This window comes from Nycticebus coucang, chromosome Y, assembly GCF_027406575.1.
Source record: "Nycticebus coucang isolate mNycCou1 chromosome Y, mNycCou1.pri, whole genome shotgun sequence".
Lineage (NCBI taxonomy): Eukaryota > Metazoa > Chordata > Mammalia > Primates > Lorisidae > Nycticebus > Nycticebus coucang.
Genome location: NC_069805.1, coordinates 10,619,000 through 10,691,088, shown reverse-complemented (window position 1 = coordinate 10,691,088; position 72,089 = coordinate 10,619,000).

Sequence of the window (72,089 nt, the reverse complement as noted above, 5' to 3'; positions counted from 1 at the left end):
TCAGGTCAAAAGTTTGGCTTCTTGGCCACATAGAAAGTATAAGAGTTTTGTTGGGTCACACATTCAATACACAAACATTAATGAAATCTGATAAGCACAAAACATATGTATGCATAATGGTTGTGATGTCTGCCACCACGGATATACCAGGCACAGTTTGCAAGCACTAAAATGGTGAGAGAGGTCAGTAGGCACATGCAATAAGCGACTACATAAAGAAAGAGATATATTGTGGCCTATTCCCTAGGGAGAATTGATGAGTCAGGACCCACAAGTTTGGGATTGGTTGGTTAGAATATTGTCAGTTGATTTTATATGTAGGGATTTTTCAGAGTTGTCAGGTACCTGACATCTGATTGATTTGGGCAAGGGAATATTGGCCCAGATTGAAGGGCCACAACCGAAATGATGGAGGGTGTACTCTGAATTTGTAGTGTGAATATGAGAAGCCTTATTAGAGTTAATAATTCACTGTATGGGAAGTTGCCAGTGACTACAAAATTTAGAATATCAAAGGGGTCACAGTTACATAAAGTCCAAAGGCTTGACTAATACAGGTTTTAGGAATACAAATTTCACTATGAGAGAATAATATTTCTATTTGACATCTAAACTAGCAGTAGAATTTCAAAACTGCAATTGTGAAAAAAAGTAAAAATAAGGGGTAAAAACCCAAGCAATGGTTTTCTCCTTTTATATATTGATACAGAGTCTTATATTGCTGCCCTCGGTATAGTGCCTGGTATCATAACTCACCACAATATTCATTTGTTGTCAACAAAGAGACCTATTCCATCAGTTGGGACTCATGACACCTGCATAACATCTGATCGCTTTTATTCTTCAAAGATGAGGATCTCACCAGTGCTCAGGTTTTTTGCCAATTCAGAAGCTCTGGCACTCCAACAGACTGGGCCTCTCAAAGTACCAAGAAGACAATCATGAAGCACTACCGCAGGCCACAAATCATAGTTTGAAAAATATCCCTACTTTAAGGTCTTGAGTGTTGGCTCACACCTGTAATCCTAGCACTCTGGGAGGCCAAAGCTGGTTATCTGAAGTAACTGGACACTATGGCGGTGCACGTTGATTCCCAGATGCTCAGGAGGTTGAGGCAGTAAGATCTATTGTGCCATTGGGTTCACCTGAAGCTCAAAAAATAAGGTGCCGACCCCATTTAATGTAGTTGGATAATTCCAACCTGGGCCCCAGCTGAAAAACTGAACAAAACAAAAAAGAAAAGAAAGAAAGAGATCTTTTGAGCCCTGGAGTTTGAGATTGTAGTTAGCCATGATGATGGCACAGCTCTCTACCCAAGGGAAGGAGGTAGACTCTCTCTCAAGGAAAAAGAAAATGACAAATACGAAAGGATGAAAAAATGTGCCTTCAATGTCAATTCAAGTAGCTTATGTGTGAGCAGGAAGATAGTGTTCACTGTGTCTCATGTATACACATGACTTGAGTACTTTTTATGCTGTGAGAATTTTGAGTACCTCAAGTGTTGGAAAACAGTCTTAAGTAACTTTATTAAAATAAGCAGTTCACCCTTTGCAAATGTTCAATTCTGTGTTTCTTAGTGTAGACACAGAATTGTACAGCTACTATCACAATCTAATTATAGAGTATTGTCCTCTCCCCCCACACAAAGAATGCCAATACCTACCAACAGTCACTTTTATTTTCTCCACCACCTACCCCTACCTTCTTTCTAGTTCTTGTAGACAATTGACCTTGGCTTTATTTTTTGTTTTCTTTTTAATTTTTGTTTTTTTTTTTTTACTAAATCATAGCTATGTACATTCAAGCAATTATAGGGTACAATGTGCCAGTTTTATATACCATTTGAAATATTTTCATCAAACTGGTTAACATAGAATTCACACATTCACTTAGTTGTACAGTTAAAACATTTATACTCTTCACTTAGTAGTGGGAAAAAAGGCCTCAAACTTCTGAGACTATTTCACCTCTTGATGTTTCCTTCTGAGTTCTGTCATACTCTGTGGTCTTTTAAAATCAGCCTTGTTCCCTTCTTATAATGATTTAAGGGTTTGCTCCTATTGTAACAAAAATATGCACATCATTCCTTTTGATTGTAGAAAAATATGCAATTGGATGAATATAACACATTGTATGTTTCCAATCATCTTTAAATTCCATTAGTAGTCCTGAATATATTCCCTTATCATCTTAGATTTTTAACATTTTTATTAAAAAGATATGTTGCCTCTGTCAAATCCTTTTCTTTTTTTATTGTTAAATCATAGCTGTGTACATTAGTGCAATCGCCTGTACCCATTCTAAGATACACCATAGATGTGGCCCCACCTATTACTTTCCCTCCACCAAAACCTCCCCCCTCCCTTCCCCTTCCTTGGCACTTTCCCCATAGTCTTGTGCTATAGTTGGGTTATAGTCTTCATGTGAAAGTTATAATTTAGCTTCATAGTAGGCCTGAGTACATTGGATACTTTTTCTTCCATTCTTGAGATACTTTGCGAAGAAGAATATGTTCTAGCTCCATCCATGTAAACATCAAAGAGGTAAAGTCTCCATCTTTCTTTAAGGCTGCATAGTCAAAGCCTTTTCTGAGTCTCTTGAGGTCACCATGTGGTTTTTCTTATTGATTATGTTAAGGTAGTTTGCACAACTAGTTGATTATCATACATACAGGTAGACTGGCAATCATGGTAATAAATTCCATTAGGATACATGTATAAAATATATCGTATGGTACCGGACTTTTCAAGCCTGTGCAGTGTATTTTTTATAGATTTCATATGGTGTTTTCATTTTGTACCAGAAAAAAGAAAAACATCGGTCCAATCAATGCTCAAATAAATGCAAGTTGCTAAACTCAAATGATTCTCCTGACATTATCCTTCTCAGATTCTGAGAGTAAATGCACATGCCAACACTGCTGGGGAAGTTTTGGACTAATGTTTAGGACAAGTGGGGTCTTACTAAATTCTGTTCCGAAACAACTTAGCTTCTAGGAATCTTTTTGAGTCAGACTCTGACATTGCTGACATGATAGGTGTCAGCCATGTTTCTCATCCATGCTTATGTTTTGCTCAAAGGTTTTTTCTATTTTCCTCATAGAGAGGAGCCTGTTGATTAAAATATAACAATTCTATTCAGACATGATTCACACACTGCACAATATCCATTTCAACTATATAGTTCAAGACTACACATTCTGTTTCTTTGTTTCTTATTAGAGAAGTTTCCCTTCAGGTACAGGGGAAGAGACAGAGGAAAAAAAGAAATGATGGAAGGAAAAGAATGGAGAGATAAATCTAAGGAGAGAGACAGAACTGGAGGGAGGAAGGATAAAGTGAAGGAGTGTTAAGGGAATTAGGAGGGAAGGAAACAAAGAAAGAGAAAATGACCAGACTTGAGAGCTCACACCTCTAATCTTAGAACTCTGGTCGCCTTACGAGTTGAGTTCTTCAATGAGGAGGGTTTGAGAACAGAGAGAGTAAGTGCCACACCCTGTCTTTAGGAAAAAGTGGAAAATTATTTAGGCATTGTGACAGACACCAGGATTCATAGTCACATGAGAGTCTCAAGTAAGAGATATCCCTGAATCCTGGAGTTGAAGGTTGCTAAGATCTAGGGCAAGGCCACTAAAGTCTAGCCTGGACCACTTAGGGAAACCACATTTCACAAATATCCATGGACACATCCATGCACAGATAAATCAACAAACCAAGCAACGAAAATTTTCATCATCTAAAAATGCCAGAATTACCTTAATTGTTCAAAAAAAGTAGACAAACTCAAGACCTGTGAAGCTATGACCAAATTAAGGCTATAGCCAGGCATAGTAAATTTGTAAACTTCACTCAAATGGATGTTTTGGGGTAGGTGTCAAAAAAGTCCAGGAAATAGTGAGTTAAGGGTGGCCTGTGTGGCTCAGAAGTCAGGGTGCAGGCCCATAAAAGGAGGGTGGTGAGTTTGAATCTGATCCTAGCTAAAATGCAACAAAAAATAGCCATGTGTTGTACTGGGCACCTGTAGTTCCAGCTACTCACAAGGTTAAGGCAAAGAAATCACCTAAGTCAGTTTATTGGAGTTTGCCATGAGCTGTTATGCCAGGGCTTTCTACTGAGCAAGACAAAGTTAAACTGTCGGAAAGAAAAAAAATTAGTATCCGACTTAAATGACATCATGCAGTTTTGTCAGCAATGATGCATCTTAGTCACATTTCTGTAAAAATATCTCAAATATTCTGTCAGCCTAGTTCTGGGAATCTCAAACATCAATGGAATCAATAAGGCGAAAATGAGAGGTCACTTCTCTTTCTGTGAATGAAAGGCTAAAAGAGTACCAGTTCAAATACTTGAGAAACACCAGATAAAGTGAGCAGAAAAGGGCCAGTTAGTGTTTTTCACCAGAAGTCTGGATCATAGGACATTACAGGATGAAGTACCTGTATGATCCCTATGGATGACATCAGAATGGGTGTTGCCCTGGGATAACATGTTCATGCTTAATCTTATTCCGGCTAAGCATTCCTGGCAGGCTATTTTGTTATTGAGTTCAGACTGTAAAAAGAGTGTAGTTCTTTTCTCCACACTCAATTCCTGCTTCCTAAAGTTTGTTTCTATCTGTGGCAAAGGGATTGCAGCAGCCCTTCCTTTTCTTTCAAGTCATGCATTTTTAAGCAAGTAGAAGAGTGTGGTTTATACCTAGGGATCTCTGGGATGTTCTAGATCAAGAAGATGTGTCCAAATATTGGACTGTGATTTAACAGACATGACAGGTATGTCACACAATTCGCACCTGTACTTTTTGTGATGTTTTACTTCTTTCTCTAAAATTGGCTTATTTGGTATGATAGGGGTGTCACTGATGGTCGTCTCTTAAAATCTGTTTTGGCAATGTGTCCAGTAGTGCACTCCATGCCTGCAGTTATTTATGAGGATAATGGGAAATGTCAGCCTATCTGGAAAGGTACAACATTCATGATGTCTGTGCCACATGTGTGCAAACTTTTGGCTTCTTGGCCACATAGAATATAGAACAGTTTTTTGTTTGGTTTTGTTTTGTTTTTTCACCACACATTGAATGCACAATCAATAATAAAACGTGATTAACAAAAAAGAGATCTGTGGATAATTGTGATACTATCTGCCACCACCATCCTAACATAATTCCTATGTGTTACCATGGCCTGAGCATTGGCTATTCCTCAGAGCCCCGATAAGGTCATTTCTTAAGTTGAGTTCAATAGCTTTTGCCATGCATGACTACAATATTGGATGGTCTTGGAAACCAAGGTGTGCTGAGCCCCCTAAGCTCACATGTTGGAGACAAGTCTTAGCAACAGCAAGACACTCTTCACCATACTTTTCTGCCCAGTTTCTATTGAAAAAGAAAAGTTAATCAAGCTCTGTGACCTTTGTCTTTAGTTCCCACTACCCCAGAGGCTGTGGCAGTAGCATCCCTTCAACATAAGAGTTAGATTTTGTTGTGTGCTAGGCTTATTCCATGACACTCTAACCTGGGCAATAGAATGAGGGTATGTCTCATTAAAAATAATGAAATAAAGAAGGAAAGAAATAAAATATTCTAGGCACAATATCAAGAAACAAAGTATGAGGAGAGGTCTGTTGGCAGATGGATTAGGGGAATGCATAAAAGAGGAGATTTATTGTGGACCCCGGGGTGGAGCAAGGAAAATGAGGCAGGAAAAGAGGTTTTAGGATTGGTTTATTAGGATATTAGCAATTAATTTTTATTATTAAATCATAGCTGTGTACATTAATGCAATCATGGGGCACCATACACTGGTTTTATATACCGTTTGACACTTTTTCATCACACTGTTTAATATAGCCTTCCTGGCATTTTCTTAGTTATTGTCATAAGACATTTACATTCTACATTTACTAAGTTTCAGATATACCCTTGTAAGATGCACCACAATGGATTTTATGTGAAGTAATTGTCCAGAGTTATCTGGTTCCTGGCCTCCTAATGATTGGGGCAAGGGGATATTGGCCCTAACAGAAGAGATGGCATGTGTACTCTAGATACATTAGGATGATAGGAAAACCCGATTGTAGTCAAAAATTCACTATGTGGGCAGTTTAGAGTGACTACAAAAATCTAGGATATCAAAGGGATAGAGGTACATAAATCCAAAGGCTTGTTTAATACATATATGAGGAACGTAATTTCCCTCTGAGAGAATAATTTTTCTAGTTGACATCTAATCTAGGGGTAAAAGTAAACATGAGGAGTAAATTCCTTACCAATGTTTTTCTCCATTTATGTATTGAGACAGAGTCTTATTTTGTTGCCCTCAGTTCATTGCTCAGGGAACATGTGCTCATGATGCATTGTTGTCATAAAGTGAACCTATTCTCTCAGCTGGGAATACAGTGATCTGCCTAACATCTAGCCTTTTGTTTATTCTTCAGAGAGAGGGATCTCACTAGCACTTAGGTTGGTCAACAGTAAAGAAACTCAAACAATCCACTGACTGTGCCTCCCAAACTGCCAAAATGGCAGGCATAAAAACCCACAGCTGTCCACAAACTATAAGTTGAAAAATATCCAAACTTCTAGATCTGGGGTGGTGGCTAACACCTGTATTCCTAACACTGTGAAAGGCAGAAGCAGGTGGTCTCTTGGACTCCTAGGTGCTCAGGAGGTTGAGGAAATGATGTCTGTTAAGGTCAGGAATTTTAGATTGCGGATAGCTATAATGATATCCCAGCACTCTACCCAGTGGAAAAGAGTCAGACTCTGTCTCTATGAAAAAGAAAATGATAACTTTGGTAGGAAGAGACAATGTGCCTTCTATGTCAATTCATGATAACCTGTGTATGAGCATAGAAATAGAGGTGACTGTCTCTAACTATCAGGGTCCTTCTTGTGCTGTGAGAATTTTGAGCCCCTCAACTTTTGGAAAATGTCTTCAAAATCCTTCATTAAAATAAGTAGTTCACCCTTTCATAGTGTACAATTCTGTGTTCCTTAGTATAGTCACACAATTGTATAGCTTTCATCACAATCCAATTGTAGGACTTTGTCTTCCCCTTTACACAAAGAATGCCAATATCTTCCAGCAGTCACTTTCATATTCCCCACCACCTCCAACACCGGCCCCCTACTTCTCGAAGACAATTGGCCTTGTCTTAATGTTTTATTCTGAGTTCAGTATTCCTCTACATGGCCTTTTGAAAGCGGTCTTGTTCCCTTATCATAATGATTTTAAGGTTCATTCTTATTGTCACATAAATGTGCACTTCATTACCTTTGATTGTTGAAAACTATTACATCATGTGAATATATCACTTTATATGTATCCAGTCATCTACAGATCCACTCAGTAGACGTTTTCTACTGACATGTTCAAAGATGTTTTCTTTGAATCTAAGATTTCTAAATAATTTTATATTCCCTCTGTCAAAAGCCTTTCCCTTACCTCTTGAGGCGACCAAGGTTATTCTTATTCATTCCATTAAGGTAGTGTGCTCTATTGATTTCCCCATATACAGCTAGACTCGCAAACCTGGTAATAAATACCCTTGCGGATACATGTATAAAATATTTTGTATGATACGGCACTTTCCTTCAGATATACAGTATCTCTCTTAAGACTGGTTACTGTGTTTCTTCCTTTGGTCCAGAAAAATACATTGGTACTATCATAGATCAAGGAAATGCAAACTAGTAAACTGAAGTTATCCTCCTGAGTTTATGCTTCTCAGCAACTGAGACTACAGTCCCACGCCACCACTGCTGGGGAAGTTTTTTACTTATTGTGTGGAGAAGTGAAGTCTTACTATGTTTCTCATTCTTGTCTGAAACCTCTTAACATCCAGTAACTTTCTGCCTGAGCCTCTGATATTGCAGCAATTACAGATGTGATCTATGGTGGTCTTCTATGCATATATTTTGGTGAAATGTTTTCTCTATTTTCCTCACAGATAATAACCTGTAGATTAAAAAATAATAACTCTATTCAGATATAATTTGTACCCTTCCAATTCACCCATTTCAAGTACAGAGTTCAAGACTACACGTTCATGCATCACTTGTATAGTTTGTTTCTTACCAGAGAAGTTTCCCTTAATTTTTAGAGGAGAAAGATAGAGGGAAAAACGTAATGAAGACAAGAAAGGAATGAACAAATTAAGTGAATTAGAGAGAGAGAGACAATTGCAGGAAGGAAAGATAAACTGAGAGAGAGGCGACAGGAGGAACGGAAGAAGGGAAACCAAGAAAGACAACATGACCAAACTTGGTGGCTCAAGCATATTACCTAACCCCCTGGAATGCTGACATGGGTGTTCTTGAACAAGAAGGTGCTGAGAATGGACTGAGTAAATTTCAGACCCAGTCTCTATTAAAAAGTGAAAAATTATCTAGGCATTGCTACAGGCACCTGTAGTCTTAACCACATGGCAAACTCAGGCAGGAGGATTACCTGAATCCTGGACTTTGATGTTGCTAAGATCGAGGCTGAGGTCACGAAAGAATATTTGGGGCCACATACAGAAACTGTATTTCAAAAATACCCAGACTCACATCCATGCAAATACAAAGCAACAAACCAATCAACATTTTCATCATCTCAAAAGAACAGAATTACCTTGATGGTTTAAGCAAACTAGATATTATTAAGACCCCTGAAGCTTTTACCAAATTGAGGTTGCAGTAATGCATAGTAAATTGGTAAGTTTCTCCAAAGTGGATGTTTTTGGATAGGTGTTAAACAGGCCATGTCTTTAGCTAAGTGGTTAGGGCACAAGGCCTATTTAGCAAGTGTGATGAGACCAAAACCTGCCCCAGACAAGCTGCAAAAAAAATACACCTAGATTTTGTGGTGGGTGCCTGTAGTTCAAACTACTTGATAGGTTGAGACAAAAGAATGCCTGGTGCCCCAAAGTTGCTGGTTACTGTGAGCTGTGTTACACTATGGCACTCTACTGATGTCTCAAGGGAAAAAAAAAAAATGTTGTCTTACTTAAGTGACTCCATGCAGTTTTGTCAGCTGTGATCTAGTTTGAGTTGCACTTTTGTACAAAATCTCAACTGTTGTGTGAGCCTCATGCCAGGAATTTTACCTGTCAGTAGAATCAACAAGGCAGAAATGGGAGATCACTTCTCTGTCTGTAAATGGAGAGCTAAAACCTGTCCTTATTAAAACACTTGAGGGACACCAGTTGAAGTGAGCAGAAAAAGCCACTTAGTATATTTTACGGAAAGCCTGGATCCCAGGATATTACAGGATTAAATCACTACATGGTCACCGTGGATGACATCAAAATGAGTACTGCCCTGGGACACTATCTTTAAGCTTAACTTTATTCCTGGTAAGCATGTGTAGTGGCTGTCCAGGTTTGTCATTGGGTTTAAACTGTTAAAAAAAAAAGTGTGGTTTCCTTTCTGCGTATTAAGTTCTTGCTTTCTAAAGTTTATTTGTATCTGTGACCAATGGAGTGCAACAACACTTCCTTTCAATTTCATGACATAGTTTTTTAAGCTAGTGGAAGAGTGTAGTGTATACGTAGTGCTTTTTATCATTGTAATTGAAGTCTTAGCCACTGCAATCAGGCAGGAAAAAAATGATCAATTGTATACATATATGGTCAGAGGTGATCATACCTAGTGCTTCCTTGGGATGTTATAGACCAAGAAGCTAAGCCAAAAATTGTACAGTGATTTCATAGACCTGACAGCTATGGCATCCAATACTTACTTGTACTTATCAATAGGCTTTCTTGAGATGGTAGGCGTCTCATTGAAGGTCCTTTTTTGATATCTAATTAGGTAATGTGTCCAGCAAACATCCTGCAGTTATTTATGAGGATCATAGGAAAAATGTATCCGTGGTCACAAACAGAAACTATCTATTTCAGTCTATCTGGAATGTTCCAACATTCATGACATCCATCTCAGGTGTGTTCACAATTTTGGCTTCATGACCCCAAGGAAGTAGAATTTTTTAGGGCCACACCTTGAATACTCAATAATGAAACATGATTATCAAAAAAGAGATCTGTTCATGCATGTTGTGATATCTGCCACCAAGACTATTGAAAATAGTCCTGACATATTCTGTATGTGTCACCAGGGACACTCTTCAAAGTGCCTGTTGAGGTCATTTTTTAATTAGAGTTCAATGATTTTTGCCACACATGTCTACAATATTTGGATGATCTTGGAGTCCAAGGTGGGCTCATCTCTGAGCTCACATGTTGGAGACAAGGCTGAGCAACAGCAAGAAACTGTCAGCCCCTATTTCCCACCCAGGAGGTAATTTATTGGCTAAGATTTTGCTGAGAATTTGTGCATCTATATTCATTAGTGAAATTGGTCTTAAATTCGTTCTTTTAGCTTGGTATTTTCCTGGTTTTGTTATCAAGGTGACATTTGCTTTATAGAAAGTGTTGGGGAAGATTTCTTCCTCTTCTGTTTTTGGAATAATTTCTACAGTATAAAAGTAATCTCTTTTTTGAATGTTTGACATAACTCTGTTGTGAAGCCAGGGCATTTTTTTGTTGGGAGGTTTTTTATTGTTTCTTTGATCTCAGTGCTTGAAATTGGTCTGTTCAGGAGATCTATTTTATCTGGGCTAAGTCTGGGGAGAGGCTGTGACTATAATACTGATCCATTTCCTTCGCATTTTCAAATTTCTGGGCCTAAAGTTTCTGGTAGTATTCAGAAATAATCTCTTGTATCTCTGGGTCATCAGTTACCATTTTCCCTATATCATTTTCATAGAGGGTAGTGGAGATTTTACTTTTTTGTTTCTAGTTTGTCTGGCCGAATGTTTATCTATTTTATTTATTAAAACAAAGAAACAAAAAAATCTCCTTAGGTGGGGCCTATGGTTCAAAGAAGTAGGGCGCTGGTTTCATATATCAGAGGTGTTGTGTTCAATCCAAGCCCTGGCCCAAAGCTGCAAAAAAAAAAAAAAAAAAAAAAAAAAAAATCCTTGTTTCATTAATTTTCTCAATGATTTCTTTTCTTTTCAGTTTAAGTCATGTCTGATTTAAATTTGGATATTTCTTTTCTTCTTCTGTGTTTAGGTTTATATTTTTCTTCTTTTTCCAATTTCCTAAGATGTCTTGTGAATTTGTTGATGCGCTCTCTTTATGTTTTTCAAATGTAGGTTGTAAAGCGATACATTTTTCTCTCAGGACTGCCTTTCCTGTATCCCACAGATTTTTGTTTCTTGTGCCTTTATTGTTGTTATACTCAAGCAAGTTAATTAGTTCCTTTATTATTTCTTCCTGCACCCAATTTTCATTCAGCTTAAGGTTGTTTAACTTTCATGCCTTTGTGTGAGTTTGAACATCTTTGTTGGAGTTCAGTTCTAATTTTAGTGCCTTGTTGTCTGATAACATGAAAAGTAAAATTTCAATTCTTTTGATTCTGTTGAGGTTTGTTTTGTGTCATAGTATATTATCAATTTTAAAGAATGTTCCATAGGATGATGAGAAGAATATACATTCTTTATCTTTGAGATAGAGTTTTCTATATACATTTATCAAGCAAAGTTGTTTTTGGGTCTCATTTAAATCTCAAATATCATTTCTGTTCAGAGGATCTTCCCAGCTCTGAGACAGGGGTGTTTAAGTTCTCTGTTATCATAGTGTTATACGATATCATATTTCTCAGGCTAAGCAAGGTCTGTTTAAAGAATCTGGGAGCATTTAAATTGGTTGGAGAGATATTTAGAAATGAAATGTCTTCTTGTTGTATTTTTTCCCTTGGCCAATATGAAGTGACCATCATTGTTTTTTCTACTTTACTTGCATTAAATCCACGTTTATCTGAAAATAAGATTGCAACCCCTGCTTTCTTCTGATTCCTTTTGCCTGAAAAATTGTATTCCAACACTTAGCTCTGGGTTTTAATTCGTCTTTGCACATGAGGTGTGTTTCCAGCAGACAGCTAATAGATGGATCTTGTTTTTTATTCCAATCAGCAAATTCATGCCTTTTCAGTGGGAAATTGAAATCCACTGACATTTGTTGAGATGATTGATAAGTGTGGTAGCATTCCATTCATATTATTTTTTGAAAGTCCACTGCTTAGTTTTGTCTTTTGCATCATTGTGGAAGCGAGATTCTGTCCTTTCTGGGTGTTTACTTCACTGAAGGTCCATTGTCATGGTCAGTGTGTAGAACAGGTTGAAATATTTGTTGTTATTTCCTTTAAACAGATGCTCTGAACAGAAATTAACAAGAACAAAAGCTGGTCTTGCTGTCGCCAATTTCCTCAATGTTTGCATGTCAGTAAAATGTTTGATTTATCTGTCAATTTTAAAGCTTGGATTAGTGGGATATAGAATTCTGGGCTGGAAATTGCTATGTTTAAGTAGATTAAAGCTAGATTGCCATTGCCTTTTGGCTTGAAATGTATCATTAGAGAAGTCCGAATTCATCTTGATAGATTTTCCCAGGTAGGTCACTTGGTGCTTACTCCTCACAGGTTGCAAAATCTTTACTTTTGTCTTAACTTTAGATAGATTTAGCACAGTGGTCTTGGAGAAGCTCTATTTTTAATTGAGGTCACCAGGGGACTAATATCTCTCTGAAGGGAATATGCTAGAAACTTTGGTGATATTTGGGAAATTTTCATTTATAATATTGTCTACAGTGGCTTTCATTCCTCTGGGGACATTCTTCTTTCCATTCTGGGATACCTATAACTCATCTGTTTGAAAGCTTCATAAAGTCCTATAATTTGGACAGTGAATATTCTGCTTTCTCTGTCTACTTTTCTACCTCCTTAACTATCTGAGTTATGTCAGGAGCTTTATCTCCTGAGATTCCTTCTTCAAAATGGTCTAGTCAGTTGTTGATACTTTCTACTCCATCTTTAAGTTCCCTAATTGACTGTTTCAGTTCTTTCAGCTCGGCTATTTCTTTTATATATTCTTCATATTGTTCATGTTTTATTTGATTCTGTTTTTGGATTTCCTAATGGTTATCTTCCACTTTCTCAGCAATTTCCTTCATTGTTTTCTGTTTTTCATTTTCTGAGCAATTTTGTTCATTTTTTTTTTTGATCACCTGTATTTTAAATTTCCCTTCTGTCATTTGTTACATTTTTTTTATAGATGGAATCCCCTGCTCATAGTTCCTTGAAGGGGTTGCTGTGCACTGACATTTCATGGTGCCAGAATTTTTCTGCTGATTCATCTTCATGAGTGCTTTTATGTGTATGTTTCCTTGCTCTAGCTTTTCTTTCACTTCTTCTTGCTCATCAAGTTACTGTGCCTCTGTTATGGTAGTTCTAATGAGTACTTATGGTGCAGGCACAGAAGAATGAGAAGATTTAAAAGTAAGAATGAAAAAAGTTTTAAATAGTAAGGAAAAAAAAAAGAGGGGTGAGTAAAATGTAATATTACATATAAGAATAAGTGCACTGAAAGTAGGAGGCAACAGTAATATAGGTGTATAGAATGGTAATATGACCGAATCTTAAAAAAACCCAACCTCTGGTGTGCTGGGTTGTGTGTTTGCCTTGAGGCCAAAATTCTTTGCCAGCCTGATCAGATGCAGTACTCCTCATCCACCAGTTAGACAGGAAAGACAAAAATAGTATAAAATAAGATTGCAAGAGGGACTTTACCTAACAATTGCAATCAGTGTAACCTGGCTTATTGTACCCTCAATGAATCTCCAACAGTAAAAAAAAAAAAAAAAAAAAAAAAAAACATTTATGGGACAAAATTTTGGGAAAAATTATATAACGGTGTCAGAAATTTTGGCAATCCTGTAATTCTATTTGTTAAAGAATGTATAAATGGAAGATTATATTTAAACCTCAGTACTGGGGGCATAAAGGGTGAGAAAAAAAGGAAGTTTTAATAAAGGAAGAAAAAGGAAAATGCCAAGGAATAATGATAAAAAAAAAAAATCACAACCCCCCCCCAAAACAAAAAGCAACAGTATACATATCTTCCTAATATTGTCTGGGCCACAGGTGATCTTCTGAGGTATGAGATGTTAATAACAACGTTGACACAGTTGTACAAATTGGAGACTGAAGGCCTCTTCTGATTTCCCAGGCCCTGAAATCTCAGATAACAAATGTCTCCTCAGCCACCTTAAAAGACTCTCTAACCTGTGAACCTTGGCTAAACAGAAATTATCCACAGTAAGCACTTGTTTCTGGCATCACTCCTGGCATGGCTGCCTCCTTTTTCAGTGTACCAAAACAGGCCTCACTGTATGTCCCTCAGGGCCAATCAATCTGCCAAATACTTAGATCTCTGCTCTTCCCCAGGATCTCCGGCCCTGACTTTGGGCAGCTCAGTCACTGGATTATGTACCCAAGGTCTCCTGGCCATTCCAGTGCTGCAACCCACAGAGGCAGCTTCCCCAAAGTAGTTGTATGGAAAACACGCAGCTGAAGTATATTAGCAGCTTTCTGGCTCAATGTCTCAGTTCGGGGCCACAGACAATGCAGAAAGTTGTCCACACACATTCCCAAGATCTCCCAGGCCAATTAACTTGAGCAGCCAAATCCCAAAATACCAAAACAGCCCACAGGTAAGGATTTTACTGCTTGTAGTCTTGATGTTGCTATGGTTACAGATGTGGATATCCTCTGAATTAACAAATGCGTATACCACTTGCCAGTTTTCCAACACTTTTCTCCTCCTCATGGTATCTGGAAGTCTCTCAATGTCTCCCTTACTCACAAAAGGATAGTTTCTGGCCAGAACACACCAGTCAGAGATGCCTGGAGTCTTCTCTCTTCAATCTTATTGCACCTGGTACCACAGAAGCTGTTACTTGGCCACCATTTTGCTCCTTTTCTCAGCCATAGGGAAGGATACCTCTTTGTGGCTTTGTACCACACTATGCAGAGAACAAGCGAATGTTAATGCTGATCTCTCTGTGCCAAGCAGAGCTTGAACCTTCAGCCACTACTCTCTGTGGTAGCCAGACTGCTTGGCTGCCTCTTCATACCTCTAACCAGGCACTGGCAGCCTCCTGAAATTCTTGGATTTCCTCCAAGCACAAGAGAAAGCTGAGGAGACTTTTGATTTTCTAATCTATGGGCTGTTATCTATGAAGAAAATACACAAAATCTTTACAAAACATAAGCATGGATGAGCACAATAGCTCACACCTATACTACCAGCAAATTTAGAGACTGAGGCAGAAAGATCATTGGCAGGTAAGGTTTTTAAGACTGGACTGAGCAACATAGTAAGACCCCAATTTCCAAGCAATAAGTGAAAAACGTCTCCTACAGTGGTGTTACCAGATTGAATTCTCAGTTGCTGAGATGGATAATCTCAAGAGGATCACTTGAGGTTGGCAGCTTGAAAAGCCTTGATTAGGATGATTAAAATATATTCTTATGGGGCAAAGGAGTAAACGCATCATCATCCGATCTGTAAAAGATACACTGTATACATGCAAGAAAATTCCAGTAGCATATAGTATATTTTATACAAGTATCCCAAATGGGATTTATTACCAAGACTGACAGTCTAGCTGAATATGGGAAGATCAACTAATACAACAAACCACATTAAACCACATTAATAGAATCAACAAGAAAAACCACATTTGCGTCAAGAGACGCAGAAAAAGATTTTGACAGAGACCACATATCTTCTTGATAAAATCTTTTAAAAATCTTAGATGAGAAGGGAACCTCTTCAGGACTACCAAAGGGATTTACAGATGATTGAATATATACATAATATGCTATAGTCAGAAGATGGAATATTTCTCAGCAATCAAAAGTTGGGAAATGCACATTTTTGTTAAAATAGGAATGACCCTTACAATCATTATGATAAAGGAACCAGGCCACTTACAAAAGACCACGCAGAGCATGACTGAACTCAGAAGAAAACATAAAGACAAAGGAGGAGGCGTCAGGTGGGTGAGGGTGGTGGGAAAGATGAAAGAGATTAATAGTGGGTATTGACATTATTTGTAGGAGGGGAGAAGACAAAATTTTAAAATTAGATTGTTAAGAGAGCTGTACAATTATATGTCTATTCTAAGAAACACAGAACTGTACACTTTCAAAGGGTGAACTACATTTTTCAATGAAGCTACTTGACAATGTTTTCCAAAACTTGAAGTGCCCAAAAGGCTCACAGCATAAGAAGTATGCATCTCATCTGAGAACTTGAGAGATAGTCAACCCACTATCCCTGCTCACACGCAGGTTACCATGAATTGACATGAAAGGCACATTTTCCATTCTAACCATGTTGTCATTTTCATGTTCCATAAGACAGCATCTGACTCCTTCCCACTCAATAGAGTATCCTGACTTCAACATAGCCAAAGGGAATCTCAAAATCTTGGGTCAACAGATAATATTGCCTCAGCCCTTGAAGTTGGGGTAGTTTTCAAACTATAGTTGGTAGCAAGTGGTGGTGTTTTATGCTTGTCCACATGGCAATTTTGTAGGCAAAGCCAGTTGGATTGTCTGAGCTTCTGAATTGAAGACAAGCCTGAGCACTAGTGAGATTCCCATCTCTGATTAGTGAAAAATGGCTAGAACTTATGGAGGTGCCTTGAGTCTTAGCTGAGGGAATAGGTTCACTTGATGACAACAGTTGAAGATTGTTGTGAGCTATGATATAGGGTAGTCTACCGAGGGCAAAAGAATGAGGCCTTGTCTCAATACATAAGTAGACAAAAAAACAGGTAAAGAATTTACCCCTCATTTTTACTTTTGACAATGGATCTAGAGTTGAAAATTTTCCCTTAGATTAGATGTCAACTAGAGAAATTATTCTCTCAGAAAAATTGTTTTCCTACAAACTTTATTAATCACAACTTTAGATTTTATGTAACTCTGACTCTTTATTATCCTAGGTTCTTGTAGTCACTAGAAACTTCCCACACAGTGAATTCTTGACGCAAATCAGGTTTTTCATATGCACACTAAAAATGCAGAGTATTAAATCCGCTTATGTTGGGCTTCTTCAATCAGCCCTAATTTTCCCTTCTCACGATCAGTCCAAGGCCAGGGACCAGTTATCCCTAGAGAATCCCTACACATCATATCAACTGGCAATATCCTAACAAACCAAACCCAAACTCATTTGTCATGACTAATTTTTCTGCCCCCTGGGGGCCAGAATAAATCTCCTCCTTTATGTATTTGCATGTTCTATCTGCCTACTCACCATTCATCACACATTGGCCTTTGAAATCTGTGCCTAGCATTTTTTTTTCTTTTTCTTTCTTTCTTTCTTTCGATCTTTCATTATTTTTCATGAGGCATACATTCACTCTCTTACTGAGGCTAGAGTATCATGGCATCAGACTAGCACACAGCAACATCTAACTCTTGGGTTGAAGAGATCCTCCTGCCTCAGCCTCTGGAATAGCTAGAAATAAATGAAAGCCCACACAGTTGACAACATTTCCTAATTCAGTACATATTGGGTGTGTGATCAGGGCTGAGGAATCTTGCTTTACTCAGCCTTGTTTCCAACCACAGAGCTCAGGGGATCAACCCACCTCGGCCTCCTAAGGCAACAAAATTTTGTACTCATGCATGTCAAAAGTCATTGATCTTTACTAAAGAAATGAACTTAAGAATTGGAGAGTCCAATTCTCTGGCCCCAATGAATCATGGGGAATATATCAGAACGGTTTTGCATATCCACAGTGGTAGATATTACAATTGTGCCCACTTCTCTTTTTTGCTTCTCAGGTTTCATTAGTGATTGAGTATTGAGCATGTGGCCAAGCATAACTTTTCTACTTCTTATGTGGCCAAGAATCCAAAGTTTGGACACACCCGGCCCGGAGTTCAAAAACATTGGAATTTTCAAGATAGGATGATATTTACCATGATAATAATAAATAATACAGGCATGCAGTACACTACTGGAAACATTGTCTAACTAGATTTCAAGAGAGGAACTTCAGTGACACATCTACTTTGAAAAACAAGCCTATTCTAGAGAGCAAAGTGAAATCATAGGAAAAGTAGAACTGAGAATTGTATGAAGTACTCGTCAGGCTGTGAAATCATTGTCTGATCTTTTGGCGTGGGTCATGTTCTATAATAATCCCAGTATAGCACTCGGTATAAACTTTACTATTCCACTTGCTAACAAACCCATGACGTGAAAAGAAAGGAAGGGTTGTTGAATCCCTTTGGCAGATACACAAGTAAACCACTGGAAGCAGAAATTAAGTGTGGATAAAAAATAACCCACTCTGGGCGGCGCCTGTGGCTCAAGGAGTAGGGCGCCCGTCCCATGTGCTGGAGGTGGTGGGTTCAAACCTAGCCCCGGCCAAAAAAATACAAAACAAACAAACAAAAAAAAACTCAGAAATTCACTCCACATTCTTAGCAGAAATAAGGATAAGCTTAACATGCTAACATAGGTCAACACACATTTTGATGTCATCCAAGGTGACTATGTAGTGACTTCATCCTGTAATATCCTGGGATACATAAAGAATTCTGGTCAAAGATACTAAGTGGCCTTTTTTGCTCACTTCCCCTATTGTCCCTCAGGTGTTTGAACAAGGAACCTTAGCCCTCCATTCACAGACAGCCTCTCTCTCTCATTAGCCTTCTCTATCCATTCTTTTCTTTCTTTCCTTCTTACCTCTATCCCTCCCTATAAACCATAAGGGAAACTTCTCTAGTAAAAAACAAACTATACAAGTGTTACCTGAATGTGTAGTCATGAACTCTATACTTAAAATGGGTGAATTGTGGAGTGTGTAAATTAATTTGAATAGAGTTATTTTTTTATCTGCAGGCTTTTATCTCTGAGGAAAATAGAGTAAAACTTTCACCAAAACATAAGCATAAATGAACACCATAGCTCACACCTATAATCCCAGCCATTTCGGAGGCTGAGGTAGAAAGATACTTGGAAGCTACCGACTTTCACAACAGACTTAGAAACATAGTAAGAAAACACCTATCCAAAGAGATAAGTGAAATACTTCCCCAGGAGTATTCATGAGCCTTTACTCTCAGCTGCTAAGAAGCATAAACTCAGGAGGATCACTTTATCTTAGCAGCTTGCATTGCCTTAAGCTATGATTGTACCAATGTATTTTTATTTTTTATACTGACAGAGTCTCACAATATTACACTCATTGGAGTGCCATGGTTTCACACAACTTACATAAAACTTCAAACCCTGGACTAGGTGTTTCGCTTTCCAGAGCCCCTCAAGTTGAGACTACAGTTGCCCACCAAAATTACCGGCTATATTTTTGTTGTAGTTTGGCTTTGCCTGACTTGAACCCACTACCGTCAGTATATGGGACTAGTGCCAAACCCAGTGAGCCACATTCACTGCCCAACTATTGTATATTTCTGTGACAAAAGAAGAAATTCAGGGTCAAATCTACAAGGGATGTATATAAAAAAATAAATATATTAGTATTAGATCATAGCTGTGTACATTAATGCGCTCATGGAGCATCATGCGCTGGTTTTATAAACAGTTTGACACATTTTCATCACACTGGTTAACATAGCATTCCTGGAATTTTCTTAGTTATTGTGTTAAGAGAATCATATTCTGAATTCACTAAGTTTGATATGTACCTTTGTAAAATGCACCGCAGGTGTAATCCCACCAATAACCCTCCCTCTGCCCTACTTCTCCACCCCTCTACCCATTCACCATATTCTTAGGTTATAACTAGGTTATAGCTTTCCTAAGAAAGCCATAAATTAGTTTCATAGTAGGGCTGAGTACATTGGATACCTTTTCTTCCATTCTTGAGATACTTTAGTAAGAAAAATATGTTCCAACTCCATCCATGTAAACATGAAAGAGATAAAGTCTCCATCTTTCTTTAAAGCTGCGTAATGTTCCATGGTGTACATATACCAAAATTTATTGATCCATTCATGGATCGATGGGCACCCGGGCTTTTCCCTGGACTCATTAATTGTGAATTGGGCTGCAATAAACATTCTGGCACAAATATCTTTGTTATAATGTGATTTTTGGTCTTCTGGGTATATACGTAGTAGAAAAATTATAGGATTGAATGTCATATCTATTTTTAGATCTCTAAGTGTTCTGCAAACATCTTTACAGGAAGAATGTATTAATTTGCATTCCCACCAGCAGTGTAGAAGTGTTCCCTTTTATCCACATCCATTCCAAATCTCTGATCTTGGGATTTTGTGATATGGGCCAATCTTACTGGAGTTAGATCTCAAGGTATCTCAAGGTAACTTTGATTTGCATTTCTCTGATGATTGAAGCTGATGAGTGTTTTTTCATATGTCTGTATGCCGTGTGCCTGTCTTCTTCAGAGAAGTTTTTCGTCAAGACCCTATAGGGGATGTATTATATATATAAAAATATATACTATGCAGGAAAAGTCTGGTAGCATATAAAATATTGTATACAAGTTTCCCAAATGAATTTATGATCAGGATTTCTACTTTGTCTCAATATAAGTAAATCAACTATTTCACCTCACCTATGAAACATATTGCAGGGTTACACATCAAATCTATCAAGTAATGAACACAAATATCTTATTATTATTAATAATAAATGATTTGAAATCTGTGTTATTTACTAGGATGGAACCTCTCCAATTTGTAGAAATAATCAACACATTGAATCTCACAATGACACAAATATATGCATTACATATATGAGTTAATAAAAAAAATAAAACATAAAAAACACCCCACTATATTAATATACTCAGTTAAAACACACACACACACTTGAGGATCTTATCAGAAAAAGAAAAAAGATTTGATATAGACAACATATTTTGATAAAATATTTAAAAATTTTTAGATTAGAAGAGAAAGTCTTCAGGACTACTAATGAGAAATATAGATGATTGGATACATATAATGTACTATATTCACGTAATGAACCTTTTTTTTTTTTTTTTTTTGTAGAGACAGAGTCTCACTTTATGGCCCTTGGTAGAGTGCCGTGGCATCACACACCTCACAGCAACCTCCAACTCCTGGGCTTAAGTGATTCTTTTGCCTCAGCCTCCCAAGTAGCTGGGACTACAGGCGCCTGCCACAATGCCCAGCTATTTTTTGGTTGCAGTTCAGCCGAGGCCGGGTTTGAACCCGCCACCCTCGGTATATGGGGCCGGCACCTTACCAAATGAGCCACAGGCGCCACCCCCACAATGAATATTTTTAACAATGAAAAGAATGAAGTGAACATTTATATTACAACAGGAATGAACATCATAATCTTTATGAAAGGTGAAAAAGGAAAGCGGAGGCAAGACTCCAATTGGAGCCAGTTTTCTACAGAGGCTGCCATACAGAAGGGGAGTTAAAGGACAGAAATTTAGCAAGTAAGATGATGCTTTTGAGCTGAGTCAAGGGAGAAAGTTAAACAGCTCACATCTCCCCTGCTGAGGCAAATTGCAACCCCAAGTAAACAAAGAATAGGTAGAAAATACATCGCCAAACTAACAGGAGTCCCTTACACCAGGTGAATGGTTGGAAGTATACTTTTTACAAACAAGCCAGCGAAGTTCACATCACTTCTAATTTTATACCATGACGAACAACCTCTAAATTCCAGAACTTATTCTCCAGAGAGAACCTCTTAATTCTACAACTCATTCCCCAGAGAGCAAACACTAGTGCACCATGGTACTCTCTCACTAGGCATAAAAATGAAAATAGACTCTCACAGAATTCTGAGCTCTCAGCACTCCCATCCAAACCCACTCCAAGGTCTGAAAGACTATCCGCCACGGATTCCAGGCTCTTGAACTTTTTCTCATTAGGCATGGATGGTTCTTGGGATGTTCCAGGTCTGTGCTGGTTCTGTGGCATGGGTGTAAATCTGGAACTGTGAGGTGAGGGAGCCATAAGAAATAGGGGGAAGCAATTCCATGTGGCAGAGTGACAAAGAGAACAGTAGTGGAAATAATAGGGCTCAAAGGCCAGGGGATACTTTAGTGAGACACTTCACACCTTTCTTAGCAATCAGAGGGAACAGGGCCTATGCGTCTATTGCAGTCACTGGAAGAACAGAACCGGGATGCAAATGTAGGCCTCCTTTGCAAAATGTATGCTTGTGGTAGTACCTTCCTGGGTAGGGGTGCTGCAGGGATGGAGAATAGAATTCACACACCTGCAGAGGTGGCATACATTCTGGGCATGACTGATTCAGAATTGCTGGTTTTGTGAACCCAAGGTGTAACCGGCCCCCAGAGAAAAAATCAGGCATGTCAGCAGCAGCAGCACCAGCACAGGGAGGGGCAGAAACTCAGACCTGTTAGCGAGCTCTAACTGTGCCTGACCCAACACAGAGTGAAGCAGAACATGAGATGCCAGCCCTATGAGAATTGGTGCAGTGGCACTGGCACTGGGTGGCAGTCACAGATTACATGAACTCAAAGAATGCCTGGTTCACAGGAGAGTATAGCTAAAACAGAAAATCTAATTCTACAATAATATAAGTGGCACCAACATCAATGTGGGATGGATCTGGAACTGTGTAAGCTCCCTAGCATCCATTAAGCACCCAAGTTTGTCAGGCTTCAGTTCCCCCTACAGGCTGTTGGAAGAGTGCAGCAGCCTGGCCAAGAATACCTAAATCTCCCTGTGACTCAGTCAATTGCAATCCCCACGAGCATGTGCTCATTGGAGGGAATTGTGTCAACCCTGTAGGGTTACCAGTGACTGGGTGTAACAGTGGTGCAATTTGGAGAAGGAACCATCACCATCCCAGACTAATTTTTTTTGCTGTGTGGGCCCTTATGACTCCATGGAGCACCAGATTGAGTCATAGTCCTGTCAGCAGATGCCTGATATCTAGTTGCTGGAAACCTATTCAACTCTCCCACTTGAGACTGTCTGCTGACTAGAGAATTGATTTGGTACCATTGACCTTGGCCAATCACCTGTGGATCATCCAAGGTTGTACCCTGGTTGTGTTGTTGTGGGAAGGTTTGATTTTCTTTTCTAGTTATTGCCTGGGGGTGGCAGGATATCTTAGTTGCTGGTATTTCTCCACAGCTGAGACTTCAAGCAAGAGTTGCTGATTCACTAGGATTTGAATGAGACCATATGAAAACAAGACAGAGCCACTTATCCCCACCACACCAAGCAGATCCTCAGTGTCTCAGGCCATAGTAAAGTATGGATCCTTAGGAAACATGTATGGGAAAAGCTGCTGTCAACATTCCCAGCTATAGGCACACCCCAACCCAATTTCAAGTTATATGCTCATATAACCAAATAGTGAAAAATAATTATGGGAAAAAAATCAATGTAAAAAAACTGGCAACATAAATCATCAGAGTAGATCAACTCACCCAAGGAACAACAAGGTGTACACAACAGAAGATCCAATTCATAAACACATTACTGAGATAGCAAAAATCAAATTCATAATTAGGATGGCAAACAAGATTAAGAGAATGGAGGTAAAGTTGGAAATAGAAATTTAAGTAGCATTTCAAAAGTAGTCTCAAGAATTAAATGAATTTAAAGATGGGGGGAGGAGATGAGATGGCTGACTGAAGCCAGCTTTCCACAGAAGCTCCCACCCAGAAGGAGAGTTAAAGGACAAAAATTTAGCAAATTACCTGGTGGATTTGAGCTGCAGCAAGAGAGAAGTTTGAAGAATGCACGTCAACCCCGCTGAGGTGAGCTGTGACCACAAGGATACAAACAAAATGTACAAAATCCATCACCAAGCAGACGGGAGTCCCCTCCCCCATGATAATGGCTCAGAGTGCGCGACAAACAATCAGGCAGATTTCAAAGGTCCTCCCACTACACTCCACGGGAGAGACCCTCTAAAAACTGGACCTACCTCCCCTACTAGGATGCCACTGTATCTTCCTGCCAGGCATAAAACTGTATATAGTCTCTAACTGGGATTCTGAGCTCCCAGCGCTCCCCTCCACTCACACTGATGTCTGAAGGCCAGTCCTCCAAGAGTTCAGAGTCTTGGGTGATTTCTCAAGGAGTATGGATGGTGCCTAGACTGCAGCTGGTTGGCGCTGGCTCCGGGGCACAGGAGTGAAGAGAGGATGGTCGGCTGAGAGGGAGCTGCACCAGAGTGGTGGATCCCTGAGGCACAGTGTGGCAGTTGTCTTTTGGCGACAATACGGCCAGGCACAAAACTGCGTGGAACTGTGTGTGTTCTCTGCCTGCAACCCTGGGCTCCCAGCACTCCCCACCACTCTCGCTCTGAGATCTGGAGGCCTGTCCCCCAGGGGTCCAGACTCTTGGGCGATTCCTCTAGGAGTGCGGACAGTGCCGGGGCTGCAGCCAGTTGGTGCATACTCTGGGGGGTGGGAGCGGACAGAGGATGGTTGGCCGGAAGGGAGCTACACAGCAGCAGCGGTTCCCTGAGGCATAAAACAGCAGCCCTATTTTGGTAGCAGTACCGGTCACTAGCGAGTATTCTGAAGCCACATCCCCTGTCTCCCTGGGAATCCAGAGACTGAGAGTATAGGATTTGCCTGAGGCAACACCAACTTGCAAACCGGTGAAACTCCCAGGGTGGGGCTGACCCAGAGGTCCACTTTACTGAACCTAAGACACACCTGGCCCTCAGGGGATTGTCAGCCTATAGACAATAAAGCAGCAAAGACAAGCTTATTTGGAACTCAATTCAGCTTCTCTTCTGTAGGGGAGCTGCAAAGTTGTTCTGTTCTGTCAGTAACATTAATCAGGGGCGAGACAGGACCTGAGTGAAAAACCCCCAACCTTCATCAAGTGCCCGAGGTTGTCAGGCCTCACCTCCTCCTGCTAGAGAGAGGGAGAGTGCAGCGGCATGGCAGACTAACTTGTGATTCAGGCAGGTGCAAACTTCTGGAGTATCAGTTCAATACAGGCAACTGGGTCAGCCAACTGTAGGGCTATCAGTGCTTGAGTGTGACAGTGGTGCAAGGTGGGGAAGGAGGCATCAATCTTCCGAGACTGATCTATTGGCTGGGTGGCTCATCCTGACTCCACACAGCACTGGAACAAGCCACACCAGAGTAGTCACCAGACCTCCGTGATCCAGTTCCTAGAGACTTCTTAAACTCTCTCACCTGAGACAAGTGCAGACTGAGACAATTGATTTTGACCTTTTGAAATAAACCAGTCGCCTGAGGACAAATCAGGTGGTGCCCTGGGTGCATGGTGGTAGGAAGGTTTGATTTTCCTTTTCCAATTGTTTGCTGTGGGAGGCAGGGTGTCTTAATTGCTGATATTTCTCCAAAGCTGACACTTCAATCCAGAGTATCTGTTTCACTAGGGTGCAACAGACCCCAGCTGAAAACAAGACAGAACCACTTAGCCCCACCACACAAGACAGGGCCCCAGTTTATCAGGCCACAACACTGTACATGCCCTCGACAAAGCCCCAGGGGAAAAAATCAAATGGAGTAAAACAACCATGGGGTGGAATCAGTGGAAAAACTCTGGTAACATGACTAACCACAATAGATCAACCACCCCCCGCCAAGGAAAGATATGGCCGATGTAATTGAAGATCCCATTCATTAACAACAGGCTTAGATGTCAGAAATCAAATTCAGAATTTGGATTACAGACAAGGTTAATAAAGTGGATTTAGGAATTTGAGGAGAAATTCAAAAGTTGTCTCAAGAATTTAACGAATTTAAAGACAAAACCACCAAAGACGTAGACACACTGAAGCAAGAATTTGCAGCCCTCAAAGATATGAAAAATACAGTAGAATCCCTCAGCAACAGAATGGAGCAAGCAGAAGAAATGATTTTTGACATTGAAGATAAAGCCTTTGAATGCTCCCAAACTCTCAAAGAGGAAGAGAAATGGAGAGCAAAAACAGATCATTCTCCCAGAAAGCTCTGGGATAATTCAAAGAAGGCTAATATCTGAATCATTGGAGTTCCTGAAACAGATGAAGTGGCCTCGCTGGGCACAGAGGCCCTTCTGCATGAAATTATAAAATAGAATTTTCCAGACATGCTTAGAGATTCTGAAATTCAGATAGCAGAGAGCTTCAGAACCCCAACACGACTGAACCCCAATAAGACATACCCCAGGCATATCAGAATTAACTTCACTAAAGTTAATATGAAGGAGAAAATTCTCAAAGCTGCCAGAAGAAAGAAAACCATTACCTTCAAAGGGAAGACTATTGGAATGACTTCAGATCTCTCTGCTGAAACTTTTCAAGCAAGAAGTGGGTGGTCACCAACTTTTAATCTCCTAAAGCAAAATAACTTTCAACCCCGGATCTTGTATCCAGCTAAACTGAGTTTCATTTATGATGGAGAAATTAAATACTTTAATGATATTCATATGTTGAAGAAATTTGCCATAACCAAACCAGCTCCTCAGGATATTCTCAGACCTGTCTTCCATAATGACCAACCCAATCCTATACCACAAAAGTAAACTCACTCAGAAACTTAGGATCAAACTCCAATTTCCACACTGGCGAAAGGATTAAAAATGTCCACTGGACTTTTGAAAAACTCGATACCCAAAATTTCACCAGAAATTATCAATAGTCTCCATTAATATGAACGGCTTAAACTGTTTTCTATAGAGGCATAGGTTAGGCATAGGCACAAAACTGAGGCCAGATAATTGTTTTGCATACAAGAGTCACATCTTAACTTAAAAGACAAATACAGACTCAGGGTGAAAGGATGGTCATTCAGATTTCAGGCAAACTGTAATAAAAAGAAAAAAAAAAGCAGGTGCTGCAATTTTATTTACAGATAAAATAGGCTTTAAACCAACAAAAGTAAGGAAGGACAAGAATGGTCACTTCATATTTGTTAAGGGTAATACTCAATATGATGAGATTCCAATTATTAATATCTATGAATCCAACCAGAATGCACCTCAATTCATAAAAGAAACTCTAACAGACATGAGCAACTTGATTTCCTCCAGCTCTATAATAGTAGGGGATTTCAACACTCCTTTGGCTGTGTTGGATAGATCTTCCAACAAGAAGCTGAGCAAAGAAATCTTACATTTAAACCTCACCATCCAACATTTGGATTTAGCAGACATCTACAGAACATTTCATCCCAACAAAACTGAATGCACATACTTCTAATCAGCCCACGGAACTTACTGCAAAATCGATCACATCTTAGGTCACAAGTCTAACCTCAGTAAATTTAAAGGAATATAAATTATTCCATGTATCTTCTTGGACCATCATGGAATAAAACTTGAGCTGAGTAACAACAGGAATCTGAATACTCATACGAAAACATGGAAGTTACATAACCTTATGCTGAATGATAGCTGGGTCTGAAATGAGATTAAGAAAGAAATTGCCAACTTTTTAGAATAAAACTACAATGAATACATGAACTACCAGAACCTCTGTGACACCGCAAAGGCAGTTCTAAGATGGAGATTCATAGCACTGCAAGCCTTCCTCAAGAGAGCGGAAAGAGAGGAAGTTAACAACTTAACGGGACATCTCAAGCAACTGGAAAAGGAAGAACATTCCAACCCCAAACCCAGTAGAAGAAAATAAATAACCAAAATTGGAGCAGAATTAAATGAAATTGAAAACAAAAGAATAATACAACAGATCAATAAGTCAAAAAGCTGGTTTTTCGAAAAGCTCAATAAAATAGATAAACCTTTGGCCAACCTAATCAGGAAAAAAAGAGTAAAATCTGTAATCTCCTCAATCAGAAACGACAAAGACGAGATAACCAAAGACTCCTCAGAAATCCAAAAAATCTTTAATGAATATTACGAGAAACTTTATTCTCAGAAATATGAAAATCTGAAGGAAATTGACCGATACTTGGAAGCATGTCACCTCCCAAGACTTAGGCAGAATCAAGTGGAAATGTTGAACAGGCCCATATCAAGTTTAGAAATAGCATCAACCATACAAACCTCCCTAAAAAGAAAAGCCCGGGGCCAGATGGTTTCACATCAGAATTCTACCTAACCTTTAAAGAGGAATTAGTACCTATATTATTCAACATGTTCCAAAATGTAGAAAAAGAAGGAAGACTACCCAACACGTTCTATGAAGCAAACATCACCCTGATCCCCAAACCAGGAAAAGACCCAACAAGAAAAGAAAATTATAGACCAATACCACTAATGAATATAGATGCAAAAATATTCAACAAGAACCTAACAAACAGAATCCAGCAACACATCAAACAAATTATACATCATGACCAAGTCGGTTTTATCCCAGGATCTCAAGGCTGGTTCAATATACGTAAATTGAAATCTGTAAATGTAATTCAGCACATAAACAAATTAAAAAACAAGGACCATATGATTCTCTCAATTGATGCAGAGAAAGCTTTTGATCATATCCAGCATCCCTTCATGATCAGAACACTTAAGTAAATCGGTATAGAAGGGACATTTCTTAAACTGATAGAGAACATCTACAGCAAACCTACAGGCAATATCATATTGAATGGAGTTAAATTGGAATCATTTCTTCTCAGATCAGGAACCAGACAAGGCTGCCCATTGTCTCCATTGCTCTTGAACATTGTAATGGAAGCTTTAGCCACTGCAATTAGAGAAGAAAAGGCGATCCAGGGTATCTCTGTATGGTCAGAAGAGATCAAACTTTCTCTCTTCGCAGATGATATGATTGTATATCTGGAAAACACTAGGGAATCTATTACAAAACTCTTAGAAGTGATCAGGGAATACAGCAGTGTCTCAGGTTACCAAATCAACATTCATAAATCGGTAGCCTTTATATATACCAACAATAGTAAAGTTGAAAAAACAGTTAAGAACACTAGGCTGAGGCAAGAGAATCGCGTAAGCCCGAGAGTTAGAGGTTGCTGTGAGCCATGTGACTCCACGGCACTCTACCCGAGGGCGGTACAGTGAAACTCTGTCTCTACAAAAAAAAAAAAAAAAGAACACTATCCCAATCACAGTAGTGCCAAAGAAGATGAAATATTTGGGAATTTCTCTAACAAAGGACGTGAAAGATCTCTATAAAGAGAACTGTGAAACTCTAAGGAAAGAAATGGCTGAAAATGTTAACAAATAGAAAAACATACAATGCTCATGGCTGGGAAGAATCCACATTGTCTTTGTTTTTTTTTTTTTTTTTTGGCCAGGGCTAGGTTTGAACCCGCCACCTCCGGCATATGGGACCGGCGCCCTACTCCTTGAGCCACAGGCACCGCCCAAAGAATCCACATTGTTAAAATGTCCATACTACCAAAGCAATTTATAATTTAAACTCGATCCCTATTAAAACTTCCCTGTCATACTTTAAAGATCTTGAAAAAAAAATACTTCGTTTTATATGGAATCAGAAAAAAACCTCGAATAGCCAAGACATTACTCAGAAATAAAAACAAAGCAGGAGGAATTACGTTATCAGACGTCAGTCTATACTAGAAAAAATTGATAATGATCAAAACAACATGATACTGGCACATAAACAGAGATTTAGATGTATGGAAGAACCAAATAGAGATCCAAGAGATGAACCCAGCCGGTTAACATCATTTGATCTCTGATAAGCTAATTAAAAATATTTAGTGGAGTGGGTGGCGCCTGTGGCTCAGTCGGTAAGGCGCCAGCCCCATATACCGAGGGTGGCGGATTCAAACCCGGCCCCGGCCGAACTGCAACCAAAAAATAGCCGGGCGTTGTGGCGGGCGCCTGTAGTCCCAGCTTCTCGGGAGGCTGAGGCAAGAGAATCACTTAAGCCCAGGAGTCAGAGGTTGCTGTGAGCTGTGTGATGCCACGGCACTCTACCGAGGGGTATAAAGTGAGACTCTGTCTCTACAAAAAATAAAATAAAATAAAATAAAAAATATTTAGTGGGGAAAAGACTCCTTATTTAACAAATGGTGCTGCGTTGAACTGGCTAGTGACCTGGACCCGAACTTTCACTACTAGCTATGATACACTATCACTGGGTTAAAGATTTAAATTTAGGACAGGAAACTATAAAAACACTAGAAGAAAATGCAGGGAAAATGTGAAAAAAATCGGCCTGTGTAAATATTTTATGAGAAGGCCCCCTGGCCAATTGAATTTGCACCGAAAATACATTAGTGGGATCTGATTAAACTAAAAAGCTTCTGCAAAGTCAAGAATATAGTAAGTAAAGCAAGCAGACAGCCTTCAGAATGGGGAATGATATTTGCACTTATGTCTCTGACAAATGTTTAATAACCAGAATCCACAGACAACTCAAATGTATTAACAAGAGAAGAATAAATGATCCTATCTTAGTGTGGGCAAGGGACATGAAGAGAAATTTCTCTGAAGAAGACTGGTGCATAGCATACAGACTCATGGAAAAATGCCCTCCCTCCTTAATATTCACAAAAATGCAATCAAAACCACTTTGACATATCATATAACTCCAGTAAAAATGGTCCACATTAAAAAATCCCCAAACCAAAGATTTTGGCATGTATGTGGAATAAAGGGAACACTTCTGCACTGCTGTGGAAACCCACATCTATTTCTTTTGGGTAGATGTTTGGAGATCGCCTAGGAATATAAAAATAGACCTGACATTCAATCATTCAATGCCTCTATTAGGTATATATCTAGAGGAACAAAAATCACGGTATAACAATGATATTTGCACCAGAATGTTTATTGCAGATCATTTCAGAATTGCTAAGTCATGGAAGAAACCAAGCCCTTTGACACATGAATGGATTAATAAACTGTGGCATATGTACACCATGGAATCTTATGCAGCCTTATAAAAATGATGACTTTACGTCGTCCATGTTTACATGGGTGAAGATGGAACATGTTCTCTGGAATAGATGAAACCATGGGCAAGGCACACAGCCCTTGACTACTTTTTCTTTCAATTTTTTTTTTTAATTAATCATCTTTAGTCATCAGAGAAATACTTTTTCTATTTCAGGAGAAACGGGGTGGGAATTTGGGGCTGAGGTTGTCTTACTGTTGCTCAGCCTTGACTCCAATATTTGAGCTCAGGGGAGAAGCCCACCTTGGCAACCCAGAGCATCCAAATATTATGATCATGTGTGGAAAAAGTCATTGAACTCTAATTAAGAAATTACCTCATCAGGGGCTTTGAGGAGTGTCCAATCCTCAGGCCCTGGTGATACCTAGGGATTACATCACGATTGCTTTCAATTCCTGTGGTGGAAGATATCAGTAAAAATTTTCAGGGATCTCCCTTTTGCTTGTTGTTTCATTTGTGATTCTGTATTGAATGTGTGGCCGTAAGTCTTCTACTTCCTATGCTTCCAAGAAGCCAAAAGTGTGGACACACAGGTATGGAGGTAAGGAATGTTTGAACTTTCCAAATGGGTGATATTTCCCATAATCCTCATTAAAAAACTGCAGATATCAATTACACAACTGCACAAATTGCATAACCAGATTTTGAGAGAGGACCTTCAGTGAGACAGCAAAATCCCAAATAAGCCTATTCTAGACAAAGAAGTAAAACATCATGAAAATTATAGGTGAGAATTGTGTGACATACCTGTCAGGTCTGTAAAATCACTGTATCATCTTTAGGCACGTGTTATTTTTATTTTATTTTTTTTTTTATAATATCCCAGGGAAGCACTAGGTATAAACCACACTCTTCCACTTGCTTACAAATCCGTGACTTGAATAGGAAAGGAAGGGTTGCTGCAATCCCTTGGCCACAGATACAAACATTAGGAAGCAGGAATTTAATGTGTGGAAAAGAACTCCACACTTTTGTAACTGTTTGAACCCAACGAAAAAGCTGAACAGCCACTACACATGCTTAGGAGGAATAAGGTTAAGCTTAACGATGGTAACCCAGGGCAACACTCATTGTGATGTCATCCATGGTGAGCATGCAGTGACTTCATTCTGTCATGTGATGGAATCCAGTCTTCTGTTCAAAGATACTAAGTAGCTTTTTCTGCTCACTTCAACTGGTGTCACTCAACTATTTGAAATAAGACAGTTCTTAGCTCTCCATCCACAGACAGATAACTAATCTCCCATTTGTGCCTTATTGATTCTATAAACTGTTGATATTCCCAGCACACAAGAGTTGAGATTCTGTGCAAGAGTATGACTGAGGGCAGTGCCAGTGGCTCAATGGAGTAGGGCGTTAGCCCCATATGCCAGAGGTGGCTTGTTCAAACCCAGCCCTGACCAAAAACTGCAAAAAAAAAAAAAAAGAAAGAAAGAAAAGTATAACTGAAGTTACATCACAGCTGAAAAAACTGCATGGAGTCAGTTAAGTAGGACAGTATTTGTTTTTCTCTTTTCTTTGAGAACGAATTTCACTTTGTCACCCTTGGTAAAGTTCCATGGCACAGCACAGCTCACTGCAATGTACTCCTACTTGGCATATGCAATCATTTTGCCTCAACCGACCAAGCAGCTGGAACTACAAGCACCAGCCACAATATACAGTTATATTTTCTTACATGTTGGGCAGGGCCAGATCAAACCCACCACACTTGTTATATGACCCTGGTGCCCTACCCACTGAGCTACAAGCATGTTCCATGGAACGCTGTTTGAGAACCTGTTCCACATGTGCCTCAAAACATCCATTTCAGAGAAGCTTACAAATTTACAGTGCCTTCTTCCTGCCTCAATTTTGTCATAGCTTCACATACCTTAAATATGTCTACTTTGCTTAAACCATCAAGGTAATTCTGGTCTTTTAACATGATGAAAATGTTGGTTGGTTTGTTGACTTTTATGTGCATGGGTGTATGTCTGGGTATTTTTGAGATACAATTTCTGTATGTGGCCCAGGGTAGTCTTTCATGACCTCAGCCTAGATCATACCAACCTCAAAGTCTAGGATTCAGGCAATCCTCCTGCCTAAGACTTCCATGTGGCTAGGACCATAAGTGCCTGTCACAATGTCTAGATGATTTCTCACTTTTAGTAGAGACAGGCTCTGACTCTTGCTCAGTCTTTTCTCAGCACCCCCTTGTTCAAGTACTCCACTCATCTCAGCATGCCAGAGGTCTATGTTATAGAAGTGAGCCATCAAGTTTGGTCATTTTCACTTTTTGGTTTCCCTCCTTCCTTCACTCCCTTCTCCTCTCCCTCACTTTATCTTTCTTTCATCCAATTCTCTTGATGTCATTCCCGTGCTCTCTTCATTCTTTTCTTTCCTTCATTCCTTTCTTTCCTCGATTTCTCTCCTCTTACCTTAAAGAAACCTTCCTTGGTTAAAAAAAATTAAATAAACTATACAAGTGATCCCTGAAGGTGTAGTCTTGAAATCTATACTTGAAATGGGTGAATTGTGAAGTGTGCAAATTATGTTTTAACAGAGTTGTTATTATTTAATCTATGGGCTGTTATCTATGAGGAAAACAAACAAAAACCTTCAAAAACATGTGAACATGGAGTATGTGTGAGCACCATGGCTCACACATATAATCGCTGAAATTTCAGAGGCTGAGGCAGAATGATCACTGGAAGCTAAGGCGCTTTCAGACCAGAATGAGAAACACAGTAAGACCCCTTTTGAGCACAAAATAAGTGCAAAACGTCCCCAGTAGTGCTGTCATGGGCCTGTACTCTCAGCTGCTGAGAAGCGTAAACTCAGGAGGATCACTTGAGCTTAGGAGCTACATTTCCTTGAGCTAGGATAGTCCAATGTATTTTTCTGGTGCAAAGGAGGAAAGCCAGTATTCACTCCATAAGAGATATACTGTGTAGGTGCATACAAACTGACAGGTGCCTTCAAGGAACTGACAGTCCAGGGAGAATTAAGAATGAACTTTAAAAATATAAAACGCAATATAAGCAAATACTCTAAGAAAGATGCAAAATATGTTTTATGAAAATTCATAGAGATCTTCAAGTTGAAGGGCTCAGGAAAGGATTCACAGACGAGGTTACTTTGAGTACAATTCTAAGTCATGGATTATATTTTCAGAAAGGAATCCTAAGCACAGGCTTTTCAGATGATGGTAAATGGAAAGAGATTTGTTTGAATGAGGTGATGATCACTTACACTGGAAGCACATTGCATAAGTCTTAAAGGTCAGGCTAAGAAAATTTGTCACACATATTTATATATTTAAGAACAAAATAAATATAATTCGGATGTCACAGATACACCCCAGGTTGTATTATTTAGTGCAGCTGAAGGGACAAAATCTAATGAGATTGCTAATCTGCTTATTATTCCCTCTGTTCTTTGGCATAACTTCCTCCAATCTTAACAAACCTACAAGGTCCTCATGATCTGAACATTATCTCCCTTTGCGGCTTCCTTCTGATCTGCTTTCAATATTTCCTACAGATGGGTGTTCTTGCCAGTATTGACAACGTTATCATGCCATTTACCACATCTAGACTTTGTCATTGCCTTTACTTCTTTGGAATATTCTTGCTGCTAAATATTGACTGGCTTCCTCCTACTCATGCTTCAGAAGGCAGGTAAAATATCACTTTCCTGATGTTCCTCATAGGTCCACTATGAACCCTGTCTCCTACTCTCTGAAAAAATTCTGTCCGTATTCATTCTACAATTTATAATACTTAAATGACCCCACAAATAAAGACTAACATTTATTAAGCAGTCATTATAGACCAGACACTAGACTAACTGTTCAATGAATGTTTGCTAAATGAATGCATGAATGAAGGAATATAATAATCAATGAAGTTACCTAAGAAATACACATTAAAAACTCAGATTTCATGAAATCATATGTTTACACCTGCTTTTCATCCCCAGTTTATGATACTATGTGGCTAACATAATTGCTAGAATTTCTGCTTTGTCCCTCGTATATACTGGAACCATCAGGAAATTATGAGAAATCCTATTAATTATTCTAAGATACTGCCTGAGAAAAAGGCAATAGAATATAATATTTGGTAATAATAGCCAAAATTGAGTGAGTGATTACCACATATAAAATATATGTAAATATATAAAACATCTCTTCATTTCTATATACCTGTGTGAGATATATGTACGTGTGTGTGCGCACGTACATGTACATTTATAAATCTTTACAACATAACAGTGAGACTTATTTAGAGTCACACATATGTTACAAAAGGGAAACTAAGACCTTTGTAAGTTAACTAACATCTCCAAGGTCTGTATGTAGTGGATCTTAAAGCTAGGGACAAGAAATGACCACCTTCACGGTCCCTAGCCTTAAGTCTTTCCATAATGTGCTCCTACTGAGGCTCTTCCTCTGAGCTAATGGCCTGCTGTTATATAATTGGAACCTCTTTTTGTCCTTTGAACAGAAGTTCTCTTAGATAACATATATTCAGCAAATAGAAGTGTCATAAAAATAAAAGGTTCTTAAATTCCAATTTCTGATGAACACCAAACATTTGTGATTATTTAGTTCTCAAATATTACACAAAACATGTACATTTTATTTTTATGCAACGTTCAAATTCATCTGAGTATTCTGTACTTTATTTGATAAATATATAAATCTGACTAAACAAAATCCAGTTATTCTACTTCCTAAAGTCCAGAGTGAAGAGATAGCTTGCCCTGTTTTTCTGCCACAGGCCTTACTCTCAGCTTCTATTTTCTATCTATCTTCATGGGCTCTGGGTAACTATTTTTGTCCTCTGTTTTGGTTTTGCTTGTCCATGCTAAGCAGGTCTTCTACCCTCTTTTGCATAGTTCAGCGCAATTTTTTCTCTTAATCTAAACTCATTTATACCACATATATGACTGCCTCTTCATCTCCTCAGTGCCTCCAGCCTTCCCTCTCTGTCTTAGCCCATTTCACTCCCTCATTTCTCAACAAGATATAACTTATAAGGATTAAAAAATCTTGGAAACTTCTTGGTTTAATTGTGTCCCCCACCTAGATAATGTTCTTCTGAATTTCCATGTCCACTTTTCACTATTTCAGTTCTGAGCATAGAGTTCCTTGAATAGTTGATGTTCAGTAGAGGTTTGATTGCCAAATTTTATGTCTGTTTGTAATTTCCTTTATATGGTTGTGTGTAGGCAGCATATTTCTCTCATAGAAGAAGGAGTTTTTCAGGCAACTCAGGGTGGCAATTATCAGGAAGTCTCCTGGAAAAATGGGGAAGAACAAAATGTATATTTTTTTCTAAGGCCTGTTGAATATTGGCAAGCCAAGAGTACATACTTTGCATAGATGTTCAGCTCATCGAGCTGGAAGGGTCAACAGAGTTGACCTAATGCAAAACCTTATTAAATTAAGATAAAATATAAAGAGACTTACAAAATGAAAAGGGACTTTGAAGAGAAAAGACAGGATCCTCAGTTAATGTGCACAGCCATCATTTTGTTTTGTCAGAAAAAGTGCTTTGGTGGAATTTCTACTTAAATGTGAGCTCTAATATTAATACACATAGCTGCCTGATATTTCTGAAGTCATTTGCCTTCTGGCATTGTAACTTACATGTTTCTGAAAATGAGGATAATAATGTTGAGCTATCTACTTCACATAATTGCTTTAAGGATGAAATGAAATTCTGTAGGTGAGAGCACTCTGTAAACTGTCAAGTGATATGTGAATAAAATGAAGTATAATTTATAGTCCTATCTACTGCAAAAAAGAGTGAAGTTGGTGCCTTTAAGGTGGCCATTTTCTTCAGTGTTAATGCTAGGTAATTGACCCAGTTTTTTTTTTTTTTTTTCTGAGCCTTCTCAACCAGAATTGGGTTATTGTAAATAACCAATAATAAAAATAATAACACAGCTGCTCTGATCACCTGTAGTCATTAAAAGTATTAGAGAGTTTTCATTTTCCTTTTTAATAATAATCTAATAGTCTTAGCCTAATGACCAAATTCCAATCTCAGTAATTGTCTGCCTTATTACTATTCCCTAATGGGGTTCAAGAGGTTAATTAGCTGTTAGCAAAATACTAAAGTACTTAATGAAGGAAATATTGAAAGACAATATGTATATGGAGAGCTTTGGTGAATGACTGAGTAGATAGTTGGCATAAACAGCTAAAGAACTGTCAATTTTTATCAATATTCTGTTAATATATCAAGAAGTCATTTAAAAATAAAAAAAACTTTCTTTTGATAAAGATAGCTTTATTATAAAAAAAAATTTTAGCAAAATCCGAGATTGAGAAGAGTGTTTGAAAATCAGCCAAAAACTGTCGGCACAAATAATGAATATTTTAAAGTATAATTTAAAAAATTACATTATTTTTTTGAAGTGAAATAATTAATAGATGGGTACCATAATAACTTGTATTGTGCTGTGCTCCAAATAGCCCAATCAACAGCACAGAGGTATAACTACAGATGGAATTATTTATTTATCAAGGGAAGACTGGGGCTTGCTCAGGCCCACAGAGAATGTTTATCTTTATTCAATGTATTATATGCCCAAACTCATCAGATAAGAATAAGTAAGAATAAAGAGCAAAAGCACTAGTTGAGACTGCCATTAAAAAATTCTCCTCAGTATAAATGTAACAAAGCACATACACATCATTTCTAAGTCTGTAACGTTTAACTTAAAGATAAACTATACGGACACCAGGCCGTCTGTTCTGTTCACCAACCTTCCTAAAAGATTAAATAAAACTTTTGTTCATTTAACAAAATATTCAACAATTCAGCTCCAGAAAAGTGCTAAATCTTAAGGTAGGACTTGTCAGGGACCTCAGGGAATCCTTTCTCAAGGCCTTTTCAGCAAGCAGGGAGGAATTAACCCTTGTAACCCTGTTATTTTAGTAAGCAGGGAGGAATTACGGCCAAGAATGGAATTTTTCCTTCCCAGGTTCTTGTACCTCAAGGAGCAAATATGAGACAAAGCCCCCTTTCTGGGGTGGTGAAAACCATGCCCCTTCAATATTGACTTAAAGCATAAACCATATTAGGGTCCTGGAATATTCTCCAAGATGAGAAGGTGCTTGTTTGCATACTTATGCACTGGCATATTCTACTGGTAATCTATTTCTTGGTTATAAGCTTGATTACTATAACAAAAGTCAATTTGCATTATATATTCACATAAATATCTTCCTATGTATAGCTATTCAGAAATAGTATATGTTTCTATTGTTTGTTTGTTTAGATTTTTTTCAGTAATTTTCAGAAACATTTGTAAAAGGTACAAAGTGGAGAATGCAATAGTACAAATTATACGAGAGCAGGTGTTTGGTATGTGAATCTTTCACCAATGACAGTAACCTTTGCAAAATCACAAGAAAATTTTAAATTATTTAATTTTAAATTATTATTATTAATTATTATTAATAATTTTAAATTATTTTAATTATTATTTATTATTATAATTTTAAATTATTTAAATTTTAAATCATATAAGTGTACATAATATACACTTGCATATATACACATTCATTTGTGTATATGTGTATATGTGTGTATGTGTCTCTGTAATGTCTTTTTAATTCTTGTCTTTGTATACTTTTCTTGTCTATCATTCTTTTTTTTTTTTTTTTCTGGCAATGGTGACACTTTAAATTTATTTCAGGGGAAAGAGAGAGGTGGCTTATTGAATAAGACAGAAATCCATCATATCTATGTCCATAGAATATTTAGACAAGTTTAACAAAAATAAAATCTACAATAAAATAGGCACATAAAATTACAAAAAGGAAGCTAGAAATGTTCTGACTACAAGTTCAGTTGTTTTCCTTGATAACCACTGAATAAAGGAAGCACAGTTGGATCCAAAAGAGCTTATTAGAGTAAAGAAGAAATGTAAACATTTCTTCAGAGATACAGTTTTTTGTTTTTTTGTTTGTTTGTTTGTTTTTCCAGTACTAAATTCTAAAGAAGTGGCTTATACAGTCTTTGGCATAGAGATATTCTGATTAATATAAAATAAATTGTTCTCAACAATGATGATATAGGGATAAAAAAAGAATTGGAATGCATATAGCTGTTGCTTCAATCTGTCATTAGTAAGCACAGCGGGAATAAAAATGTTCATTGGTGTCACAAAGGACAGGTCAAATCATGCCCATTTCTGGTGGTTTGGCTGATTTTCAGTATAGAACTTTAAGTATCAAGTGGAATAGACATGGAATGTGTGACTCTTAAGACATTTTCCCTAACTATTACATTATGACACAGAAAAAAATTCTTGATTTTATCTCTAAATTGAAATGTGATATTTAAAGGAACTATGCTTATTCTATGCAAAATATATGTTATATATGGAAGCAGCTGATAGCTATCTAAAATCTCATAAATGAGGCATGTCCACCCTTAACTAATGAAATCACTTTCAGAAAAATCTATAACAAGCTGACATTTTCCCAGCAACTAAAGGAGCAACCAGCTTTCTTAGAACAGATGCCCATTAAGCCAGAGGATCACAGCCAAACTTCTTCTAATCTTTGTTAGTTTTTACTCACTTTCCTTTCTAGCCTCTCACTCACTTCTCTTCTAAAGGGAAATTGACTGGGTTACTCACTGCTCCACTAAAACTGTCCTTGATAAGACACTGATGATCTCTGTTTTGCTAATTTCACTGGATACTTTTCATGTTCATCATCCTACCCTTATTCACTCAGCAAATAGTTGTTGATTGTTATATAGGTGTCAGACAATCCAATAGTGGTGAGAAAGATATAATCAAATAATATAATTTCAATGATGATAAGTGTGATGAAGCAAAGATACAAGGTACTAAGAAAGCTTTTAAGAAATGACATCCTTAAATCATAGGGGATCAATTGACTTTGCAGCAGTCTTTGGCCTCTGTAACAAAACACTGTCTCCTTCCTTACTGGGTAATCTTTATTTCCTTACTAATAATACTTTCCTTGTTTGACTTTAAATATTTATAACAGTTGTAGTTTACATACGACAGTTCTGGTTTTGGTTTTTGTTTTTTGTGTTTTGTTTTTTTATCACCATCCTGGCATAATTATAAATTTTCAAAACTCTTCCTTTAATGCCCACAAGAGTAGAGGTTTGGACCATACCTGACGTGCAAATTTTTGTAAGTGACATCATTCAGTGCCAAAGGATTAAATACCACCTAAATATACTGATGGCTCCCAAATCTTTTTCTCTCACTTGGAACTGTTTTTTTTTTTTTTTTTTTTTTTTCTTTAAGCTAATAACCTGAATGTTGAACTGCCTGCTCCACAACTCTTATTCAATTTCTCCCTGGGGGATCAAACTCAGCATGGCAAAAATTAAAATTAATTTGCCTTCTCCACCATCTATCTAGTTGTTGAAGCCATAAAGCTCGCACTCAACTTTGAATCTTTTGCTGACATATGCTAATTGTGAACCAATTACCAAAACAGGTCTCCAAAGCATTATTCCAAATATATCCAAGTCTATCCAAGTAATGCTTCTCCTTGCAATTGCTGCAACTATTTCCTAACTATTCTCTCAAGTTGCATTATCCGCACTATGCATCAGTTCCTCTTTCTCATACAAGTCAAATTAGTCTTTCTAAGTCCTGTAAAATCACCATCTTCTTGAGAACATTTGAGTGGTTTAGTCATTTCTCATGGAATTTAGAATAAAGATCAATGGCTAGTGCCAGTGCCTGTGGCTGTGGTTCAAAAGAGTAAAATACCTTATGCCAGAATTGGAGGATTCAAGCCCAGCTCCAGCCAAAAAACTGCAAAATAAAAATAATAATAATAATAATAATAATAATGATAAAGATAAAGACTTTCAACACATCACATACCTGAGTTTCTTTCTTTCTTTTTTTTTTTTTTTTTTCATTTTGTAGCTGATTCTTTCTCCATTAAACTCCAGACACACCGTAGTGTACATATGTTCTTTCTGTTGGGAACACTTCATCTACTTTTCCAATACAAATATCACTTCTTAGACAACGCTATATTCCTCTTTGATATAGTCATGAATAATTTTATACTAGTCCTTGATAATAAATAAATGTGTCGTTAAGAAATTTAGACATTATTTTTAAATGTATGTTGTATTTTGCAGATTACATATTCAATGAGGATATACATTTTTGTCATATGTAATCTTTTCTCCCTAGCACTTGGTATAATGGTTGTTAAATTTCAGACCTTTGAATTATGTTTTATAAAATAGAAAATTAAAAGAAAATGGAAAGGGTAGTGGTTCGATGGGAAAAATATCTTCAGATATTTTCTTATGACCTGGAAAGAACTTCAGATACATAATACTTCAGAATACACTCTAGAAAGTGCATTGAAAGTTGGAAGATGAAAGGACTGTTGAGGCTTGGTATGAATGTTTGGAGGAGAGCTCCCTGCTCATTAGGAATACTTGTTTTATCCCTTTCAAGAACAAGAAATCCCTGCCGTGTTGACCCACTATGTTTTTTTTTTTTTTTCCTGTTTCTTCATCAGTTAGTGTAACTTTAAATAAATATGCTTTGCTTAATGCATCAGGGCAAATTTGATTTTCACTTTGACAAATTAGATTATCAGTGTTTATAGAGCCATAGTAACTAACTATACACAAATTTGAATTACATAGTTTATTATCTTGATGAGAGTAATCAGAAATCTTCAAGAATAGTTAAAACTAAACCTTGATAAACATGAGTGGTATGTCATGAAACTATTGCAAATATCACTATCTTTTATAATTTTCCAGATAAAGGACATTATTATGTTTTGGTTTTTTTAGCATGTTGTAGGAACTCTTTTACAGATTCAACTTTCCCACTCTATATTTTAGAGTCTCAACTAATTTAGACATTTTTATTTTTTTATTCATTCAACCTCATTTATTGTTGCAAAAATGGTAATGGGGAAATGCTTTTTTCCTATGGAGAACAGTACCAGAAGAAAAAAGGAAATAGGTTTGCAGCTTGGAAGACCTTTGACCCTTATGTTTGTCTCACCTGCTTTGTGTTTGTACTATTAGAAGACCAGACATTAGTAACATATATTTTTATGAGAAATCATTGTTGATTTGAGCAAGATTGAGGCAAAGAGCAGGCACAAATTTGAAGGGAAATTGAGATTCTAATCAGAAGCAAATCTGCTGTCGTTCCTAAGTAACCAATTATGATGATGTTTCCCAACCGCTTCATGAAATTTACATATGTTCTGGCACACTGAAAGCTAGAATCTTATACACTGTATATGCCTAGTATGTGTAGTGATTTTCTTTAAATTAAAATGAATCTTATCAAAGTTTGGGCCTGAGATATTCATCAAGCATTTATATAGTCATTATGACTTTTGAAAAACTTTTTCAGGTAGACTAATATTCAATAAAGGTGGACAAATGGGAGTGAGAGGAAGAGACATCACAGCCACATGATGTGATGTGCACATATCTGAGTCAGCCCTTCGGATACTCGAAGAAAGGTGTTAAAATACAAGCATTTTAACAAACAGAACTCATATTTTAAATTTGTGAAAAATATATGTGCTTACTTAATAGCAACTAGTGGTAAATTTTGAAATATTTGATTTTTCCTACCACTGCAAATTCAATAGCATTTGAATGCTATAGTATTTCAAATATCACTTGGAAAAAAAAATTAGTTTATATAGTTCCTTAATTTGAACCATGACAGAATTTTACATGTTAGCCTAAAAACATATCACACCATCCAATATCTTCCATGAGGCCACTCAACTAGTACTCACAATTCATTTCTCTTTCTTTTATACCTAACTGGAGCACCCTAACCACATAGATAGAAGGAACCTCATTTTCCCCTAACTGCCAATGTGACATCCACATTTTTAGTTGTGCTTCATCATTTTTATAAAATTTTCACTATATATATTAGAGATAGATAGATAGGTAGGTAGATAGATAGATAGATAGATATACAGATATATTTATATTTATATAGTTTTTCATACATAGTTTACCCTTCCTGTGAGGGAAGTTGCCTAACAAATGAAATCAGTGTAACTTGACTTATTGTACCCTCAATGAATCTCCAACAATAAAAAAAAAAAAAGAAAAAAAAATCAAACTCCTTGAAGGTAGAAGTAGTATCAGATTATTTTGTGAGTCTTCAGTGTTAAAACACATGCTATCCTACAGTATATATTCATTAATTGTTTCCTGAGTAAATTTTTGTCCCTGTTCTAAAAAATAACATACATTTTATAAAAATTAACTTTGTCAAAACTCTATTTTAGCATGATAATGCTTGTACTTAGTCATAAAGTACACAGAGACATGGGAGTATAGGTCAGTAGACACACATAAAAAGTGCAGACATAGGTGTGGCACAAAAGAAGAAGCTGATCAGTCTTCCCTGCTGAATGGTTGGTGAAGGGCAAACAGGCATCAGTCCATCAATCATTGCCCAAGGTAACATTTTTAACTGGATTTCAACACAAACAAATGTTGCTATTCTGGCCGAAGACATCTGGTATATGTAACACATCAATTAGAGTAGCACTGAATTCTTGTGTGTGCTATTGGTTTTACGTGGTCTATATGGAGAAAAACCCAAGTTATGCTTAAAGTTATAGAGAGAAGAGGCTTGCACAGACATTGAAAATAGACTTCCTGGGCGGCGCCTTTGGCTCAGTGAGTAGGGCGCCAGCCACATATGCCGAGGGTGGCGGGTTCAAACCCAGCCCCGGCCAAACTGCAACCAAAAAATAGCCGGGCGTTGTGGCGGGCGCCTGTAGTCCCAGCTGCTCGGGAGGCTGAGGCAAGAGAATCGCGTAAGCCCAAGGCTTAAGAGGTTGCTGTGAGCCGTGTGACGCCACGGCACTCTACCCGAGGGCGGTACAGTGAGACTCTGTCTCTACAAAAAAAAAAAAAGAAAATAGACTTCCTTCACCTTCCTTGGCCCTTTCCCCATAGTCTTGTGCTATAGTTGGGTTATAGCCTTCATGGGAAAGCTATAATTTAGCTTCATAGTAGAGCTGAGTACATTGGATACTTTTTCTGGTTATGGTGGAGGGAGGGTAATGGATGGGGCCATACTTAAGGTACATCTTAGAATGGGTACAGGTGAAACTTACTAAATGCAGAATACAAATACCTACATACAGTAACTAAGAAAATGCCATGAAGGCTACGTTGAACAGTTTGATGAGAATATTTCAGATTATATATGAAACCAACACGTTGTACCCCTTGATTGCACTAATGTACACAGCTATGATATAACAATAAAAATAAATTAATTAATTAAAAAATAAAGAAAATAGACTTCATTTTAGATGTCAGCTGAAATTTATACCACAGGATGCCTCCAGTGCTGATTTAAGAAGGGTTGTGGGCGGCGCCTGTGGCTCAGTGAGTAGGGCGCCGGCCACATATGCCGAGGTTGGCGGGTTCAAACCCAGCCCCGGCCAAACGGCAACAAAAAAATAGCCGGGCGTTGTGGCGCGCGCCTGTAGTCCCAGCTGCTCGGGAGGCTGAGGCAAGAGAATCGCGTAAGCCCAAGAGTTAGAGGTTGCTGTGAGCCGTGTGAGGCCACGGCACTCTACCCGAGGGCGGTACAGTGAAACTCTGTCTCCACAAAAAAAAAAAAGAAAAAAAAGAAGGGTTGTAAAACTACATGTGGGCTCAAAGAAAGGAAAAACACATAAGTAATTGTTATATTCTGCCACAGGTGTGCAAGTTGAAAAACAGGTAAAAGTAATATTTGTACTGTATTGTCAAGCATAAAGTTTAATGAGAGGAAAAAAAAAAAAAAAGCTTGATGAACATGTCAGGCCCAGAACTTGATTAAGATTCATTTTACTTGGTAAATGTAGAATGTAAATGTTTTGGCACAGTAACTGAGATAACGCCGGAAAGGCTATGTTAACCACTGTGATAAAAATGTGTCAAATGGTTTATGAAGTGAGTGTATGATGCCCCATAATCATATCATTGTATACAGTTATGATTTAATAAAAAATTTAAAAAAAAAAAAAAGATTCATTTTAATTTAAACTCCAGTTGGAAGGTGTTAATACAGTTATCCGAAAAGCTCTTGCCAGTATTTGTCTAAGAAGTGTGTACTATTTGGCCAGTTCATTACAAAAATCATTTCCAGAAGCTAAATGGGGCTGAGGAATGTGGAGACTGACAAGTTCTCTAAAGTTTACTTAAGTCTTAATTTCTACTCGACACTTAATGACAGATTTAAAATGTTTAAGTGGATAAAATCTCTCCGTTCTTGCCTTTTTTGGAGAGTTAAAAGGGTGGATTCTGGGTGTAGCTCCACATTTTATAAATGATTTGATATTGTCCAGAGGATACTTCTATGCCATTCTCTCACAGGCTCCCTTGAGTGCTTATCCCAGTCGATGTAATCGTAATGTTACATATGTCTTTGTTTTTTATTTATTTATTTATTTATTCATTTTTTTATTACATCATAGCTGTGTACATTGATACGATCATGGGGAATCATTCACTAGCTTTACAGACCTTTTACCAAGTTTCACATATAGCCTTGTAAGATGCACAGCTGGTGTAATCCCACCAATCCCCTTCCCTCTACCCACCTCCCCCCTCCCTCCCCTCCCTTTCCCCCTTCCCCCTATTCTTAGGTTGTAACTGGGTTATACCTTTCATGTGCAAACCCTAAATTAGTTTCATAGTAGGTCTGAGTACATTGGGTACTTTTTCTTCCATTCTTGAGATACTTTACTAAGAAGAATATGTTCCAGCTACATCCATGTGAACAAAGAAGAGGTAAAGTCTCCATCTTTCTTTAAGGCTGCATAATATTCCATGGTGTACATGTACCACAATTTATTAATCCATTCATGGATCGATGGGCACTTGGGCTTCTTCCATGACTTAGCGATTATGATTTGAGCTGCAATAAACATTCTGGTACAAATATATTTGTTATGATGTGCTTTTTGGTCTTCTGGGTATATGCCCAGTAGAGGGATTACAGGATTGAATGGCAGATCTATTTTTAGATCTCTAAGTGTTCTTCATATCTCTTTCCAAAAGGAATGTATTAATTTGCATTCCTACCAGCAGTGCAAAAGTGTTCCCTTTTCTCCACATCCGCACCAACATCTCTGGTCTTGGGATTTCGTGATATAGGCTAGTCTCACTGGAGTTAGATGGTATCTCAAAGTAGTTTTGATTTGCATTTCTCTGATGATTAAATATGATGAGCATTTTTTCATATGTCTGAAGGCCACGCGCCTGTCTTCTTCAGAGAAGTTTCTCTTCAAATACCTTGCCCAGCCTGCAATGAGATCCCTAGTTCTATTCTTGCTAATGCGTTTGAGTAATCTGTGGATTCTGGTTATTAAACCTTTGTCGGAGACATAACCTGCAAATATCTTCTCCCATTCTGAGGGCTGTTTGCTTGCTTTACTTACGTGTTCTTGGCTGTGCAGAAGCTTTTTAGTTAGATCAAGTCCCAGTAGTGTATTTTTGAAGCTGCTTCAATTGCCCAGGGGGTCCTCCTCAAAAAATACTCGCCCTGCCCGATTTCTTCAAGGGTTTTCCCTGTACTCTCTTCTAGTATTTTTATAGTGTTACATATGTCTTTGAATATAAGCTTCTGGCACTGGCTATGCCAGAAGGGGTAGGAAATTATCACAGATTTCCTTAGGATCATTCTTTGAATGAGTTTGAAACATGGCAAAATAAAGAAAATATTCACTAACAGAATATTCAAACTACCTCATGTTTTTTCTTACCAGAATAAAGCAGAAAATAGAATAATTTCCTACCCAATTATAACCTAAGAATATGGGGAAAGTGGAAAGGGTGGGAGAAAAGGGGGGAAGTTGGGAGGAGGGAAGGAAATTGGTAAGACCACACCTATGGTACATCTCACAGGGGTACATGCAAAACTCACTAAATTTAGAATACATACGTCTTAACACAGTAAGTAAGAAAATACCAGGAAGGCTATGTTAAAAACAAACAAACAAAAAAACTAATGCACATACTTATAGGCTTTACATATCACCACTCATATGGAGATAAATATAAGCATTAAATATGAAATCCTAAGTGCTAAAATTAACTGTCATTCAAACTCTACTACTGTAAAATTTCATAGCCACCTCCTGTTGCTATTTCTCTGAACTTATGTATTGCAAGTATCCACTTTGAGCAACTCATTCTCTCCAGTAAATTACATCATTTCTCTATTTCTTTCTTTCTTTTTTTTTTTTTTTTTTGCTGCACAGTATTTGAACACACTGCAGGTAAATGAGAAAATTGTGACATAGTCCTACTCAGAGATATAGGATTTATTACAGCGACGGAGCTCATGGCACACTAATTGCTCTATCCACACTAAAGTTTCTAGGAATAAGAACCAGTAATACATTAGATATTAAATTTTCAATGAAATGCATATGAAATATAACACTTGGATTCTGTTACTTCTGTTGTGTTATTCAAGTGTATTTAATTGTCTCAACACGTGAAAAAGTATGTACTACTTTTCTCATTCTACAGATGAAAATTCTGAGGGTTAATTAATTAAATAGTCTCATGAAATCACATAATCTAGGGGCCGGGATTTGAATGAAAATATATTTCACCTATCCCTGTGACTTTTTTACTGTTTCTTGCTCTCTCAGGCTTGTTCCTGCCATTGAGTCAAGTGTTAGCAGCACGGTCACTGGAATTTAGAAAAGGTTTAGATTTGCCTAGGTAATGTTGGAAAGTTGCATTAATTTCATGCTGCAACTGAAGCATCTCTGAAGATTGAGGCCGATTTGTATAAGAAATCAGGTATTTATTAGTGTTATTAGAGACCAGTAGGGAAGGGGAATAATTAATTCTTACACCAAAAGTACTTAGGAGGCAATATCCAAAATGGAGAAAGGAAAGGTAGAGGCAATAATCAAATGATTACACTAAACAGTTGAAGTGGAGAATTGGTGCAAGAAATCGAAAATGATGAACACATGGAAAATACAATATGAAGAAACAGATGATTAAATGTTGTAAGAACTGTATGAAGCAAGAGAATAGGAATGGCAAATGACTCAGAGTCTTCATTCTGGTTGTCTACAGAGAAAATAGAATATCTGAAATAGGGCGTCCACTAACATTTACTTATACGTATTATAAAGATATTCAAAGGAAAATATAGGGAACTTTGCAGAATGATAGAATTGAGATCATTGCCACCGTTATCCTCACCCCACCTCTCCTTATTTTCCCATTGAAATTAACAATGGAATATAGAAAAAGTGGACAACTGTCATGGGCACTTTTAATGAGGCACAAATATTATTTACCTATCATAGACTTAAAGGAATCTGTACTAGCTAGAAGGATCAAATCAAATTAATGTTAGACACAGACGGTTACTCAGCAGTATTACACCTGGGAAGGGATAAGATGTTCTTGAGGTCAGTAAAAACAAGGAAGAAAATCCACTTTACCATGTGTTCATTCAGCTAGTGATAGATGAAGATAAAGAGATGTTCCAAGAATATACATACCTGTATCTTCACTGACTTGTATTAACCATGGATAATTGGAGCTTATCAGTGTCATAGGATTTGAGCAAACAAAGAAAACCCACACACTGGCCAAGTGATTGGAGGAGGGAAAGCTGCAACGCTGCCAAGGATTTCTTAAAAGAATTATGACATAATTCTACCTCTAAATAACTTATGCTATTTTACATTCTCACCACCAGTGTATTGTTTTCCTTTTCACTGGAACTGAACCAGCATCTATTGTTTCCTGATATAATGTGAATGACCCTTGTAACAAGGGTAAAGATGTATCTCATTATGATTTTAATTTCAACTTCCCGATTATTGGTGATGTTGACTATTTATCCATGTGTTTGCTGGCCATTTACCTATCTTCTATTAAGTAAAATTTATTTATGTATTTTACCCAATTATGATGGGGTTATTTGTGTTTTCCTAATTGATCTTATGTATTGTTAAAGATTTTTCTCTGCATTTTGAAATTCTCTAACTGATTTATTCATTTTTCCTTTATGTTCTGATTCTTTAATTTTTTAAATTTATTTGTGTTGGTTTTCCTACCTTCTCCTCAATCCCATTCATCTTATTGGTTTGTCTATAATATAATTTTTGTCTTATTGGTTGTCTATAATGTAAATTCCATATCTGAAATTTTAACAATGCCTTTACATTTGGAGTTCACTCCTAGAGTGCTATTGTGTTTCTTTGAATGTGTCAGGAGAGCCTGATTTTTAATGTTAATAGAGTTTCTATTCTGACTCATTCTCATTCTTAGTCTGTTTTTTGCTCTGTGAGGATTTCTGTTGCTTGCTGCTGATAGGGATTGGCCCATGAATGAAACACTCGAATCCTACTTCAGAGATTTGACCAGGCAAGATAGAGAGAGATGCACTATGAGACTTTCACATTGCATCTCTGCTCAATCTCCATTTCCCCGTGGTTTGCACAGGTCTTCTGCGGCAGGGGAAGCCCAAGCTACGAGACGTATTGGTCAGGGGTGGTCTATGAAATGAAGAACATGCACATTGCCAAAGAAAGTCCATGGGGTGTGGCAAACACACAGGATGGTTCAATCTGTGGTAGGCAGTTCACTGAGGTCTAAGAGCATCATTTTTACTGGTGTTCACCTCACGCAAGGTCTCTCAAGTGACACCAGTAGCTGTCTAGCTTCTTCACAGGTGAATAGTAGATGCTAAAGGCTATAAGAAAATGCTCCACTGAGGTACCACATTAGATGTGGCTGAGTGAGATCGCCCATGCCACAGCATTGGGTGCCAGATCTGTTGTATCTTAGTATGCCCCAGTCCCCCAACAGTGGTGTTGGGACATCATGGCACCCATAAATACCAGGACTGCGTAATCCCACCCTGCCCACCAGGAACAAGGGGGAATTACTTTGCCCTAATTTTCTATTGTGAATAGGCATTTTTTATGAACTTCCAAAAGCACACAGATAGTAGAAAATGAAATATGTATCACCTAAACAAGTACAGAGTACTAAATCTCAGAAGAGAGGTGAGGTCTGGTAAGGTATCAAAGGTAAAGATAAAGTGCTTAAGAGATGTCTTTAGATTAGAAGACTGAAGGAAAAAAAGAAACTTCAAATTTTCCTATATCCAAAATTGATATGGGCCACCAACTATTTTTTTAGTGTATGAAGGGCTTCCACTGAATTCTAAAATTTGGGATAGTTGAAAATACCTTCCGTTTTTTGTTTCTCTTTTGTTTTTGTTGGTTGGTTTATAGTTTCCCAGTGGGAAAAAGCCAGGCAGAGATTGTAGATAAGCCTTCTGGCTAAGTGGATGGTCAATTCCTTTCCCGTGTCAGTAGAGGACTGGGCACTTACCTCCATCCTGGGCTTTCCACCTGTTTTCAGCTGACTCTGATTGCATAGATAACAAAGCCTTCATCCTTTCCTTTCTTTCTGCCTAACCATTAATGACTCTGAATTTTTTCTTTTCTCCGTGGCAGAATCTCTCCCTCTTGCATCATCATACCTCACAGAAACCTCAAACTCTTGAGCTGAAATTATCCACATGCCTCAGCCTTCCACGTCGCCAGGACTACAGGTGACTACCATAATGCTGGGCTAGCTTTTTTCTGTATTTAGTACAGACAGGGTCCCTGTCGTTTCCTTCTTGAACTCCTTAGCACAAGCAATCCACCTGCCTTGGTCTCTCAGAGTGCTAGGATTACAGGCTTGAGCAAGTTTTTCATCCCCTAAACAAATGTTGATAAATAAATGACAAAGAGGATAGTGACAGGGAAAGTTTCACACAATTTAGTTTTGCCCTATCAATTCCTTCTCACAGATGTAAGAAGTTAAGAATCAACATCTAAAAAAAGTAATGTGATAGAAAGATGAATCACATTAAAACAGAGCCTAAACTTTGGAGTCAAATAGACCTGAATGCCAATCCCAACTTCACTATCTTTTAGCCATATTGAATTGAAAATTTATACACTGAGCATCTGTAAAGCATTATTTTTTTTACAAATCTTTAAACTATGATGATGACATTTTAATTGAGATTGCATTTACTCTGTAGAATGCTTTTGGTAGTACGGGCATTATGACAATATTAAATCTTCCCAGCCATGAGCACTGTATGTTCTTCCATTTGTTAAAGTCTTGTGCTATTTCCTTTTTTAGGGTTTCATAACTTTTTTTATAGAGGTCCTTCACCTCTTTTCTGAGGTATACTCCTAGGTATATCATTTTCTTTGGGGCTATGGTGAAGGCAGTTTTGTCCTTAATTAGTCTCTTGGCTGTTACTTGCATATGACTTGTGGACACTGATTTTATATCCTTAGACATTACTGTATTTTTTGATGACTTCCTAGAGTCTTGTGGTTGAGTCTTTGGGGTTCTCTATGTATAAGACCATATCATCAGCAATGAGGGAGAGTTTGATCTCCTCTGCTCCCATTTGGATGCCCTTTAATTCTTCTCTTTCCCGATTGTATTGGCTAGAACTTTCAGCACAATGTTGATAGTAAAGGTGATAGAGGACAACATGGTCTGGTTCCATTTCTAAGTGGAAAAGCTTTCAGTTTAACTCCATTCAGTAAAATATTAGCTGCGGGTTTGTTATAGATAGCTTCAATCAGTTTAAGAAATGTGCCAGCTTTGCCTAAACTCTTCAGTGTTCCAATGAGATAAAGACGCTAACGTTTATCAAATGCATTTTTCTGCATTTATTGAGAGGATCATATAGGCTTTGTTTTTGCTTCTGTTAATATGGTGAATAACGTTTATGGATTTATGTATATCAAACCAGCCTTGCTTCCCTATGGTGAAACCTACTTGATCATGATATATGACTTTTGGGATGATACGCTGTAATCTATTGGCTAGGATTTCGTTGAGAATTTGTGCATCTATATTCATTAGTGAGATTGGTCTAAAGTTCTCCTTCTTATTTGGGTCTTTACCTGGTTTTGGTATCAGGGCGATATTTGCTTCATGGAACGTGTTGGGGGAAGATTCCTTCCTCCTCAATTTCTTGGAATAATTTCTGCAGTATGGGCGTAAGCTCTTCTTTGAAGGTTTGATAGAATTCTTGTGTGAAGCCATACAGAAAAGGGCATTCTTTTCTTAGGAGATTTTTTATTGTTTCTTTGATCTCAGTGTTTGAAATTGGTCTGTTCAGGATATCTATTTCAGATCCAGCAACACATCAAAAAAAAAAATATATATATATATATATACACCATGACTAATCTGGATTGATCCCAGGGTCTCAAGGTTGGTTCAACATACATAAATCTATAAATATGATACACCGCATAAATAAAAGAAAGACCATATGATTCCCTCATTTGATGAAGACAGTACTTTTGATACTATCCAGGATCCCTTCCTGATCAACACACTTCAGAAAATAGGTATACAAGGAACATTTCTCAATGTGATAGAGGCCATCTAAGGCAAACCCACACACAGCCAATATCATATTGAATAGAACACAATTGAAAAAATTTCTGCTCAAATCAGGAACCAGCCAAGGTTCCCTATGGTTGCCTATTGTTGAACATTGCAATGGACGCCTTAGCCATTGCAATCAGGCAAGACAATGCAATCAAGTGTACCCAAATAGGGTCAGAGGAGATCAAACTTTCACTCTTCACAGATGATATGATTTCATATGGGAAAACCCCAGGGACTCAACTACAAAACTCTTAGAAGTGATAAAGGAATGCAGCAGCATCTCAGGATAAAAAAAAAAAATCAATGCTCACAAATCAGTGGTATATATATATATATATATATATATATATATATATACACATAAACACACACACACACACACATATATATATAATGTGTCAAGCTGAAATAATGATCAAGCTGAAAAATCAGTCAAGGACTCTATTCCTTTACAGTAGTCCCAAAGAAGATGAAATATTTGGGACTCTACCTAACTAAGGATGGGAAAGATCTCTACAAACAGAAGTATGAAACTCTGAGAAAGAAATAGCCAAAGATAGTAACAAATTGAAAAACACATCATGCTCATGACTGGCAAGAATCAGCATTGTTTAAATGTCCATACTACTCAAAGTAATATATAAATTTATTGCAATCCCCATGAAAACAGCACTGTCATACTTTAAAGACCTTGAAAGAAAATAATACTTCCTTTTGTATGGAATCAGAAAAGACGATTAGCCAAGACATTACTCAGAAATAAAAACAAATGAGGAGGAATCATGCTACCAGACTTCAGACTATACTAAAAATCTATAGTGATCCCCAAAGCATGGTACTGGCACAAAAATAGAGTGGTAGATATATGGAACAGAATAAGGAAAAAAGAGATGAAGCCAGCTACTTATTGTCATTTGATCTTTGATACGCCTATGGAAAAAATTTAGTGGGAGAAAGGATAAACTGTTTAACAAAAGTTGTTGGGTGAATTGGCTGGTGACCTGTACAAGACTGAAACTGAACCCACAACTTTCATATGAACAATAATCAAGTCTCACTGGATAAAAGATTGTAACTTAAGACATGAAACTATAATTCTTGGGTAGAGTGCCTGGGAAACACTTTAAAAAATTGGCCTGGGAGAATAATTTATGAGGAGGACACCCACCCGTCCTTCCACCACACCCCAGGCAATTGAAGCAACACCAAAAACATACTACACGGATCTGATCAAACTTAAAACGTTCTGCACAGCCAATAACACAGTAAGTAAAGTCAACATCCAGCACTCAGAATGGGAGAAGATATTTGCAGGTTATGTCACTGAGAAAGGTTTGATAACCATAATCCACAGAGAACTCAAATGTATTAGAAGAAAAGAACAAGTGACCACATCTCATTGTGGGAAAGAGATCTGAATAGAAACTTCTCTGAAGAGGACAGGTGAAAGGCCTACAGATACATGAAAAATGCTCATCATACTTAATCATCAGAGAAATGCAATTCAAAACCACATTGAGATGTCATCTAAATCAGTAAGAGTAGCCCACTTAACAAAATATCAAAACTGTAGACGCTGGCATGGATGTGGAGAAAAGGGAACACTTCTGCCCCACTAGTGGGAATGCAAACTAATATGTTCATTTCCCAAAGAAGTTTGGACTTCACTTAGGAATCTAAAAATAGAATTGCCCTTGGATCCTGCCATTCCTCTACTAGGTGTATATCCAGAAGATCAAAAATCACTTACAAACAAAGATATTTGCCCCAGAATGTTTATTGTAGCCGAATTCATGATTGTCAAGTTATGAAAAAAGCCCAAGTGCCTATGTACCCACAAAGAGATTTATACATTGAGGTAGATGTACACTATGGAATATTATACAGCCTTTAAAAAGATGGAGACTCTGCCTCTTTTATGTTTATGTGGATGGAACAGGACCATATTCTTCTGAGTAATTATTTCTCAATAATGGAAGGAAAACATATCCAATGTACTCAGTTCTACTATGAAACCAATATATAAGCACCCATACTTCCATATGAAATCTATAACCAACTACAGGCTAAGAAGAAGGGGAAAGAGGAGGGGGAGGGAAGGAGAGACACTACAATGGGTGGAGGGAGGGTAATTGGTAGTACCACACCTATGGAGCATTTTAAAACCATACACGTCAAATCTACAAAGTACAAACCAAAAATATCTTAACACAGTAATTAAGGAAGTGCAGTGAAAGTTTATTGTAAGTATTTCAAATTGTATATAAAACCAGCACATTGCACCCCATAAATGCATAAATGTAAACAGGTAAGATTTAATTTAAAAAATCTGAATTACAGAAAACAGAGTCAACTTTAATCAAGAACTAGAATAAGAAATAGTAAACACACACACAAAAAAAAACAAAACAAAACAAAACAAAAACACAGAAGCACGATGCAATGACTCCAAAGAAGAAAAGCAGTGGTCCATGACCACTCAAGATGGCTTCTCAGTTGAAGAGAATATAACCCACACCTGCATATACTCACACCCATGCTCATACACAGATTGACACTCTCTCTCTATCTCTCTCTCATACACACACACACACACACAGCACACAGGATCACAGGCATACATTCAGGAAAACAAAAAACCCAGTACTTTTCAGAAATATAATCAATGTGCTATAAGCACAAAACTCAGAATTTTTTTTTACAATGCTTCCTTTTTAATAACTAAGATGCCCACCCTGGGTGCACAAATATATATTTTCAGTGGTTTACTGTTGACTTATTTTAGAGGATATCAGTGTTACTACACGAAACTGCTTCCTGTATTTTACAGCCTTTTATTTACTTTGATGTATCTACCTTCCACCAATCAAAAGACGTTCAGGTTAGCCGACAGAGCTGTGCTTTAATTTCTGCAAAATTAAAATTCCAACCACTGGCCAGAACATGTCTTATTGCCATGTCAATACTGGGCAATATTTACAGTGAAACTTAAATCGACATTTTCTGCAAAAATCTGTGCAGTGTTGGTGTGAGAGACAAGGCAGTCACTGTTCATCGTGATTGTCTCAATTTCCTCCAGAATAGACCGAGGAGTTGCTTCCCATATCAGTCGCCGTCGATCAACAGTGAGCTCAAGTTGGCAAATAAAAGTTTCTCCTTGTTGGTGCGTTCCTAGCAGCCTTAGCATTGCACAGAACCTCTCTTCACCCTGATGGTTTTCCTGTTTCTGGAAGACCACCATGAATTGCAAGCCAAAATAGGACTGCATCGTCGCCCATTCAAAGGTACCACTAACATTATTAACATTCATAGCAAGCATAATTGTAGTCTCTAACTCCAGTGCTGTAATGAAGTCCTGGTGATCCATCATATGGGGCATCAAAGTATCCAAAGAGCCTTCCCATTGACAGAGAACACCAGGACATGGACAGGAATAAGGTCTAAAGTCACAGAGCTCTTCGTGGTCTGCCTTTCCCCCCAGCGGCAGAGTTAATCCACACCCAGAAGAGGCATATTTACAAGAAAAGATAAGAGATTTGGCCACTTTCTCCATAGCCACGTTGTGAATGGATCCCAATGGGCCCTGGCAAGTTGGACAAGAAGCAAGATTCTGGCGACAGCTGATCCTAACAAGATGACCACCCTGACACTGAAAGAGGGGTGGTACCACGTACTCAAAGCAGAGCTACACTCGAAAAGACTCCTCAATTCACTGCTGGGTGGAGTCCTGTCAGGCAGAGTGGGCTCCTTCTGGGGTGGTGGACTCTGAGAGGAGCCAGCGGGCTGTGCTCTGTGAGGCCAACGGCTCATTTCTGTGGGCGGAGAAGTCTCCTGGCTCAAGAGGAGCGGGTTCCTGTCCATGTCCTGGTGTTCTCTGAGCCTTCAACTCCCGCTGACGCCTTGGCACCCGGACTGAACAGACACTCTGGGTCGCCATCGCTGCTGTAGAGGGTTCTGCTCAGTGGTCGGGCTTTCCCCTAACCGACTCAGCGTCGCCAGCACTGCCGTTGGGCAGATCTTTGAGCACGCTGCCCACACGCTCATGCTAAATACCATATGCCGTGGCCAAGGACCCGAGGATTGGTGGCCCGAGTGCTGGCTCCTGGCTGCTGTTTTATACAAGAATTATTTACTCAAATTCAGCATGTGTTGTACGTGATTGTCTTCTTAGACTTTTTGCCTCTCCTGGGGCCAATGTTGGTAAATTGTGTTTCCCTAGAAAGTTATCAATTGCATCTGCCTTCAAATGTATTTGATTAGAATGCTGCAAACTTTTCACTTAGGAGACTTGAAATTTTCCTTGTATTGAAGACTATGTCGTCTTTGTCATTTTCTATTCGGGGCATTTGTCTTTCATTTTTCTGATATCCTCTCAAGTAAACCTGCCATTCCACTTAAAAATAAATAACTAATTAAAGGTATATTATATGCTTTGATATAAATTGTTCCTATTATTTGAATTAGATCTTCAAAAATACCGCAGAGTACATTTAACATGGCCTGAGATAAAATAACACCATGAGATTTACATGACAATCACTTTGGAGGGCTTTGGGGACCACGTCCAGGAGTAAATTCACTCCAAAAGTTTTGACACTTCAGAATAAGACAAACAGATAGAAAAAGCACATAAGCTGCAAATCATGCCATTAGACAATGAGAATTGCATATCTTGATTTGCAATCAAGATGATTTTCCCACCTGAATTCCCTCAATCTGTAAGATTAAAGAGATTTATAATAAATAAATAAATAAATTTATTTATTTAGTGAAAGTTTATAATGCCAATATTAAGCAATAGTTTTTATTTTCAATCAAAATCCAAATATATTTTTTAAAATTATAAAAAGTAAAGGTGAAATTATATGTCAGAGGAAATGCACAAGATTAGCCAAGAAATTTTTGAGGAATTCTTTAAGGGACTCGAGTTATCGGATATGAAAAATATGTCATCATAGCCACTGTAACCCACCGGGTGTGGTATTGACAAAAGAATTTACAAATGAATGCCTGGAATAGACAATTCAAGGAACATACTTATGTACAGACATCAATGAAACATATTTACATGGGGTTAGTCAAAGAGGTCAGGGAAAGGTAAACTGATATGTGTATCTAGGTGTTCTGAAAATACATTTGGAAAGATACAATATAATTTTTTTCCTAGAAATAGTTTTGAATAATTCAAGAATATTTGTATTTTCAGCTTCAGATAACTAAACTGACAGAGTTAATTAAATGGATATAGTAAGAAGAAATACAGTATAATATTTTGTAAATTCAGCGTAAGTATTTCCTAGCAAGAAAAAAAGTCCAGAATGGATAAAATAAAAAAAACTTAGTCACATTAACCACATGAACATTAAAATCCTCTATACATCAGAAGAATCCATAAATAAACTCCAATGACAAAAAAACAGGAAAGAAAAATTTAAACAACTTGAGAGATGAAATTTTCACATCTCTAATACACAATAAAAATTCTTCAAATCATTTATTAGCAATTTAGCATACAATGTGTGATCAATACAATATAAAATGGGCAAAGGATGTGAATACACTATTCACAGAATTAAAATTGATCAGCACATGAAAATGTGTGCAACCTCAGTAGTTGCTAAGGGAATAAAAATTGGAATAGCAAAATGATTTCTTTTTCGTTATGTGGGAAATTTAGAAGACATATAAAGTGTGATGATACCTACTTCTGGAGAAAGTACAGAACAACAACAATATTTCACAGATGTTTAGAAGGAGTATAAATGTGCTGTAACCACTCAGGAGAATAATTTGGCAGTTACTATGAACATTTTAAGGGTGTATAACCTTTGATCCAGATCTTTCACTTGTAGAAATTTGCCCAATCAGTATCAATGAATATGTGGGTAGGGATGCTCATTATTGTATACCTTGGTGTTCTAAAACCAATTGAAATCAGTTGTCTTTCTGAGTCAAGATAGTTTACTGTTAAAGTTTTACCCCAAAATCATGCATCCAAATAATGCTACCAGACATGTATCAAGAAAGCATTTATTTCATCAAGACAGTTACTTGATCATTCCCTGAAATTTATTAAGGTTCTTTTAAATTCACAAAAACACTTTCTTAGAATCCCAGCAGTGGATATGGGCATTAGGAGTAGCGAAAAACAAATTGTTCATAGCCGCAGGGCATTGTGGAAGGCACCTGTACTCCCAGATCCTTGAGAGGCAGAGGGAAGTGAATCTCCTAAGCCCAAGATATGAAAGTTGCTGTGAGCTGTGATGCCATGGCACTCTACTCGGGGCAACAAAGTGAGAATCATTCTCTAAGGAAAAAAAAAATACAATGGTTCAATCTATAACACAATTAGATATTTTATCCAAATTCTCTATGAATATTTAGAGCTGGACTAAAAGTGTATAATATTGCATGGTATGTGATTTTGATCTTCCAATTTTCTTACTGCCTTGTTGACAAACACATAAGAGGAACTCACCTATTATTCAATCCTTTGGATTTTACATAGCTCTTACCCTTTGATATCTTAGATTCTTGTAGTCACTCTAAACTGCTCACATAGTGAATTCTTAACTCCAATCAGGCTTTTCATATAACCCTATAATAACCAGAGTACACAGTCCACCCCTTCTGTTGGGATCCTTCAATCTGGGCCAATATTCTCTTGCCCCAATTAGTCATCTGTCAGGGACCAGACACCTCGTAACAACTCCTACCCATCACCTCAACTGGTGATATCCTGACGTACCAATCCTAAACCCACTCGTCCTGATTCATTGTCCTCACATGGTAACCCATATCAACACCCATTGTGACGTCATACACAGTGACCATGTAGTGACTTCAGTTAGTATTGTCAGATGCAGGCTTCCAGTCAAAGATCCTAAGCGACCGTATCTGCTCACTTCAGCTTGTGTCCTTCAAGTGTTCAAACCGGGACGCTTAGCCCTCTATCCACTGAAAGAGAAGTGACCTCCCATTTGTGCCTCGGTGATTCTATTGACAGTTGAGATTCCAGGCACTAGGCTGACACAACAGTTGAGATTTTGTACAGCAGTGTGACTCAAGCAACATCATAGCTGACAAAACTGCACTGAGTAATTTAAGTAGGAAGATTTTGTTTTTCTTTCAGACAGAGTTTTACATTGTCTCACTAGGTAGAGTGCCATGGCATCACAGCTCAGAGCAAGGTCCAACTCTCAGGCTTAGGTGATTAGTTTGCCTCAACTTCCTGAATTGCTGGAACAACAAATGCCTGCTACAACAACTGGCTATTTTTTATTGCATTTTGGCCAGGGCCAAGTTCAATCTCACCACCCTCCCTATATGGACCCACTCCCCTAAACACTGACTCACAAGCACCATCCTTGGATAGCTATTTGAAGGACGTCTTTGACAGCTACCCCAAAACATCCATTTGAGTGAAGCTTACAAATTTATTGTGCTGGGCTACAACCTTCATTTCGTCATAGCTTCGTACTATGACCAAATAGTCATAGTATGACATAGCTCTTAAGCATGTCTACTTTGCTTGAAAAATCAAGATAATTCTGGTCTTTTTAGATGATGAAAATGTTTGTTGGTTTGTTTATCATTTTGTCTGTGCATGGTTGCCTCTATGGGTATTTTTGAAATATGATTTCCCTATGTGGTACAGGCTAGACTTTCATGGCCTCAGACTGAATCATAGCAAACTCAAACTCCAGGATTAGGGCAATCATCCTGCCTGAGACACCCATGTGCCTATGAATACAGGTGCCTGTAACAATGCCTAGATAGATTTTCAATTTTCTTATAGACAGTTTGTTACACTTATTCTATCATTCTCAGCACCCCTCCATACAAGAATTCCACCCATTTCAGCCTGCCAGAGGATAGGATTACATGTGAGAGCAACTGAGTTTGTTTGTATTCTCTATCTTTGTTTCCTTCCCTCCATCTTCCCTTATGCTTCCTCAGTTTACCATTCATGTCTGCAATTCAGTCTCTCTCATTTGCTTGCTCTCTCCATTCTTTACTTTCCTTCATTCCTTTCTTTCCTCTATCTCTTCTTGTACACCTTAAGAAAAATTTCTCTGCTATGAAACTACACAAGTGATCCCTGATTGTATCGTCTTGAACACTATATTTGAAATGGGTGAATTGTGGAGTGTGTAAATTATATCTGCATAGAGTTGTTATATGTTATCCAACAGACTCTTGTCTATGAGAGAAATAGAGAAAAACCTTGACAAAAACATAATTATGGATGAGCCCCATAGCTGACACCTATAATCACAGCAATTTTAGAAGCAGACTCAGGAAGATTCCTAGAAGCGAAAGTGTTTCTGTCCAGAATGAGGAACTAAGTAAGACCCCCACAGGTCCTAAACATGAGTGCAAAACTTCCCCATCAGGGGTGGCATGGGCAGGTCCTCTCAACTGCTGAGAAGGATAACCTTAGGGGATCACTTGAGTTTAGCAGCTTACTTTTCCTTGAGCTTTGATGGTACCAATGTATTTTGGAGGACAGAGGGTGAAAAAGTAAGAAATCTATAATAGCTATACTGCATTTGTGCAGGAAAAGTCTAGTAGCATACAATATATTTTATACTACCCAAATAAGATTTATTATCAGGATTTCTCTTCTAGCTCAATATTTGAAAATCAACTAATAGAACACACCACCTTAATAGAAAAAATAAGAGAAACCACATGGCTGCCTCAAGAGGCACAGAAAAGGGTTTTGACAGAGGCAACATAACTTCTTGATAAAAAAAAAATAAAGAAATAAAAATCCTAGATGAAAAGGGAACATAATTAGGACAACTAATGGGAACTACAGATGATTGTATACATATACTGTGTTATATTTAAGGATAGAATATTTTTTCGACAATCAAAAGGGATGAAGTGCATATGTATGTTACAATGGGAATGAACCTTGATATCCTTATGATAAAGGAAGAAGGACAGTTATTCTGAGTTCAGTAATACTCTGTGTATACTCAGAGTATAACATGGAAGTAAACATGGAAACTTGAATTAGTCCAGAAATTTTGAAGCCTCCTTCCCAACTACTACTGTACAGGATAACAGTAACGCAATAACTAAGAAAATGTGATGAAGGCTATGTTAACCAGTATGATGAAAATGTGTCAAATGGTATATAAAACCAGCACATTGTACCCCATGATTAAATTAATATACACAGTGATGATTTAATAAAAAAGAATAAAATAATAATGAAACATGAGGACAAGTCCAGTTGTCTACTGGAAGTAGGGGGCAGGTGGGGGAGGGTGGTGGGGAAGACGAAAGTGACTGATGGTAGGTATTGACGTTCTTTGCGGGAGAAGACAATGCTCTAGAATTAGACTATGATGATAGCCGTACATTACTGTGACTATTATAAGAAACAGAGAATTCTACACTTGCAAAGAGTGAACTACTTATTTAAATAAAGCTACTTGAAAGGGCGGCGCCTGTGGCTCAGTGAGCAGGGCGCCGGCCCCATATACCGAGGGTGGCGGGTTCAAACCCAGCCCCGGCCAAACTGCAACCAAAAAATAGCCGGGCGTTGTGGCGGGCGCCTGTAGTCCCAGCTGCTCGGGAGGCTGAGGCAGGAGAATTGCCTAAGCGCAGGAGTCGGAGGTTGCTGTGAGCTGTGTGAGGCCACGGCACTCTACCAAGGGCCATAAAGTGAGACCCTGTCTCTACAAAAAAAAAAAAAAAAAGCTACTTGAAAATGTTTACCACAACTTGAGAAACTCAAAGTCTCACAGCATAAGAAATACCCAGCTCATGTGTGTACCTGATAGTCAACACTACCTCCCTGCTCACACACAGGCTACCAGGAATTGACATGGAAGGCACATTGTTACATCCTACAAAAGTTGTCATTTCCTATTTCCTTGAGAGAAAGTCTACCTCCTTCCCCTCGGTAGAGTGCTGTGACATCATCATAGCTAACAGCAATTTCAAACTTCTGGGGTGAACAGATCTTTTTTTTTTTTTTTCTTTCTTTCTTTCTTTTTTTTTTGCACATTTTTGGCCCAGGACCAAGTTGGCACTTCTGTTATATAGAGCATGTGCCATATACCTTTGAGCCACAGGTGTGTCCAAGTGCTCAAAATATCTTATTTCCTTTGCCTACTAAGCATTTGGGAGTCCAAGTGCTCCCCCAAAGTTCCCGCTTAATTTGCGCCACCAGCCTCTGCCTCCCAGAGTGCTAGGATTATAGGTGTGAGCCAAGCTCCAGACCTTGAAGTTGGAATATTTTTCAAACTATGGTTCGTGGCCAGTGCTGGTGCTTCATGCCTCTCATCTTGGCCCTTTGTCAAGCCCAGTCAGTTGGATTCTCTTAGCTTCGGAAATGGGGACCATCCTGAGAACTAGTGAGATCCCCATCCCTGTAGAGTAAACGATTTCCAGATGTTATGCAGCCACCAAGAGTCCCATCTGAGGGAATTGGTGCATTTTTTGACACTATGTGAATATTGTTGTGAGTTGTGATACCAGGGAACTTTACCAGGTGTGATGCCAGAGCACTGGGGGTGAGGGGTCGGGGGTTGGGGGGGGAATGAAGCTCTGTCTCAATAGATAAATGGAGAAAACCATTGGGTATGGACGTATCCCTCATTTTTACTTTTTTCCACAATTGCAGTTTTGAGATTCTACTCCTAGATTAGATGTCAACTAGAGAAATTATTCTCTAATAGGGACATTGTGCTGTAGCCTGAGCACACTGATATACAAAATATTAACTGTTGTGTCAACCTAGTGCTGGGAATGTCAACCATTAATAGAATCAATAATGCACAAATGAGAGATCACTTTTCTGTCTGTGAATGGAGTGATAAGGAGTATCCTGGTTCAAACCCTTGAGGGATACCTGTTGAAGTGAGTAGAAAAGGTCGCTTAGTATCTCTGAGCAGAAGACAGAATCCCAGGCCATTACTGAATGAAGTCACAACATGGTCATTGTGGATGACATCACAATGGGTGTTGCCCTGGTTTCCCATGTTTCAACTTGCCCTCATTCATGCTAAGCATGTGTAGTGGCTATATGGGTGTGTCATTGAGTTCAAACTGTTAAAAATTAGTGGGGTTCTGTTCTCCACACTCAATTCCTGCTTCCAAAATTTGTTTGTGTATCTCCCCAAGGGATTCAACAACTCTTTCTTTCCTTTCCATGTCATGGATTTGTAAACAAGTAGAGGAGAATTGTTTATAACTATTCTTGCCCTGAGATGTTCCACACCAAGAACCCAAACCCAAGGAGTAGACAGTGATTTCCCAGACCTGACAGGTACAAAACACAATGCTCAGTTCCTCTATTTCTGAAATTTCATTTTCTTTTTTTTTTTTTTTTGTCTAGAATAGGCTTGTTTTGGACAGCAGGTGTCCTGCTGAAGGTCTTCTCTCAAAATCTGGTTAGAAAATGTGTCCAGTAGTTTACTATGTACCTGCAGTTATTTCTTCTGATCCTGGTAATTATCAGCCCACCTGGAAAGTTCATACATTCCTGACCTACAGGCCAGGTGTGTCAAAACTTTTGGCTTCTTGGCCACATAGGGGGTAAAAGAGTTATTGTGGGCCACAAGTTCTATACACAATCACTAATAAAAAATGATAACCTGATAAGAAATACATATGGGCATAATTTTGGTGATATCTGCCTATAAGGATATGCGAAACAGTCTTGAAATAATACCTATGTGTTACCAGGGCCTGAGGATTGGCCAATCCTCAAAGACCTGATAAGGTCATTTCTTAAGGAAAGCTCAATGACTTTCATCACACATGACTACAGTATTTTCTTATATTGGGAGGCCAAGATGGGATGATCCATGGAGCTCAGAGGTTGGAGACATGGCTGAGCAACAGTAATATAAACTTTCATTCAGAAAATCAATGAAAAAAGGAGCTGCTTTTTTGAAAAAAACAAATGAAAGAGATAAAACTTCGGCCAGAATAACTAGACATAGAAAAGTAAATTCTCTAGTAAACTCAATCAGAATTGATAAAGGGGAAATAACAACTGATGCCACAGAGATGGAAGAGATCATCTCTGAAAACTACCGGAAACTCTATGCCCAGAAAATTGACAATGTGAAAAAAATGGATCAACATCCAATGGATCAGGAAGAAATGGAGCTCCTGAACAGGCCAGTTTCAAGCACTGAGATGAAAATATTATATAATAATAATAATAATAATAATAATAATAATAATAATAATAAAGATGAATAAATAAACTTCCAACAAAAAAAGCCCTAATCCAGGTGGCTTCACACCAGAATTCGACCAAACCTTCATGGAAGAGCTTATTCCCATTCTGCAGAACTTATTCCAAAAAATTGAGGAGGAAGGAGTCTTCCCCAGCATGTTCTTGGAGGCAAACTTCACCATGATACCAAAACAAGGAAAAGACAGAACTAAAAAGGAGAATTTCACACCAATTTCACTAATGAATACAGATGCAAAAATTCTCAACAGAACCCATACCAATAGATTACAGCTTATCATAAAAAAAGTCAGACATCATGATCAAGTAGGGTTCATCCCAGGGATGCAAAGCTGGATTAACACACCACAGTCAATAAATGTTTATCATTGTTGGAAGGAAGCAAAGGAAGCAAAGACAAAAACCATATGATCCTCTCAATAGATGTAGAAATATCATTTGATAAAATCCAGCATCTTTTTCTAATTAGAACACTGAAGAGTATACGCATATGTGGCACATCTCTGACAATGATCGAAGCTATCTATGACAAACCCACAGCTAATATTTTACCGAATGTAGTAAAAATGAAAACTTGTCCTCTTAGAACTAGAACCACACAAGATTATCCTCTGTCACCATGACTATTCACATAGTACTGGAAGTTCTAGCCAATACAATTAGGCAAGACAACAAAATAAAGGGCATCCAAATGGGAGCATAGGAGGTCAAACTCTTCCTCTTTGCTGAGGATATGATCTTATACATAGAGAACCCCAAATTCTCAACCACAAGACTTCTGAAAGTCACCAAAAAATACAAATATGTCAGATGATATAAAGTCAATGCCCAAGAGTCACTTGCCTTTGTATTTTCCAACAGCAGTCCAGATGATAAGCTAATGAAGGAAACAACTCCGTTCACCATAGCTTCAAAGAAAATGAAATACTGAGGAATATATGTAACAAAGGCAGTGAAGGACCTGTATAAAGAAAATTATGAAATCCTTAAAAAGGAAGTAGCAGATGATATTAAAAAATAGAAGAACATATAATGCTCGTGGCTGGGAAGAATCAACATTGTTAAAATGTCTATAATTTTCAAAACAATTTACCTATTCAATGCCATCCCTAATAAGATGCCAACATTGTACTTTCAAGATTCAGAAAAAAATGATTCTGCATTTTGTATGGAACCAGAAAAAAACACATTTACCTAAAGCAGTTCTTAGTAATAAAAATAAAGCTGGGGGCATCACCTTAGCAGATTTTAGGCTGTAGTAGAAACCCATAGTAGTCAAGACAGCATGGTACTGGAACAGAAATAGAGACATAGACATTTGGAATTGAATAGAAAACCAGGAGATGAAACTGACATCTTCAACCATCTAATCTTTGATAAACCAAACAAGAACATACTTGGGGGAAAGACTATTAAACAAATGATGCTAGGAGAACTAGATATTCACATGTAAAAGACTGAAGCTGGATTCACATCTTTCTCCACAGAGAAAAATTGATTCAAGTTGAAGAAAGGACTTCAATTTAAGGCATGAAACAATAAAAATTTTCAAAGAAACCATAGGAAAAAACCCTGAAAAATATTGGCCTAGGGATGGACTGTGGCAATTGAAAAAACAACAAAAATAAACTAATGGGACTTAATTAAACTGAAAAGCTTCTGTACAGCCAAACAGACTACAACCAAAGAAAATAGACAACCTACACAATGGGAAAAAATATTTCCATATTTTGAATCAGACAAAAATTTGATAACTAACATATATAGAGACCTCAAATTAATCCACAAGAAAAATGTCAACAATCCCATATATCAATGGGCAAGAGACATGAATAGAATCTTCTCTAAAGGAGACAGACAAATAACTTATAAAAAAAAAAAAAAAACTCATCAACCCTAATTATTAGAGAAATTCAAATCAAAATCACCCTGAGATACTATCTACCCCAGTGACAATGGCCTATATCACAAAATTACAAAATTGTAGATGCTGGTGTGGCTGTAGTGAGAAGGGAGCACTTTCACATTGCTGGTGGGACTACAAACTAATTCAACGATTTTGGAATGAAGTTTAGAGAACCGTCAAAGAACTCAAGCTAGACAACCCATTTAATCCTCAAATCCCATTACTGGGCATCTAACCAGAAGGAAAAATAATTCCTTTTATCAGAAGGAGACTTGCACTAGAATCTTTATTGCATCTCAATTTACAATCGCCAAAATGTGGAAACAGCCTAAATGCCACTCAAACCAGAATAAATTAATTAACTAGCATGAAATAATATTCAGGCATTAAAAAAATGGAGATTATACATCCTTTGTATTAACTGGGATGGAAGTGGAACACACTTTTTTCTTAGTAAAACATCAAAAGAATTTAGAAGGAGCAATCCTATGTACTCAATTTTGATATAGGGACAGTTAATGACACAGTGGGGGTGAGGGAAGAGGTGAGCAGAGAGAGAAAGAAGGATGGAGTTGTGGGGAAAGGAAGGGTGGAGAGAGGGAAGTAGGGAGGGCGGTGGGGTCATTGTGTGTGCCACAACTTTTAGGGGCAAGACACGATTGTAAAAGTGTAATCTGGTTTCTTGTACCCCCAACAATATTTCTGGACTGGCAAACCTGGTAATAAATCTCATCAGGGATACATATATAAAATATTTGTAAGCTACCAGACTTTTCCTACACCCATACAATATCTTTCTTATAGATTTAATACAGCATTTCCCCAGTTGCCTCACAAAAATACATCGTTACTATCATTGCTCAAAGAAATGCAAGTTGCTAAGGTTAAGTGATCCTCCTGAGGTTCTGCTTCTGAGCAGCTGAGAGACAGGTGCATGTTACAACTGCTGGGGAAGTTTATCACTTATTTCTTGGACAAGTCGGGTCTAACTATGTTGTTCATTCTTGTCTGAAATCCCTTAACTTCTGACGATCTTTCAGCCTAGGCCTCTAAATTTGTTGGGATTATAGGTGTGAGCTATGGTGCTCATCATGCTATGTATTGGTGAGGGTTTTTCTTAATAATTCTCATGATAATAGTCTGTAGATTACAAAATAACAACTCTATTCAGATATAATTTATAATACTCCACAATTCATCCATTTCAAGTATAGAGTTCAAGACTACACATTCAGTGATCACTTGTATACTTTGTTTCTTTGTTACCAAAGAAGTAGCCCATAAAGTATAGAGGAGAGATATAGAGGAAAGAAAGGAATGAAGGAAAGAAAGGAATAGAGAGAGCAAGCGAATGTGAGAGAGAAAATTGTAGGAAGGAAGGATGAAGTGTGGTAGGGGAGAAGGGAGGGAGGGACAGAGGGAAACAAAGAAACAGAAAATACTCAAACTTGGTGGCACACACCTATACTCCAATCACTCTGCCATGCTGAGAATGGCCTGAGCAAGTGTCAGACCCTGTCTCTACTAAAAAGTGAAAAATCACTTAAGAATTGTGACAGACAACTGTAGTTCTAGCCTAATGGGAGTCTCAGGTAGAAAGATTAACAGAATCCTGAAGTTTGTGGTTGCTAGGATCTAGGCTGAGGCCACAATAATCTAGCCTGGGCCACAAAAGGAAACTCCTCTCAAACATAAGCATAAACACACAGAAGCACAGACAAACCAACAAACCAAACAACAAAGATTTCGTCTTCTAAAAAGAGCAGAATTACCTTGATGGTTCAAGCAAAGTAGACATTGTTAAGACCCACGACTATGACCAAATAGAGGCTATAGCCAGGCATGGAACATTTCTAGGCTTCTCTCAAATGGATGTTTTGTGGAAGGTGGCAAACATTACCTTGAAATAGTGTTCAATGGGGATTACCTGTGGCCAATTGGGTAGGGCGCTGGCCCCATATGATTAAGGTAGGTAGTGAGTTCGAACCTGGCCCCAGCCTAACTGTCAAAAACAAACAAACACAAACAATCAAAAAATAGATGGGGGGCATGGCCTGTGACACAAAGGGGTAAGGTGCCAGCTCCATATATCACAGATGGCCAGTTCATACCCAGCCCTGGACAGGAACTGCAAAAAAAAAAAAAAGAAAGAAAGAAAGAGAGAGAGAGAGGGGAGAGAGAGAGAGAGAGAGAGAGAGAGAGAGAGAGAGAGAGAGAGAGAGAGAGAGAGAGAGAGAGAGAGAGAGAGAGAGAGAGAGAAAGAAAGAAAGAAAGAAAGAAAGAAAGAAAGAAAGAAAGAAAGAAAGAAAGAAAGAAAGAAAGAAAATAAGAAAATAGCTAGGCATTGCATTGGGCTCTCCTAGTCAAAGTACTCTGGAGGCTGAGGCAAATAAATTACCTGAGCTCAGTAATAGGATTTTGTTGTGAGCTGTGATGTCACTGCACTCTACTGAGAGTGACAAAGCAAAACTCGGTCTCCAAGAAAGAAAATAAAACTTTACCTCTTTCATGTTTACATGGATGGAGCTGGAACATATTCTTAGTAAACTATCTCAAGAATGGTAAAAAAAGTATCCAATGTAATCATCCCTACTATGAAACTAATTTATGGCTTTCATATGAAAACTATAATCCAGTTATAACCTAAGAATATGGGGAAGGGGAGAGGGAGGGGAGAGAGTGGGGAGAATGGGCAGAGGGAGAGTTATTGGTGGGATTACACCTACAGTGCATCTTACAAGGGTACATGTGAAACTTAGTAAATGTAGAATATAATTGTCTTAACACAATAACTAAGAAAATGACAGGAAGGCTATGTTAACCAGTATGATGAAAATGTGTCAAACTGTTTATAAAACCAGTGCATGGTGCCCCATGTTCGCACTGATGTACACAGTTATGATTTAATATTAATAAAAAAAGAAAAGAAAAAGCCAAAACCAAATCGCATCTTACTTAAGTGACTCCGTGAAGTTATGTCAGCTTTGATGCTGCCCGCAACACACAGCTGTATAAAATCTCAACTGTCTTGTTAGCTTAGTGCCAAGAATCTAAAATTCAATAGAATTAATAAGGCATAAATGGGAGATCAGGTCTCTGTGGATGAAGGGCTAAGATCTGTCCTGGTTCAAACCCTTCAGGGATACCAGCTGAAGTGAAGAGAAAGGCCACTTTCTACCTTTGACCAGAAGACTGGATCCCAGGACATTAAAGGATGTAGTCATTACCTGGTCACTATGGATGACATCACAATGCGTGTTGCCCTAGGTTATTATTTTTATGCTTACACTTATTCCTGCCAAGCATGTGTGGTAGCTATCATTGTTTGTCCCTGGGTTCAAACTGTTAAAGACGAGTGAGGTTCTGTTCTCCACACTCAATTTCTTCTTCCAGAAGTTTGTACATCTGGCAAAGGCTTTCAACAACTCTTCCTTTCCTTTTCAAGTCATAGATTTGTAAGGTAGTGGAAGAGTATGGTTTGTACCCAGTACTACCTTGGGATGTACACACCAACAACAGAAGTCTAAAGATAAGAAAGTGATTTCACAGACCTGATAGTTACTTCACACAATTCTCAGTTCAACTTTTCCTGAGATTTTGTTTCTTTGTCCGGTATAGGCTTGTTTGAGAATGTAGTTGTCCTACTGAGGGTCCTCTTTCAAAATCTGGTTAGGTAGTGTTTCCAGTAGTGTACTCTGTACCTGCAGTTATTTCTTTTGATCATGGGAAATATCAGCCTATCTGGAAAGTTTCAACATGACTGACCTCTTGTTCCAGGTGAATCCAAACATTTGGCCTTTTGGCAACATAGGAAGTAGAAGAGTTATTTTGGGCCACACATTCAATACACACTCACTAATGAAACCTGATAAGCAAGAAAGAGATGTAGACATAATTGTGGTGATATCTGCCACGATGGACATGCAAAACAGTTCTGACATATTCACTGTGTGTCACTAGTATCTGAGGATTGGACACTACCCAAAGTCCCTCAAAGCCCGTTATTTAGAGCTCAATGACTTTTGCCTCCCATGACTATAATATTTGGTTGCTCTGCGAGGCCTACCTGGGATATTCCCTTGAGCTCAGGTGTTGCAGACCAGGCTAAGCAAAAGCAAGACACCATCACTTCTGATTACACACCCGGTTTGTACTAAAATAAAGAAGGTCGTCAAAGGCTGTGCTCCTTGACTTTAGTTCCAGCTACTCCAGAGCCTGAGGCAGGAGAATCCTTTTATCCCAAGAGTTGGATGTTCTATGTGTTAGTCTGATGCCATGATACTCTAGCCTGCACGACATTGTGAGTGGCTATCTCATGGAAATTAACAAGAAAGAAAGAAAGAGATAGAGATAGAGAGAGAGAGAGAGAGAGAGAGAGAGAAAGAAAAGACAGGAAGGAAGAAAGGAAGAAAATAAATAAATAATAAAAATAAATAAATAAATAGTAGGCACAGTTTCCAAGAGGCAAAGTAAAAAAAGAGGTCAATAGGTATATGGATATAGGACTATATAAATTGGAGATTTATTGTGACCCCTGGTGGGGGGTGGGCAATGAGTCAGGACAAGTGGGTTTGAGATTGATTTGTTAGAATATTTCCAGTTGATGTGATGGGTAGGTGTTCTGCAGAGATGTCTGGTCCCTGTGTCAGGACTGACAAGGCAAGTGAATATTGGCCAAGATTGAAGGAGTTCAACAGAAGATGTGGAGGGTATCCTCTTGATCTTTAGGGTGCATAAGAAAAGGCTGATTTGAATGAAAAAATTCATTTTGTGTGCAGTTTCCAGAGACTACAGGAATCTAGAATATCAGGGAGTACCTGTGGCTCAGGAGTACGGCGCTGGCCCCATGTACTGGAAGTGGTGGTTTCAAAGCTGACCTTGGAAAAAATCTGCAAAAAAACAAACATTGTAAGCTCAGAGTAAAGTAAAATCTGAAGAACTGATTAATTCAATTCAACAATTAACAGCAATTGATTAATTCAATTAAACAATTTCCCTATGACAGAATAATTTCTCTAGTTGACATCTAATCTGGAGAAAAAATTCAACAAGGCTAAGCAAAGATCGGCACTTCAGATCAGTGCTCAGAAGTAAAAGTTAAGGGTAAGATTCCTACCAATGTTTTTTTCCGTTTATGTATTGAGACAGAGTCTCATTTTGTTTCCCTCGGGTAGAATGCACTGGTATTGTATCCCTCCGCAAACTTCAAGTGTTGTCATCAAGGGAACCTATTCCCTGATCTGGCACTCTAGGCACTTGCATAACATCTGGCCATTTGTTTTTCTTTAGAGATGGGGAATTCACTATGCTCAGGCTGTACTCCAATTCAGAAACTCAGGCAAAACGTGTTCCCCCTAAATTCCAAGATGACACACATGAAGCACCACCGGTATCCACCAAACCTACTTTGAAAAATATCAGAGATTCAAGGTCTGGAGTGGTGGCTCACACCTGTAATGCTAACACTCTGGGAGGAAGGAGCAGGTGGTTCAAAGTAACTGGAGACTTTGGGTGAGCACATGGACTTCCCAAAGCTCTGGGGCATTAGTCAATAAGTTCTCTTCACCCAGGAGACTGAGATGACAGTTGGCCATGATGTCGTCATGGCACTCTATCCTGCGAAAAGTTGTCAGACTCTGTATCAAGAAAAAAGAAAATGACAACTTTGGTGGGATAGACAGAACAATGTGCCTTCCACGTAATTTGACCCTGTATATGACCAGAGAGACAGGATTGACTGTCTTAAAAGTACTCTCATAACCTTGGTTATTTCTTATGCTGTGAGACTTT